Source organism: Lathyrus oleraceus, chromosome 3 (assembly GCF_024323335.1).
Source record: "Lathyrus oleraceus cultivar Zhongwan6 chromosome 3, CAAS_Psat_ZW6_1.0, whole genome shotgun sequence".
NCBI classification, from domain to species: Eukaryota; Viridiplantae; Streptophyta; class Magnoliopsida; order Fabales; family Fabaceae; genus Lathyrus; species Lathyrus oleraceus.
Window position 1 is genome coordinate 453,770,244 of NC_066581.1, and position 72,089 is coordinate 453,842,332.

General features: G+C 38.4%; 2 protein-coding genes and 1 non-coding gene across 10 annotated transcripts; 2 read left to right on the top strand and 1 right to left on the bottom strand.

Moving 5' to 3' along the window:
- Positions 1–1,627: 1,627 nt before the first annotated feature.
- LOC127133613 (small nucleolar RNA R71) lies at positions 1,628–1,734 on the top strand. The gene has a single exon (XR_007807567.1). It is a non-coding gene; the product is annotated as a small nucleolar RNA R71 (small nucleolar RNA).
- Positions 1,735–34,579: 32,845 nt separating this feature from the next.
- LOC127128134 (kelch repeat-containing protein At3g27220) lies at positions 34,580–41,913 on the top strand. 8 transcript variants are annotated; one of them, XR_007805699.1, is made up of 8 exons: positions 34,580–35,167; positions 35,265–35,494; positions 35,685–35,855; positions 36,410–36,515; positions 36,813–37,019; positions 37,464–37,646; positions 38,056–40,453; positions 41,359–41,913. XR_007805699.1 is itself a non-coding variant. In XM_051057381.1 (7 exons), exons 1-6 carry the CDS (start codon positions 34,799–34,801, stop codon positions 37,629–37,631), a joined length of 1,251 nt encoding a protein of 416 aa, XP_050913338.1. In that variant the 5' UTR covers positions 34,580–34,798; the 3' UTR covers positions 37,632–37,646; positions 41,359–41,913. The 8 variants fall into 8 exon arrangements, 4 of the variants coding, with proteins under 4 accessions (XP_050913338.1, XP_050913335.1, XP_050913337.1 ...); XR_007805700.1 differs by having other exon boundaries at positions 41,366–41,913; XR_007805702.1 differs by having other exon boundaries at positions 38,056–38,261.
- LOC127128135 (glutamate receptor 2.9) lies at positions 37,953–50,035 on the bottom strand. Its single transcript, XM_051057382.1, has 5 exons — positions 49,670–50,035; positions 39,638–40,896; positions 39,269–39,566; positions 38,772–39,169; positions 37,953–38,447 (listed from the first exon to the last, which is right to left on the bottom strand). Exons 1-5 carry the CDS (start codon positions 49,980–49,982, stop codon positions 37,953–37,955), a joined length of 2,763 nt encoding a protein of 920 aa, XP_050913339.1. The 5' UTR covers positions 49,983–50,035.
- Between the last annotated feature and the right edge of the window lie 22,054 nt (positions 50,036–72,089).

Below are 72,089 nucleotides of genomic sequence, written 5' to 3' on the forward strand. Positions count from 1 at the left end.
CCAGGGATCTCCCAAGCTAATGCCATCAAAGAAAGGTGAGTCAGTACAGGTAATCGGAATGAACCTCCAGGGGGTATCCCACAAATAAAGTGGGAAACCACGCAAGTTATCCCTGCAAAAGTCATGTGAGCCCTCACAAAAACTCAACAAACAGGTTAGAGACAAAAAAAATAGGGTAATCAAGGGTTGCCCCCAAATCAAAATGTAACCACATGAATCATGCTCTTTCAATTCACAAAAAAGCTCACAAAAAGCAACCAAGGGTAGGAGGCCTAAACCTCTTGTCAAACACATGCATCAAAAGGGTATCAAATTCACCCATAATACCTCATACATTTAGAGCATTCAAATTAAAGGCATAAAGATGATGGATATAGGGCAAACCTGATTGGAGAGCTTGATTGAAATTGAGTTGCACCCGTGAGGTTTACAAAACAACCTTAGGGTTTATGTGAGGCAAATGTGATTCTGTGCAGTTGAGTTCCCTTCAGGATTTGGAGGCTGCTCTGAACTTTGTTAGCTCTTCTCTCACTATCTTTTTCCTTAGGGTTTTGTTCTAAGGAAACCTCAGAGTATTTTTGCTTCTCTTCCTTTTTCTGTCTGATCTCCCTCTTTTATAACCTGATTTTCATGGCTTTGTGGGCTCAAATGAGAGAGGTCCAAGTCCAAGTTTTTCTATTATATTTTATTTATTATTTTTTTATTATTATTTTTATTTATTTATTTATTTTTGTAAAAAATTATTTATTTATTTTTTTTTCGTTTTTTTTTCGTTTTTTTTTTTTTAAGTTTCTTGGATCTAATTCTGATTGACATGATAAAATGCAATATGAAATGCTAAATGAATGCATGAATGAGGAGGGTAAATTTTGGGGTGTTACAAGTAGGTGTTGTTGTTGAGCCACTTTGCGAAATTTGTGTTTCCAACATTTTGTTATGGGTGACTAACGCGTCTACCTTGTTTGCTAACTGCTTGATTTGCTCACTAGTGTGTATGTTTTGATTTAGGAAATCCTTATTTGTTTGGGCTTGGGTTACTATGAAGTTTTCCATCATTATTTATAGGTTTGACTTCCTAGGACCATTTTGAGTATTTGTGGCAGCTTTATGATATCCTGGTGGTACATCAGGTGTTTGGTTAGGTGCATATAATGCATTATTGTTTTTGTACGAAAAATTAGGATGGTTCTTCCAACCTGGGTTATAGGTGTTTGAGTAAGGGTTTCATTGAACATAGTTCACCTGGTCTATGGAGGTTCCTGTCAATAGTTGACATTCTGGGGCAGCATGCCCCGAAACTCCGCATATCTCGCAGTTTGGTGCTACGGTAGCCACGGTGGCTGCGAGTTTTATGGTCAAGTTGTCTATCTTTTGAGTAAGAGCATCTACCTTGGCGTTAACATGGTCAAGACTGCTTAATTCGTACATGTCGCCTTTCGTTGGAGGTTTCTCTGTGGAGGTTCTTTCGATTCCCCACTGGTAATGATTCTGGGCCATACTTTAGATAAGTTGATAGGCCTCATTGTAGGGTTTATCCATCAGTGTGCCACCTGCAGCGGCGTCTATTGTCAATCTTGTGTTGTTCAAGAGACCGTTGTAAAAGGTATGGATGATCAACCATTCTTCTAGATCGTGATGTGGACAAAGCCTCGTCATGTCTTTGTATCTCTCCCAAGCTTCAAAAAGTGATTCATTATCTTTTTGTTTAAACCCGTTTATTTGGGCTCTTAGCATAGCCATCTTACTAGGTGGGAAATATCGGGCTAAGAAAACTTTCTTCAACTCGTTCCACATAGTGACAGAGTTGGATGGTAGAGACTAGAGCCAAGCTCTATCTCTATCTCTTAATGAGAATGGGAAAATACATAGTCTTATAGCTTCTGGGCTGACACCATTTGCTTTCAATGTGTCTGCATATTGCAAAAACACTGACAAATGTAGGTTCGGGTCCTCCGTGGGACTACCTGAAAATTGGTTTTGTTGTACGGCTGACAACAGTGAAGGTTTTAGCTTGAAATTATTGTCCACGATGGCTGAGGCAACAATGATGTTATGTGGTTCATCCTGCGAAGGGATTGCATAGTACTTAAGAGGACGGTTTTGCACTCCTTCCGCCATCTCTGGTTGAATAACTGGTTCAGAAATAGGGATATTAAGGTCGAGAAGATTTAGCTTGATACGATGTTCTCGTATCAAGTCTCGTATTTGGCGTTCTAATCTAAGATAACGCTCAGGTTCGTCGAACGGTAGCTTTAACTTCTCGCCTTGAGAGCGAGTACTTGGCATACACTCGACAAATGTAGAAAGGGAAAAAGAATTGCTTGCCTTAGTCTATACTGGGTAATACTGGAGTTACGATATCGACTAAATTAGTCCCCGACAACGACGCCAAAAACGTGATCGCGACTTAGTAAGTCTATGGGAATTGTGACTGCAAGTACACAGTCCTATCGCGTATTTTTAAAGATTATCGAACCCACAAGGATTAATAATCGAATGTATCATTATCTAATGTTACTATGTAAATCTAAGGCTGATGATCGTTCTAAGATTTGAGGGATGAAGAGAAATAACTCTAGCGTAAATAGAATATTAATAAGGATATGCGATAAAGGGATATCGGTATGTAACGCATCAAACTTCGGGGATTTGATAAATATTTGGTGTAATCTTATTGGTCAAAATATTCTTCAGTAAAAATTATTTATAGAAAGGACTTAGTCTCACACTCTCATTTTTATTGACTCTGACCATACTCCTAAACCATAATGCTTGGCTCTCGCGGTCTCATTTTGAATTTAAAAGTAATTTTTGAATATGAATAAAGTCTAATTAATCCTAAAGTGCTCTCGTTGTGTTTACGATTAATGCCTAGTTTCAACTATCTAGTTAAAATCTCAAACTCTCATTCTTATTGATTGTAACCTTAATTTGTTTTGTACTCTCGTACGTAAAACAGTTTGAATAAAATAAGAAACTAAAACCGGAAAAATAAGTTTTATAGAAATCAACACCGACCATCTACGAATCCCATCGTTTCGACGGTCTTTACATACTGATACCTAAGGGTTTATTCGGACATGGATCCGGTAACAAACATGGTATTCGGAAAATCAAATATGCAATAAGATATAAATAAATAAAATAGCAATTAAAATAAAACTTGGATTATGAATTGAGAACTGGAACTGAAACTTGATTCTTCAAATAAAATAATGTCGGCAGGCTTTGGCAACGAGTAACCATTACAATTGAGTTCAAATTGCATAAAATAAATTGCAATACTCCCCAATGTGGAGAAACTATCATTGTTACAAAGTAATAAAAACTGCCTAGGAAACTAAAAGAAAATAATATCTGACTAAAATTAAGCGTAGATTGAAAGCTAGAAGAGAAAGTGAAGAGCGAGACTCCTGGCGAAAAACAAAACTCCTATATATATTTTCCACTCCCCTAAATTATAGCCAAAGGTGAGTGGATTCATGGCTAAAATCATGGAGAAATAGTAGGGAAGACTAGGTTGTGGCGGTTTCCACAATCCTAGTCTTTGACTCTGTGGCGAGCACCACAATTTTAGGGTTGAGTGCCACAATCTTCATTCCTTGTGACGGGCGCCACCATCCTCTTTGGATCATGTTACGGGCGCCACACATCCAGATGATGGGCGTCACAAGCCCATTAGGCGTGGTGGGCCCATACTCTCTATTTTTATCCATTTTTTTCTCTTTTTCTTTCCTTTTTGCTATTTTCCACTTTGCTTGCGTTGTAATCCTTTTATTCGATAAATACCTGCAATAAACATAAAATATTGTGTAATAATAAGTGTTAATCAAGTAAAAAGCAATGCATATGAAGCTAAAAATACGATACGTTTTCGCGTTATCAGATCTCAACACTTGTATCAGATGAAGGTTCAATTCACAAGCACTTGGTTTCAGAAATGTTGGCATTGGCCAAGTCCTTTTGCATAGGGGATGTTGCCTAATTCTAAGTCCAAGTCTCAGATCAAATCCAACAGTCCATACAAACATATTTTAAGAGTTTTTGTTGTTTATTAAGTTTCTTAAGGTCAAAAGACCACAAACACAAACAGAATACACAAACAAGTATATACAAACACAATATAACCATAATATATGGCTCAAGTGAGCAAAGTAAAAATGACATTAAAGTAAACAAGTTAAATGGTATGAATAATGGCAAATGATAAAAGGCTTGAATTTAAAGTGCATAAAAATAAATGAATTGAAATTAAAAGTTAGTCAAATGTTAGTTGATGAGAAGTTAGTGGAGTTTTGCTTTTTATTGTTTAAGTCATTCTTTGGAGAACACTCAACTCTCTATTCACAAGGATGAATCCTTGAACCAAGACATCTTCCAAAGGAAGGAAAAAAGACCAAGTTTCCACACAATACCATGAAATGGGGGAGACTTACAATCTCACTTACTAGAATGTTATGCTTTTTTGGTCAAAATTTAGCGCTATATTAAGCAATCGTAATTGGACTTATGTAGAAGTCACAATTATCTGAGGTCGGGCAATAGAATTTTGGTGTTAATGCATGTTAGAGATATGGTATAATGAACCATACTCCTAAAACATACCACACACAAAAAGAAAATGGCAAAAGGGTGGACCTAATCTCATCCATACTTGTGTTGGTTTATGAACCAATTAGCCTTAGGATATAGAGATATCATTGGTCAATGGAATGGGTGGGATAGAATGGGATTGAAGATGAAGAGTGGGGGGAAATGAAACAAACATAAGTTGACCATGGGAGGAATTTTATCAAATTAAAATCATTCATTCATTTTGGGAGATGAAATGTACATTTCATCAATCCCCTACATCCAATGATTTTAATCCAACAAAAGTCAAATCAACCTTTACCAAGGCCCAAACAACATAGTCAAACTCAACAAGTCAATGGAAATAGCTCAACATAATTTATTCACAATTAAATAATTAAAAATCAATTAAAATGTATTAAATTAAATTATTGTTGATCAAAAACCTAAAACCTCTTCAAAGCACCAAATAAATGGCCAAGACATTTATCATAAGTCAAACAAGGTCAAAGGACCTTGGAGAAAAAAATTCATAATTTTTGGAAACTTAAAAGTATTTTTAAACAATTAAAAATATGCACAAAAATAATAAAATCATAAAAAATATTAATATTAATCCAAAAAATAATTTTAATTCTGAAAATGAAAGAGAAAAATATTTGAAATTATTTGATGAAAGTCCCATATTTTTTAGATCAGTATTAAAATTAATATGAATTAATGAAAATAAAGCAATTAAAATGAAATTCAAAAATTCAAAAATACGTGGACCATCTCATCTCCCTCATTAATTGAGGTCGCAGATCAAATGGTCCATAGTGTGTATTCCACCATACACCAAGTCAAGCGCGCTGTACACATCGTAATCACAACCAACGCTCAAGATTAAAACATTTTGAATGGATCATGTGATTCAGAAGCGTGCCAACACATCGTTGGAGCCAAAGCTTCGGTCTTCTTCTCGGGTGGACCTCACCGGACTAGTCCACCTTCAACCATCACCAAAATGAAAAAGAAGGACATGAGTTTAAATAAAAAAATGCTCAAGAGCTCGAATCTGGCCTCAATTTTGTCTAACTCCAAGTATATAGAAAGATACAAGGAGTTGAATTTTGAGGATCATGATCTGAGTTGCTTCGATTTAACCTCAAAGCAACTCAATCTTCTGGCCTACATTGGTAGGACTTCAGACAACCAAAAATCAACAAGAATAGTGGAGAGTTGAGTGAGAATCGAAGAGATGAAAAATTTTGAAAATCACCTTCACTGCAGCTTCAGATTGACATGATCTTGTTGTCAATTATGCTTGGCCTAGCTTCAGATGTTTGATGGAGTGGAAATGGATCAAGGAAAGGGATGGACTCTTGGAGTTTCAATCTCAAAAACAGTGGGAGATTCAAACTCAATTTAAAAAGAAAATATTCAAGCTTATCCTTTGAATGTGAGGGTTTAGGGTTGCTGATTCAAAGCTTGCGCGTCGCCAGGGTCCTCATTTCTGAGCAAGAGGGCTTCTATTTATAGCCAAGGAGATTGATAAATGCACACTTCCATTTTTGGCCAAAGTTGAAAATCTCACTTGCATGGGCGTGTGATAGGCCCATCAAGTGATGCACTTAGGTCCAAAAATGAGTCTAAGTGATGCTGAAATCATGTTAACAAGCCATGCCTTCGTGTATGGAAAGTGGAACTTCAAGTTATTCAAATGGTCCTTCAACTTTAAGCCATGCACAAGTAATTCATACTTTGTCCAAATAATATGAATTTGGACTTTTTAGAAGGTTAGATCAAGAGGAACAACTTTCATGTTGAACATGTTTTCATTTTAAGCTTGTATGATGATGAATTATAAGGTGGAAGTTTGGGAAATCAAACATATTAAAAAAAAATCTAAGTACCAAGCCATATGCTCACTTCTTCCATCTTGAATAACTTTTTCTATGGACTTCAAATGAGAAAAGTTCCTTCATCAAAGTTGTAGCTATTCCAAATACCTTTAATTTGGTCACAAATGTGACCTCATTTGGATTTAGCATGAAGGAGTTATGAATTTTAGATGTTGAGGAAAATCACTTGTTCAATGGTATTGGCCCAAAATGACCTATAATGTTTCCTGTTATCACATGCATTTGAAAGTTGAATTTTCACTTCCTCAAAACATAAAAGTTGAATTATACATCTTTAACTTGATCATGAAACTTGAATGGATTTCATATCATAAAAATTGAGCAAGTTATGGTCTTGAGAAGTTGACTTTGAAATTAGGGTTTAGACAAAATGACCTATAATCTTTCACCATAAAAAATGACTTTAAAAGCACAACTAGCTCTTGATTTAAAAATTAAATTTGTTTGAAATTCTATTTAGAGTAACGTTTCTCTTGGAATAATTTTCATATGATAAAAATTGTAGGAGATAGGGTCTAGGGAACCCCAGTTTTGATCAGTTGAATTCCTCTGGTCAACCACCATGAACCAATTTGCTAGCTTGACATTATCTTGACTTTTGGGACTCATGGAGGATCATATAGGCATAAGATGATGTAATGTGAAGTATCCCTTGAAATACTTGATCAATTGTTGAGGAAACTTGTTGAAGAAGTCACACAAGATACCCATATGAGTTAGGGTTTCCAAGGCAAACCAACTCCAAACTCTTGGTGAATTTTTTATCAAAATAACATGTGAAGATAACGGGGATCCATATATGATACTTAGAGTCAATGTAGACCAATTATTGATTGAGCTCCTTGCACTAAGGGTCTCAAACCCTAGATGTGAGCTTTATAGATCATAGGTGAGCACACACACTACCTACAAAAGAGTTAAATTATACAATGACATATTTTTGGTATTTTGGTTAGTAAATAAAGAAAAAGGAAGTATGATACAATCAAATGTGTTTGGTGATCTCTCCCAATGGAAACCCAATGAATGAAGGGTAAGGAGGATACCAAGTTGTGATCCCAATGCTAATGCATATGACGAGAATAGCATGAGGAATCTTAGGGTCAAAATTGGGGTCTTACAGCTACCCCTATTTAAGGATGTTCTAGCTGAGGAGATGAAGGTTAAAATCTTCGCATCGAATCAGTAGAATGGACTTAAATAACAATATATAGAAACAAATTTTGGTCCCTAAGAGACCTCATGATTCATATGATATGAATGTTAAAATAATCTCTGTGGGGAAAATGTTGCCACAAAGGAAAAGAATCTGGAGAGACCGAAAGTCCGCAGGAGTATAATCCATTCCGTAAGGAAAACTCACTGGGGAGACAGAGACTCTGGGGAATAAAAAAGGGTTGTGTGTATACCAGGCTACGACTTTAAAACTGCTGGGGGACTCGAGAGATTCCACGAAAATAAATATGTGGAAAGACTCAGCCGAGGATAAAAAGGATCATCTGCAGGGGAAACAGGTGGATCATAACAAAGTTGAAACACTTGAACCAAGCAGGAAACGGCGGTTTCATTGAGTAAATACGCACTCAAACTCACCTGGGGAAGAAATGATCTTCAACACATGAGTAACAAAAGTATATTATCCACTTCCGATTATTGAGTAAGGAGATAACATGGTCTGTCATAGAGGACATTTGTTACCGGTTAGGGTAAACATATCAAGGATGACTCGCTGAGGGCAACAGAAGGTGTATTTATTACCAGTTACTGGGTAAGAATTAACCTTCTGGGGAAAAGCCAAATATGATTTACAACTATCGGTTACTGGGCAGAAGACCGCAAAGAAAGAGAATATCCGCCACTAATCAAAATGAACATATCAAGGATAGACTCAAAGGGGAAGAATATTCGTCATTGGTTAAGATGAACATATCAAGGATAGACTCACTTGGGGACATTATGAAGAATATCCGTTACCGGTTAAGGTAAACATATCAAGGATAAACTGCCTGAAAAAGTAGGAATTATATCTATCGGTTACTGGATAGAATACCGGGAAGAGAGTATCCATCATCGGTTAAGATGAACATATCAAGGATAGACTCCGAGGGGAGAAATAGGAATTACATCTATCAGTTACTAGGTAGAATATCGAAAAGATAATATTTGTCATCGGTGAAGATGAACATATCAACATATCAAGGATAGACTCCAAAAGAGGAAGTAGGATTTACAACTACTGGTTGTTGGGCAGAAGACCGCAAAGAAGAGGAAATATGTCACCGATTAGGATAAACATATCAAGGATTAACCTTTTGGGGAACAAAATAGGGATTACAACTACCTTTTTACTGGGTAGAATACCAAAACGATAATATCCATCATCGGTCGAGATGAACATATCAAGGATAGACTCAAAGCGGGGGAAGAAAATATTCGTCATCGGTTAGGATGAACATATCAAAGATAAACTTCTTGGGGAAACGTGACAACGAATCCGCTGGGGAGAAAAAGGTTACTTTTGTCGGGTATTGGGCAAAAGTGAAATACTTGCAAATTGAGAAGAATATTACCAGTTACTTGGTAATAGACTCTCAAGGGACCAAAAGAATCTATCTAGGTAAGATCTAGAAAGAAACGGTCAATCAAAGACTCAACCCGACGAGGATATAACTCAGGGGGAGTGATTCCATCCAGATAATCAACTAGGGAGGAAGCTAAAATAATAATCATCCACGAGGAAACAACTCAGTGGGGAATAAGAAAGGTTAAATTCTTTCTGCTTAATGGGCTGACACTCTACAATTGAGAGAGGACAAACATACTAAATCTACGTGGGGGGAAGAAGTATACCACCGTAGCAGAGGATCGGAGAAATAATGAATCACAAAGTATATTACCAATGCAATAATAAAATATATGAATGTATATGTATATGTATATATGATGATTATGCTGACAAAACGATCACAAAGGATACAAATGTCACCGGTCTGCATCATCAATACAATACTCAGTCAATCCTCATAGGAGGGAAACATCTGCTGGAGAGAAAAGGGTGCAAAGGAATGCCCAAGAACCATCCATATCCCAGGCTCAACTCTGGCTGGGGAGAAGGAAAAGACTTGCCAAAAATCTGCACTATCAACTCTACGGGGATTTTAGGTCAACACCATATCAAATGGGAGACAACCTTGCAGAGGATCGAAAATACTGCTCAAGAATCACGGCTGACAGGGATAACTCCACTGGCGACTTGAGGGGAAACAAAATTTTCTGAATTTATGCAACTTGTTGCAATAAAGCGCCTACAACTCGAGGGAGGCGATTACAAACTCAGCTAGGGAAACCAACAAAACTCGACTAGAGATGCTAAAAAGATGATGGGGAAGAACAGAGGTCACGACAACTGCTTGAGGAAGAACCAATTAATGCTTCGCATTTTAGGGCTTACATGTTCTCGTACCGCTGTGGGCATCCCTTAAATGAAATCGATTATTCTTTAAAAAGTAATTTTTTTTTTTTAAGAAAACATGATTTTTATTTTAAAAATGTAACTTCAAAATGATCACAATAAAATTTAACTCTATTTAGCTGAATAAATAAGAGTAGAAACAATTGAATAAAAAGCTCAACTTTATTTAATAGGATGGTAGTCTGTAAATGACAAGACTCCATAGATCTTTACAAATGTTGAAAAATGGTAATTTACATGGAAAAGGGCTACATTTAATACAATGATCACTAATCCTTCTACCATATTTGACATCCATTGTACTCTTGGCTTTGGTTGAAGATGAATCAAGACCAAACATTATGCTAAAGAAAGTCTTCATCAACTTGCAGTTACTTCCCATGATCCCTAATTTTTGCATAAATTGCCCCAAGGTGGGATACTCAATTTATCAGGATGATTTTTATGTTTTATGTCTCTAAATTTTGCCTGGATCGCCCTTTCGGGTTTTTAATCCACCGAGACGCTCATTTTTGCCTAAGCTGCCCTTTCGGGTTTTCAACTTAGCGAGTTGTTCTTTTCTTTTTAGGCGAAGTATTTCTTGACTGCATCGGCGTTTACAGGACGAGTGAACTCTTCACCATCCATAGTTGTAAGAATCAAAGTACCTCCTAAAAAGGATCTCTTAACAACATATGGTCCTTCATAATTAGAAGTCCATTTGCCCATAGAATCTGGTTTGAAAGATAGAATCTTCTTGAGCACAAGATCACCTTCTCTGAATACACGAGGTTTGACCTTATTATCAAAAGCTTTCTTCATTCTCTGCTGATATAAGTGACTATGACACATGGCAGTTAACCTCTTCTCTTTGATTAAATTTAATTGATCAAATATGGTCTGACACCATTCAGCTTCAGTCAACTTGGCTTCCATCAGCATACGCAATGATGGGATCTCAATCTCTATCGGGAGCATAACTTCCATGCCAGAAACAAGTAAGAAATGGGTTGCCCCTGTTGAAGTGTGGATGGATGTATGATACCCGTGCAAAGCAAATGGGAGCATCTCATGCCAATCTTTGTATGTAACAACCATCTTCTGAATGATCTTCTTGATGTTCTTATTTGCAGCTTCAACAACCCCATTCATCTTAGGTTTGTAGGGAGAAGAATTATGATGTGAAATCTTGAAGTCTTTGCAAAGAGCTTACACCATATTATTATTCAAGTTTGAACCATTATCAGTAATGATCTTACTTAGCACACCATAGCAGCATATAATATGATTCTTGATAAACCTCACAATAACTTGCTTGGTTACATTCGCATACGATGCTGCTTCAACCCATTTTGTGAAGTAGTCAATAGCCACTAGAATGAAACGATGTTCGTTCGAAGCTTTGGGCTCAATCATGTCAATCATATCGATTCCCCACATGGAGAAGGGCCATGGAGAGGAAATAACATTCAACATTGTCGGAGGAACATGAATTTTATCTGCATAAATTTGAAACTTGTGGCATTTCTTCACAAACTTGCAATGGTCAGATTCCATTTTCATCCAATAGTAACCTGCTCTTAACATCTTCTTAGCCATAGCATGTCCATTGGAATGAGTACCAAAGGAACCTTCATAGACTTCAGTCATCAATAAGTTTGCTTCGTGTCTATCCACGCATCTGAGCAGAACCATGTCGAAATTTCTCTTGTAAAGCACATCACCATTTAGGTAGAATTTGTCGGCTAGTCTTCTCAAAGTCTTCTAATCTTTCAAAGATGCCCCAGACGGGTAGATCTGACTTTGGAGAAAACATTTGATATCATAATACCATGGCTTTTCATCTTTTACCTCTTCAACAGTGAACACATGAGTTGGCCTATCAAGACGCATTATGGTCAAATTGGGAAATCCATTCCAATACTTCACCACAATCATTGAAGCCAACGTTACAAGAGCATCTGCCATCCGGTTTTCATCTCGAGGGATGTGGTGAAATTCAACCTTTGTAAAGAAAGTTGAAATCCTCCTCACATAATCTCTATATGGTATCAAACCATATTGATTCGTTTCCTATTCACCTTTGATCTGATTCACAACCAAAGTTGAATCTCCATAGACATCTAAATAATTGATTCTGAGATCAATGGCCTCTTCAAGCCCCATAATGCAAGCTTCATACTCAGCCATATTGTTTTTACACTTGAAAGTAAATCTAGTTGTAAATGGAAAATGCGTGCCTTGAGGAGTAATAATCACTGCCCCAATGTCAATATCATACTGATTAACCGCTCCATCAAATACCATGCCTCAATGGGAACCAGGTTCTAGCCCTTCTTCAAGCAATGGTTCATCACAATCTTTCATCTTCAAGTACAAAATCTCTTCATCAGGGAAGTCATACTACACTGACTGATAATCTTCAATAGATTCGTGAGCCAAATGGTCAGCCAAGACACTATCTTTGATTGTTTTTTGAGATCGATATTCGATATCATACTCTGATAACAACATCTGCCAACGGGAAATCCTCCCAGTTAACGCAGGCTTCTCAAAAATATACTTGATTGGATCCATTTTGGATATCAACCAAGTAGTATGATTCAACATATACTGACGAAGACGCTTAGCAACTCAAGCCAATGTGCAACAAGTCTTTTCAAGCATAGAATACCGAGTCTCACAATCGGTGAATTTCTTACTGAGGTAGTAAATTGCATACTCTTTCCTTCCAATTTCATCTTGCTGACCAAGAACACAACCCATAATTTCATCAAACACAGTCAAATATATGATCAATGGTCTTCCTTCCATAGACGGAGACAGAATTGGAGGTTCGAGCAGATATTCCTTGATAATGTCAAAAGCTTTCTGGAAATCCTCGGTCCAATCACAAGATTTATCTTTCCAAAGAAGCTTGAATATAGGTGCACATGTGGCAGTCATGTGTGAAATGAATCTTGAGATATAATTCAAACGACCGAGAACCTCTGACTTGCTTCTCAGTTTTGGGCGCAGGCATCTCTTGTATTTCTTTGACCTTGGCAAGATCAACTTCAATACCCTTCTTGCTGACAATAAATCCCAACAACTTACCAGAATGAACACCAAAAGTACACGTATTGGGATTCAAGCGGAGTTTTTACTTCCTCAAACGGTGGAACAGCTTCAACAAATGCTTAAGATGTTCTTCTTCATCACCGGATTTAGAAATCATGTCATTAATATAGACTTCAATCTCTTTATGCATCATATCATGAAAAAGAGTGGTCATTGCTCTCTAGTAAGTTGCACCAGCATTCTTTAAACCGAAAGGCATCACTCTATAATAGAATGTTCCCCAGGGTGTAATGGATACGGTCTTCCCTATATCCTCGGGTGCCTTTTTAATCTGATTATATCCGAAAAGTCTGTCCATAAACGAAAAGACTTTGAATTTAGCTGTATTGTCTACCAACATATCAATGTGTGGCAGAGGGAAATCATCTTTCGGACTAGCTTTGTTCGAATCTATATAATCAACACACATACAGACTTTTCCATCCTTCTCCGGAACAGGCACAATATTGGCCACACATTGTGAATACTCAGCAGTAAAAAGGAAACTGGCATCGATCTGCTTTTGCACTTCTTCTTTGATCTTCACTGCCATATCAGGATGAGTCCTCCTCAACTTTTGCTTGACTGACGGGAATTCTGGCTTCAACGGCAATCTATGCTCCATAATCTTATTATCCAAACCCAGCATGTCTTGATAGGACCAAGCAAACACATCTGAATACTCTCGAAGAATATCAATCAACCCTTTCTTAACCTCTAGACACAGCCTTCCTTCACATCATCCTCGGAACCCAAGTTGACTAAATCAATCTGCTTTTCGAACTGCTAAATAGCTTTTTCCTCGTGCTCAAGTAGACGAGACAATTCATCATACATTTCTTCATCACTTTCTTCCTCAGCCTCAAACACAGGGAATTCAAAGTTTGGAGAAGAAGTAGGATCATTGTATTCAATGGGTTTAGAAACCAACATGATTTTGATTTTAGAGAAGTAAATTATGACCAAATATTATGCAGATGGACAATTATTACTTATTTATTTATGTTTTTTATTACCATTTTTCAGAAAAGCAAAAAGTAAAAATAAAAACATCATAGATGTGGATGAATAGAATTGCATTTTATTAATTATCAAATTCAAAGATGCCTGACAATGTTCACTTCTCCCTTAGGCATAGGAGAAGGATTTTCTAAAAAATGATAAAAACAATTACTTAGAGCGACGAACAATAACAGGACCATCGACAACGATCCAATTGTTGCAAGTTTTTCCATGCGTCACAAAATTGGTGCAGTCTTCATCTTCATCCCCCTCGATTACTGCAGCTGAGTGTTGTTCATTACCATGAATGAACCCCCCGCTATCAAAACTAGGTTGTACATCTTCAGCTTTAATCACACATGACCCTTGTTGGAATCCCAAACCGGCTCGACTCTTGTTCTCAGCAACCTCTACCATCCGGCCCCACTGATCAGAACTACCATCTTCAACAATCTTCTTAGCGTCTTTAAAAGGGGACATAGGTGCCCCGACTCTCTTTTCTTCAGCAATAGATAGAGCTTAGAATGGAGTTCCAATCTCATCCTCAGCTTCAACATATGAGAAAGACGAAAAATGGCTCACCAACAAAGCTTTCTCTCCTCCAACAATAACGAGCTTACCATTCTTCACAAATTTCAACTTCTGATGCAGAGTTGATGTAACAGCTTCCGCCTTATGTATCCACGACCTTCCTAACAAGCAGCTATAGGTCGGGTGGATATCCATTACTTGGAAAGTAATTTGGAAATCACTCGGACCTATCTTCACTGGAAGGTCCACCTCACCAATAACAGTCTTGCGAGAACCATCAAAAGCTTTTATGATCACGCCATTGTATCTCATCGGAGCTCCTTGGTACGATAATCTGGACAAAGTTGACTTCGAGAGTACATTTAATGAGGAACCGGTATAAACCAATACATTGGACAACACATCCTCCTTGCAGTTCATTGATATATGCAGTGCTAGGTTGTGATTTCTTCCTTCCTCGAGAAGTTCTTCATCATAGAAGCTCAAATTATTGCAGGAAGTAATATTAGCCACAATATGGTCAAACTGATCTATTGTCACATCATGCTCTACATAAGCTTGCTCCAATACTTTTTTCAATACTTCTCTGTGTGCTTCAGAATTCATGAGCAGAGACAACACTGAAATTTTGGAAGGAGTTTGGAACAGCTGCTCCACCATATTAAGTTCACTCTTCTTAATCAAACGAAGTACCTCGTCATTATCATTAGGCTTCAAATTGTTGGATTCACCAGACTGGCACTTTGGAGCACTAACCGGATCTACTACAGGTACCTTAATCCTCTTACCAACATCCTTTACATCCTTCGGAAAAATAGGACCAAACACACGACCGTTACGGGTCACTTTCGCAATATCAGCAATGTTCACAACAGGATTAGTCGTAGGTAATGGAACCTCTTGACCATTCTTCACCATAGTAGCATTATACTGATAGGGAACAGCTCTATCGGATGCATACGAGACTGGACCCGCTAACCGTATTACCAACGGCGATATCCATCTGTTAATGTTGTTACTACTGCTGCAATCAAACTGAATTACCACCCGCTCGGGGGTCTTAAAGACTGGCACTATCACGTTGACATCATCTATATCCCTTGACTGTTGAATCTGGATTACATTCTCATCCATCAACTTCTGGATATCTCTCTTGAGAGTCGAACGTCCACGGGGGTTCACATTATAGATCGTACAACTGTCATGGTTGTGCTCACAATCACTAATAGTGCACAAGGTCTTATGCATCTCAACCAAAGATCGATGAACACGTCGCACATCAAACACTCGGGAACTTCCCGGACAGCCATCTACCATATTAACAGAGGGATTACCATGAGCGGGCAATGGGTTTGCTTTCACATTTGGCGTACGATCCTCAAAGGACACCATTCCACTCTTCACGGGCTTCTGGACCTCATACTTCAACGGGTAGCAATTCTCAATATCATGGTCGGGAGCTCCTTGGTGAAAGGCACATCGGAGTTCTGGCTTATACCACCGTGGAAGTGGTTCTGGAATTTGCGATGAATTTCTTGGTTGAAGCAGGTTCTTGAGAACCAAAAATGGGTATAACTCGGCATATGACATAGGAATAGGGTCAAAAGAGACGTTCTTCCTCTCAAAGTTATGTTGTTGTTGATTATTGGTGTTGTTTTTGTAGTTGTTTGTTCTTTGTTGTGGCTGTTGTTAACGTTGTTGTTGAACTGGAATTGATTGATTATTGGAAAATACTGGAATAACAGAAGATACTTGATAATGGTGTTGACGTGGTTGCAGACTTCTTCTGACATGAGGCCTCCTCTGCCTCCCAACTGATACTGCATTGATTTCTCCTTCCTTCTTCCTAGCAAAACTATTACCATACTTCTTGCTCGATGATACCTCTTCTTTAGACAACCGCCCCTCACGGTCACCTTATTCTAATCTCATCCCCATGTTTACCATTTCGGCAAAACCACTGGGGGAACTGGCAATCATTCGCTCGTGGTAAAACGAGCCCAGGGTCTTGAGAAAAATCTTGGTCATCTCCTTTTCTTCCAATGGAGTGTTGATCTGAGCAGCTATCTCTCTCCATCTCTGGGCGTACTCTTTGAATGTCTCCTTGTCCTTCTGAGACATCGACCTCAACTGGTACCTATTTGGCGCCATATCCACATTATGTTTATACTACTTTACGAAAGCCTCACCCAAATCATTGAATGTGTGAACACTCGCACTATCCAAACCCATGTACCACCTTAGAGCGGCACCAGTCAGACTATCTTGAAAGTAATGAATCAATAACTGACCATTATCAGTTTGCATTGATATTTTCCTGGCATATATGACAAGATGGCTAAGTGGACAAGTGTTTCCCTTATACTTTTCAAAGTCAGGGACTTTGAACTTCATTGGGATCTTGACGTTGGGCACTAAGAAAAGTTCCGCATCACTCTTACCGAACAAATCTTTTCCCCTCAAGGTTTTCAACTTCTTTAGTAGCTCAAGGAATTGGTCTTTCATCTCATCCATCTCCTCATAAACATCCGAAACCTCAGACGGCTCGGAATGGTAGATGGTGTCTTCAACACGAGGTAACGTGTGAACAACTGGAGGCAGAACAGACATGACCAGGCTAGATGCCGACATGGAAGCAAAGGTAGGTGCAAACCCCACGGGAATCTGGCAGGCATAACAGAAGCAAACTGAGTGGCAAGCACGGTTGAAGTCATAACCTTTAAAATGACAGTCCTCTAAGGAGAAGGAGTTGCAGGCGTTGGAGAAGACTAACTCTGAGCAGCTAAAACAGACTCCATCATGGCAGTCAAGCGGGCTATCTCGTCCTTCAGCTCCTGGTTCTCTTGTTCCAAGTGTTCCATGATTCTTGGATGATTGGCACGAGTATTGTATCGATGAGTCAGCTTAGCTGAAGCACAGAAGAATAACCAATAAGACATTTGGCGGAAGAAAAACCTGTTATGCAAATGATGCATGAAATGCAATGTTTTTATTGTTTTTATTTTCAAGGAACATACTGTTTTATTTGCAAATATATAATAATAACAATTGTAATAATTTGATTGACCATAAAAATCTCTTTTATTTATATAATTTGGAAGGATTACACTGAGTACAATTTCAGAAACCAAAATACAAATGCAAGAGGAAAGGAAACTAATCATCCTAAGGATCCCCTAACAACTGTGTCAGATGATCTAGTTGTAGCCGCGTACTTCCTTCAGATGTGTCGAAGCTCAGACTCAAAAGAAGTCTTCATCTGAGCCTTCTCAAGGACAAGCTGATCAACAATCTTCTTCCAAGCACCGGAAGGTTGAGGAATGCTAGAGGAAGATGGACCCTTTGGCTCTCTGTCTCTGTCTCTTCACTGCTCGGTCTTTAAGAAGTTCGATAAGTGCGTCTTTGTCCTTAGACTCAAGCTACAACTCCTCATGCTTTCGGCTCAAAGCATGGAGCCTCTCTTCCCACATATCCTTCTCTTGCTTCATCTTGGCGAGTGCGTCTTCCAACTATTTTACATCTTGGTTAGGGAGAGTTAATGGCTCAACCACAACCATAGACATAGGTCTTTCACAAGCATAAGGCATCTTCAACTCCAAAGCTCTCTTCTTCACCCAAAAAGTGTAAGCTTCCAAAGCTACACAGTTGCATGGACCAAGCTCGGGTCTTCCTTTCTTATGCACATTATGCCAAGCATGTACCATTTTCGGCTTCAAATGTTGGGGATCTTTACCCTCTTGATAGAAAAGGCCATCTAACTGAGTGTTATTAGGTTTGTCTCTCAAGGAGAACCCAAGTTGACGACGAGCCAAAGCAGGGTTGTAGTTGATTCCTCCTTGTGTACCAATGAGAGGCACATTAGATAATTCACCATAACTATCAATAATCTCCAAACTACTCAATGAATAATCATACCAAACTATATCATCATTAGTGAGGGACATAAGTCTCTGAGACCACCGTAGACATTGTTTGTTCTCCACAAAAGCAAGTGTCTGAGGCAAGTGTGAAATAAACCACTTGTACAGAAGAGGAACACAACACACAATATATCCACCACCTTTAGAATTCCTTAGATGCAAAAAGAAGTACATATTACCCAACAAAGTAGGCACGAGATTCCCAATCAAGAAAATTCTAATGTCGTTAACATCGACAAAACTGACAATGTTGGGGAACAAAGCCAAACCATAGATGATTAACACAAAGATAACTTCAAAAGCATCCACACTACCGGCTTGAGCAAAGGCAGAAGCTTCCTTAATTAGGAACTCAAAAGTCAATCCAAACATTCCTCCTTTCTTCACCCAATGAGCCTCAATCTCAGACTTCTTCAGATGAAGAGCTTCAACTATGATATAAGATCTGGGAATCTCTTCCAATCCACTAAAAGGCACTTTGTAGAAACAAGTATTCCCAAGAGATGGGCATACTCCTCCAACGTAGGCATAAGCTGATAATCGAGAAAAGTGAAGCACCGGTAGAGAGGGTAATAGAACTGAACCAACACACTTAAGAGTCCTTCAACTACATCAGTAAATAACACAGATAGAAGCTTCCCATGACGTTGTTTGAAGTCCAAGGGATCTAATACAAAAGATGATAGCTTCCTTAACTCTTTCAAATCGAGACATCTGAAACTATACTTCTTAGTGTTCCTTCGTCCACAATCCATGGTCTGAAAATATTTGCAAATAAAACCTCAGTTCCTTGAAGTTCTTTCGTGTGATGAATGTTATGATGTGCATGAATGCATGAATGCAACAATCACAAATAAGGGATCACATACAAGAAAAACAAACAAAGGTCAAGGGATGAATCAAGTCATTGTCAAGATCAATCATCCATTTTGGTTGATTATGGTTTTCACCTTATCAACACCCAAATTCCATTGATATTGACAAGACTTGATTGGATCAACCAAGAATCAAGGGTTTGTTGTGAGCCACGAGCATGGAGTCAGGTTAAGAACCATCCCAAGGGAGTGTACTAAGGATAAAAACCTGTAGATCATGTTTTAAAAAGTTCCCAGAGTCTTAATTCCATCTATCGGATATTACAGGTTAGGATGACTGACTTATCAACCCATAATATTCTCAAGAGAAACTCGTTTGAGTGTATATCGCGTAACAAATGTTATCAAGTCTACACTTGAACAGCCTCCGCACTACATCATAAATAGGCCAAGTTGGGTTAAATGTTCTACGGTCCTCAGCTTCTCGGACCCCAAATCAGAGAAAGTAACGTCTAACCACAAATAACTTGTGTGACATCAATAGCTCCAAAAGGGTCTCCACTTAGTAGATGGGTCTCAAGCTAACTTGTTAAGGACTACTCCACACAAGTCGAATATGACTATACCATCCTCCTATCTTAATTGCACTCAAGTTCGGGTTAGAACTTATCTCACCACTCAGAGATCACCAAGCACCACAAGCAGATTATATCATATAAACATATATACAAACATCAAATATACAATTATATACACATAAAAAAGTAGGCTAAACCCACTGAGGACTACTCCCCAGCAGAGTCGCCACTTAATTTCTATAGCGGTAAATTCATGACCATTAAGCTATGGATAAACTTAACGTCAATAAAACCAGAGTCGCCGCCGCGCTTTTATTGTTTCCAAGGGAAAAGGGAAAAAGTACGAACAAAACCCAAAGATAAGAAGTTTTCAAATCAAAACTAATAAAATGCCAGAGATTAAAAGTAAGGGGGTTGGTTACACAGAGTGAAGGTGTTAGCACCCAAAGTATCTTATGTACTCCTAAGGAGCCCTTTTTTATATGTGTATGTGTTTTGATATAAAAATGATGTTTGCAATAAATAGAGTGTGGAGATGAGAAAAGAATTCATTAATTATATTTTTGTATTTAACAAGACCTTCGGACTTGTGCCTACGTACCAACATAAAATGAGGGATCAAAACCTCGTAGTTCGTGGTATCAATTTCAAAGTGAATGAATTGCTTTTAACAAAAATTTAAGTTTAAAAGAGGCACAAAAGGCCTAAAAGAGTTTGAATGGGTGTTAATTCTTTTTGTCTTTTGAAATTTTAAGTCAATATGATTAGATTCATTGACAAGTTTGATTAAGAAAAAGAGTTTGAAAATGCAATGGCATAAGGCCAAAGTTTCTAATTTTGCAAAAGAGTCTAAGTTTAGAAATCAAAAGCAAAGAAGAATTTGAAAAGAGGGGGAGATTTGAAATTAAAGAAGTGGCGGGCGCCACAATTTTAGGTTGAGCGCCACAATCTTCATTCCTTGTGGCGGGCGCGACCATCCTCTTTGGATCATGTGACGGGTGATACACATCCAGATGATGGGCGCCACAAGCCCATTAGGAGTGGTAGGCCCATACTCTCTATTTTTCTCCATTTTCTTCTCTTTTTCTTTCCTTTTTGCTATTTTCCACTTTGTTTGCTTGTAAACCTTTTATTCGATAAATACCTGCAATAAACATAAAATACAGTGTAATAATAATTGTAATCAAGTAAAAAGCAATGCATATGAAGCCAAAAATACGATACATTTTCGCGTTATCAGATCTCAACACTTGCATCAGATGAAGGTTCAATTCACAAGCACTTGGTTTCAGAAATGTTGGCATTGGCCAAGTCCTTTTGCATAGGGGATGTTGCCTAATTCTAAGTCCAAGCCTCAAATAAAATCCAACAGTCCACACAAACATTTTTTAAGAGTTTTTGTTGTTTATTAAGTATCTTAAGGTCAAAAGACCATAAACACAAACAAGTATATACAATCACAATATAACCACAATATGTGGCTCAAGTGAGCAAAGTAAAAATGGAATTAAAGTAAACAAGTTAAATGGTATGAATAATGGTAAATGATAAAATGCTTGAATTTAAAGTGCATAAAAGTAAATGGCTTGAAATTAAAAGTTAGTCAAATGTTAGTTGATGAGAAGTTAGTGGAGTTTTGCTTTTTATTGTTTAAGTCATTCTTTGGAGAACACTTAACCCTCTATTCACAAGCATGGATCCTTGAACCAAGATATCTTCCAAAGGAAGGAAAAAAATGCCAAGTGTCCACACAATACCATGAAAGGGGGGAGACTTACAATCTCACATACTAGAATTCTATGCTTTTTGAGTCAAATTTTAGCGCTATGTTAAGCAATCGTAATTGGACGTATGTAGAAGTCACAACTATCTGAGGTTGGGCAATAGAATTTGGGTGTTAATGCATATTAGAGACATGGTATAATGAACCATACTCCTAAAATATACCACACACAAAAAGAAAATGGCAAAAGGGTGGACTTAATCTCATCCATACTTGTATTGGTTTATGAACCAATTAGCCTTAGGATATAGAGATATCATTGGTCAATGGAATGGGTGGGATAGAATGGGATTGAAGATGAAGAGGGAGGGAAAATGGAACAAACACAATTTGGTCATGGGAGGAATTTTATCAAATTAAAATCATTCATTCATTTGGGAGATGAAATGTACATTTCATCAATCCCCTAAATCCAATGATTTTAATCCAACAAAAGTCAAATCAACATTGACCAAGGCCTAAATGACATAGCCAAACTCAACAAGTCAATGGAAATAGCTCAACATAATTTATTCACAATTAAACAATTAAAAATCAATTAAAAATACATTAAATTAAATTATGGTTGATCAAAAACCTAAAACCTATTCAAAATACCAAATAAATGGCCAAGAGGTTTATCATAGGTCAAACAAGGTCAAAGGACGTTGGAGAAAAATTTTCATAATTTTTGGAAACTTAAAAGTATTTTTAAATAATTAAAAATATGCACAAAAATAATAAAATCATAAAAAATATTAATATTGATCCAAAAAATAATTTTAACTCAGAAAATGAAAGAGAAAAATATTTGAATTTTTTTGGTGTAAGTCCCATATGTTTTGGATCAATATTAAAATTAATATGAATTAATGAAAATAAAGAATTTAAAATGAAAATCAAAAATTCAAAAACACGTGGCCATCTGATCTCCCTCATTAATTGAGGTGGCTGATCAAATGGTCCACAACGCGCATTCCACCATACACCAAGTCAAGCGCGCTGCACACGTGGTAATCACAATCAATGCTCAAGATTAAAATATTTTGAATGGATCATGTGGTTCAGAAGCGTGCTAACACATCGCCGGAGCCGGAGCCAGAGCTCTGGTCTTCTTCTCTAGTGGACCTCACCGGACTGGTCCACCTTCAACCATCACCCAAATGAAAAAGGATGACATGAATTTAAAGAAAAAATGCTCAGGAGCTCGAATCTGACCTCAATTTTGTCTAACTCCAAGTATATAGAAAGATACAGGGAGTTGAATTTTGAGGATCATGATCTGAGTTACTTCAATTTGACCTCAAAGAACTCAATCTTCTTGCCTATATTGGTAGGACTTCAGACAACCAAAAATCAGCAAGAATAGTGAAGAATTGAGTGAGAATTGAAGAGATGAAAAATTCTGAAAATCACCTTCACTGCAGCTTCAGATTGATACGATCTTGCTCTCAATTATGCTTGGCCTTGCTTCATATGTTTGATGGAGTGGAAATGGATCAAGGAAAGGGATGGAATCTTGGATTTTCAATCTCAAAAACAGTGGGAGATTCAAACTCGATTTAAAAAGAAAATCTTCAAGCTTATCCTTTGAATGTGAGGGTTTAAAGTTACTGATTTAAAGCTTGCACGCCAGGGTCCTCATTTCTGAGCAAGAGGGATTCTATTTATAGCCAAGGAGATTGATAAATGCACACTTCCATTTTTGGCCAAAGTTGAAAATCTCACTTGCATGATTGCGTGGGCGTGTGATAGGCCCATCAAGTGATGCACTTAGGTCCAAAAATGAGTGTAAGCAATGTTGAGATCATGTTAACAAGCCATGCATTCGTGTATGGAAAGTGGATCTTCAAATTATCCAAATGGCCCTTCAATTTTAAGCCATGCGCAAGTCATTCATACTTTGTACAAATGAGATGAATTTGGACTTTTTGAAAGGTAAGATCAAGAGGAACAACTTTTATGTTGAACACTTTATCATTTGAAGCTTGGATCATGATGAATTTTGAGGTGGAAGTTTGAGAAATCAAACATATTAAAAAACATTCTAAGTACCAAGCCATATGTTCACTTCTTCCATCTTGAATAACTTTTTCTATGGACTTCAAATGAGAAACGTTCCTTCACCAAAGTTGTAGATTTTCCAAATCCCTTTACTTTAGTCACAAATTTGACCTAATTTAGATTTAGCATGAAGGAGTTATGCATTTTAGAAGTTGAGTAAAATCACTTGTTCAATGGTATTAACCCAAAATGACCTATAATGTTTTCTCTTATCACATGCATTTAAAAGTTGAATTTACACTTCCTCCAAACATAAAAGCTGAAGTAGACATCTTGAATTTGATCATGCAACTTAAATGGATTTCATATCATAAAAATTGAGCAAGTTATGGTCTTGAGAATTTGACTTTCAAATTAGGGTTTAGACAAAATGACCTATAATCTTTCACCATAAAAAATTACTTTCCAAGCAAAACTAGCTCTTGACCTCAACATGAAAGTTGTTTTTAATGCCATTTAGAGTAATGTTTCTCTGGGAATCATTTTAATATGATAAAAATTGTAGGAGATAAGGTCTAGGGAACCCCAATTTTGATTAGTTGAATTCCTTTGGTCAACCACCATGAACCAACTTGCTAGCTTGGCATTCTCTTGACTTTTGGGACTCATGGAGGATCATATAGGCATAAGATGATGTAATGTGAAGTATCCCTTGAAATACTTTATCAATTTTTTAGGAAACTTGTTGAAGAAGTCACATAAGATACCTAGATGAATTAGGGTTTCCAAGGCAATCCAACTCCAAACTCTTGGTGAATTTTTTTATCAAAATAACATGTGAAGATCATGGGGATCGATATATGATACTTAGAGCCAATGTAGACCAATTCTTGATTGAGCTCCTTGCATTGAGGGTCTCAAACCCTAGATATGAGCTTGATAGAGCATAGGTGAGCACACACACTACCTACAAAAGAGTTAAACTATGCAATGATATATTTTTCGTATTTTGGTTAGTAAATAAAGAAAAAGGAAGTATGATACAATCAAATGTGCTTGGTTATCTCTCCCAATGCAAACCCAATGAATGAAGGGTAAGGAGGATGCCAAGTTGTGATCCCAATGCTAATGCATATGATGAGAATAGCATGAGGGATCTTACGGTCAAAATTGGGGTCTTACAGGTACTACTAACCTTGGTTTATTTTATAAAAACATAAGTTGTAAGGAGGATGCCAAGTTGTGATCCCAATGCTAATGCATATGATGAGAATAGCATGAGGGATCTTACGGTCAAAATTGGGGTCTTATAGGTACTACTAACCTTGGTTTATTTTATAAAAAATTAAGTGAGTATAAATTAGTAGGCTATTGTGACGCTGACTATGCTGGAGACAGAATTGAAATAAAAAGTACTTCTGGAAGTTACAATTTCTGAAAGATAACTTGATCTCATGGTCCAGTAAGAGACAATCAACAATTGCGCTTTCAACAGCCAAAGCTGAACACATTGCAGCTTCTAGATGCAGCACTCAGATACTCTAGATGAAGAGTCAGCTGGAAGACTATCAGATATCTAAGAGTAACATTCCTATTCTCAATGATAATACTTCTGCTATTTATCTCTCTAAGAATCCTATCTTGCATTTTAGGGTTAAGCATATTGAAATAAAAAAACACTTTTTACGTGACTATGTTCCGAAGGGAATTTTTCATTTAAAATTTGTTGATACAAACCATCTATGGGCTGATGTTGTAACACCCCAAAATTTGCCCTCCTCATTCATGCATTCATTTAGCATTTCATATTGCATTTCATCATGTCAATCAGAATTAGATCCAAAAAAAAAAAAAAAAACGAAAAAAAGAAAAAAAAATATTTTTTTACAAAAAAAAAAATAATAATAATAAAAAATTTTAATTAATTAATTAATTAATTAATTAAATAAATAAAATATAATAAAAAATTTTGGACTTGGACCTTTCTCAAAAGCCCACTAAGCTACCAATATTAGCCTATAAATACTAGAGTTTCATTGAAACAAAAGCCACACAAAAGAGGAGAAGAAAGAAGAGAAGCAAAATACTCTAAGGTTTCCTTGGAACAAAACCCTGAGGAAAAAGATAGTGAGAGAAGACCTAACGGAGTTCAGAGCAGCCTCCAAACCCTGAAGGGAACTCAGCTACACAGAATCGCCTCTGCCTCACATAAACCCTGAAGATTGTTTTGTAAACCTCACGGGTGCAACTCAATTTCAATCAAGCTCTCCAATCAGGTTTGTCATTATTCCCATTACCTTTGCCCATGGGTTTAATATGTATATGAATGTATAAACAATGCCTTGAATGTTTAACCGTTTAATTTTTGAGTGTATGCCACAGGGTTTGAGTTTTTCTGAAACCATACTGTTGATCATGAAAAAATGCTTATGGTGTTTCACTAACCCTTTTGTTGAATTTTTGTGAGGGCTCACATGACTTTTGCAGGGATAACTTGCATGGTTTCCCACTTTATTTGTGGGATAACCCCTGGAGGTTCATTCCGATTACCTGTACTGACCCACTTTCTTTGATGATGTTAGCTTGGAAGGATCTCAGGGTTTCCCATTCCTCTAATTGATGTTACTTCGGATCTTTATCCGCGTGGTACTTTTACATTTTTCCCGCATTTTACTGCTTTCCTAGCTGGAAGACCTCGATAGGAGGCAATGTTTTGTGTTTACCTCAAGATACATGTTTTGTGTTTTGTGTTCGTATCCCTGCAGGTAGCGCGGTTCCTTCGTCAAGGACTGCCTTTTTGCCCTCGAGCATCCCAAACCCTAAAACCCAAAGCAACACGTTAACTCCTTCTACTACAGGCGAGTAAGTCTCCAAAGGTCGAGCATCCGGTAGATTGCGTAGTAACGTCGTTCGTCCAAAACCCAATCCATAACCCCGTAGTTAGCCGAACTACGGCTTGCTCTGATTCTCAGGCCAGATGAGATACGTAGGCATAAGACGCGATGTCTTAGCGAGCACACATCCCAACCCATAGGTCAGCCGAGCTACGAAGACTCTGATTCTCATATTCAGATGAGATACGTATGCAGTGGATGCGACATCCGCGCGAGTCATTTTCATTTAACCCTTTTTTTTTTGTAAACAACACAAGATAAACTCACACCCTTTAGACAAGAACTACAAAAGTGGATCCCGTAGAGTACTACGGATGCGTAGGGGTGCTAATACCTTCCCTTCGCATAACCGACTCCCGAACCCAAGATTTGGTTGCGAGACCCCGTCTTGTCCTTTCCTTTTTCAGGTTTACTTCGAGCATTTCCTTTCCCTCCTTTGGGATGAATAACGCACGGTGGCGACTCTCCTGTCTTTTTCTTTTGCCGATTGTGTTTTTTTTCGCATTCCATTTTTCAGGTTGCGACAGCTGGCGACTCTGCTGGGGACTGAAAGAAGTTGACCTCTTGCTGGTCCATCTGCCCTAAGCGAGTCCCTCCTAGCTTTTGTAGTTTGTTTATTGGGTGCTCATGCTTTTGTACAATTATTTATTTACCTGCTTTACCTTATTGCATTGTGTACATATCATTGTTGTATCTGTTGGCTGGCTATGGCTGCTTGGTGATCTTTGTGAGATGAGTTCTATACCCGAACTCGAGTGCACTTAAGATAGGAGAATGGCATAGTCCTATCAACTTGTGTGGAGTATTCCTTAGCGAGTTGACTTGCAAGCCCATTCACTTGGTGGAGGTCATGTTGAGATCAATAATGTCACATAAGTAAGTTGTGGTTAGACATTACTTGTTCCAATATAGACCTAAGAAGCCAAGGACCTTAGTTTACCTAACCCATCTTGGCCTATTCGTAGGACGTAGTGCGAAAGTCGTTCAAATGTAAGATTTGATACGATTGTTACGCGATACTACACTCATAAGAGTCTCTCTTGAGAATATTGTTGGAATACGAGTAGTCGTTCCTCTGATAATATCCGAAAGATGGGATTATGACTATGGGAACCTTTTGTAGAACATGTTTGGCAGGTTTAAACCTTAGTACACTCCTTTTGGGTGGTTCTTAACCTAAACTCCATGCTCGTGACTTGCAACAAACCCTTGATTCATGGTTAATCCGATCAGGTATCCTTAATATCAATGGAACTCGGGTGTTGATAAGGTGCAAACCATAATCCACCAAAATGGGTGGTTGATATTAAGGATAACATGATCCATCCCATGACCTTTGTTTGGTGTGCTCTTAATTTCTCTCCAGACAGTGCAACCTGACAGATGTTCAAGCGGATCCATCAATTCTGATTGACATGCCTTTGCATTGCATAACATCATCTGCATATTTGCATCCAACATCTCATGCTTATTCATTTGCAAGGTATTCCCTTTCAAAACGGAGGTGCCTTAAAACTGAACAAGCAGTGCATCGCATACCATGCATATTAACCCTTGTCTGTTTTACAGGTGTCACCGCAGTGTCTAATGTTTGTTCCCTGTATCAGGCAGTTATTGGTCCCAAGCGAGTTCACAGATACCCGACAAAGGAAAATCGTCCACGACTAGCGATGGACCAAGTACAAAAAGAGCTGGCTGATATGCGTGAAAGGATGGATCAGTTCAAGACATTGATGACTGGTATGGCAGAAGGCTAGGCGAAGCTGAGGGAATTGGTTGAGCAACCAAGACACGATCCGGAGGTGGAGATACCAAATGTTGAGGGAAACCCTGGTAACCCTAGGAACGCTGATAACCCTGTGAACACTGGTAACGCGGGTAACGCAAATGTTGATGGAAACCCGGGTAATGTTGGCAACACGGGGAATGTTGGGAATGGTATTGGTGGAAGATACAATGTGAATCAAGGAATTCGGATTAACGGGCACCCCGTTACTGAAGATTGTCAGTATGATCAATTTTCTTTGCACGACGAGGCCCTCGAGACCACTCGCCGTATGAATGAGCTTGCTGAGAAGCTCAAATCTTTGGAGTCTCAAAATTCCTTAGGCTTTGATGTCACAAATCTTGGTCTGGTTCAGGGAGTAAGGATTCCTCACAAGTTCAAACCCCCTACTTTTGAGAAATACAACGGGGCTTCTTGCCCACGCACTCATCTCCAATCTTATTTGGGAAGGTTGGGAGCTCACACGGAAGATGAAAAGCTGTGGATGTACTATTTTGAAGACAGTCTAACTGGAGCTTCTCGTGAATGGTATTCTCATTTGTCTCGTACTACCATCAAGAGCTGGAAAGACTTGGCAGAGGCTTTTGTCAAGCAATATCAATACAACTTGGACATGGCTCCAAATCGGACCTTGTTGCAAGGTATGTCTCAGACTTCCAAGGAAACCTTTAGAGAGTATGCTCAGCGTTGGAGACAGATTGCTGCGTCCGTCCAACCCCCTATGTCTGAAAGGGAGATGGAGGACATGTTCATGAACACTCTTCAAGGTAATTATATTGAGAGATTGGTTGCTTGCCCGTTAATCAGCTTTGCAGAGATAGTAATTGCTGGAGAAAGAATCGAGAGTCTGTTGAAGATGGGCCGAATTCAAGACAATAGTGCTTCCAACTCATCAGGTCCCAAGAGACCGTTTGCTGGTAACGGTCAGCGAAGAAAAGAAGGCGAGACAAGCGTTGTGTATGCCAGCAAAGGCAGGGGTAGAGGACGCCCTAATTATTATCAAGATCAAGTGGCCGCAGTCACTATTCCAACACCTGTTCCTCAACCGCAATATCATCCGCAACAACAACCCAGGTACAACAATCAACAACAAGGAGGTAATCCGGGTCAGCAGAGACACTATCAACAACGTCCAAGGCAGACGGACCGGGTCATCGAGCCAATCCCAATGCCTTATTCAGTATTACTTCCCAAGCTGATTGACATGAATCTGGTTACATTGAGAACTCTGGCCCCACCAATCGATCCCAATAATTTGCCTAGAGGTTATGATATCAACGCCAGATGTGCTTTTCACTCCAACGCACCTGGCCATACTACAGATAATTGCAAGGCTCTCCAGTTAAAGGTACAAGATTTGAGAGATGCCCAGGCTATCAATTTTGCTCCGGTGCCTAATGTTATCCAGAACCCGACCACTCGGATCTCACTGCTAACGACACTGCTATGGCCAAGTATGACTTCGACAATCCTATCTATCAAGCCGAAGAAGGGGCTGAGGAAGTTTGTGAATTGCCTGAAGGGTTAGCCAGATTGTTGAAACAGGAGGACCGAGCTATTACACCTTATCAGGAGGTGATTGAGACCGTCAACATTGGTGTCGAGGACGACAAGAAAGAGATCAAGATCGGGGCCAGTCTACAGGCCGAGAGGAAAGACCGTTGATCATGTACTTGACTGTGTTAGAAAGGTCAATGGGTTGTGTGCTTGGTCAGCATGACGAGTCAGGTCGAAAAGAGCATGCAATATACTACCTTAGCAAAAGTTTACCGACTGTGAACAAAGATACTCATTGCTCGAGAAAACTTGTTGCGCTTTGGCATGGGCTGCTCGCCGACTAAGACAGTATATGTTGACTCACACGACTCTATTGATATCAAAAATGGATCCAGTCAAGTATATTTTTGAAAAGCCATCACTTACCGGAAAGGTTACTAGGTGACAAATGATACTGACAGAGTATGACATCCAATACACTTCACAAAAAGCCATCAAGGGAAGTGTCTTGTCAGACTATCTTGCAGAGCAACCGATTGATGATTACCAACCTATGAGGTTTGACTTTCCTGATGAGGACATCATGTTTCTCAAATCGAAAGATTGAGAGGAACCACTCTCGGGGGAGGGGCCTGACCCTGAATCCAAATGGGTTATGATGTTTGATGGGGCGGTCCACGTCAATGGTCGCGGAGTTGGTGTAGTATTGATCACACCGGAAGGGGGTTCATATGCCATTTGGTGCCAGAATAACTTTTCCCTGCACCAACAATGAAGCCGAATTCGAAGCTTGTATCCTAAGACTTGAGGAAGCCGTCAAAATACAGATTAAATCCCTGGATGTATACGGGGACTCAGCTTTGGTCATCAATCAAACCAACAGGGAAATGGTGCTATGCTGGAACTACGTACCCAAAATTGACGTATCTCGGTCAGAGACGAATGAAGAAAGAATTTGGTCAGAAAGTGCACCCTCGGGAGTATCGAGTCGGTGAATTGGTACTCAAAAGATTTCTTCCTCCCAACACAGATCACAGGGGCAAATGGACACCGAACTAGGAGGGTCCGCACGTGGTTAAAAGGATTTTCTATGACGGAGCTTTGATGCTAACAACCATGGATGGCGAAGGATTCCCGTCCCCTGTCAACTCAGACGCAGTTAAAAAATACTTCGCATAAAATAGACCCGCTGGACAGTAAAAAGAATAGTCCAGGCAAAAAAGGGGCATCCCGACGAACAAAAAAAAAGAATAAAGAGGTTCGGGCAAAAATTAGGGATATAAAAAAAGAGTACACCCGGTGAGTCGAAAACCCAAAAGGGCGGCTCAGGCAAAAAATGGGTATCCCGGTGGATTGAAAACCCGAAAAGGGGGCGATCCAGGCAAAAGTTAGGGAATAAGCGAATGACTATGATCTGAGTTCATCAGTGTTATATCACCGTTTCATTCAATCCGGCAATCCTCGAAGGTTAAAGATCGACTAATCATCCACTTCAGAAAGCAAGATGAGCAGAGCGTCTTGAGGACATACGAGCCATAGCAGAGTCGAAACTCGGTGGGACCCCGTTTCCACATTGCCATTAGGATAGTTCTCTTTTTATAGCGATCACCTCTTTTCAGGGATCAGCTTCCTGATACCCTCGCCTATTCCTGGCACAAATTTTCTCCCCAGTAAGAGTCGAATAATTCAGTTAAAGAGCCTCTTTATTTTTCATTTATCAGTTTGTTTGCAAAAATGTCCGAATTTTTGATAAAACATATTGCATATGAACATAATGGTGGCTTTTGCAGATGATTTACACAGGAAAACATTTAAAATTGCTTTGAATGTGCTTAATCCCGAACGGTGAATTCAAACCGAGTAATTCCCCCGAGGCATACGTGTATTTTTGGTTGCAGGTCACAGGAACCGGATGCCAAGTCATGAATCCTCATCCCCAAGCGGTTGACAAAGTCTCTCCTCAGCAGAGCATGTTCCCCAGCAGAGCATGCATCCCGACCAATAGGCCTGGGTATAAACCAAGCTCGGAGACCTACAAACCGAGCAAACACGACAGGGCATTGAGCAGGTTCGATAAGGGGCAATATTGGATGAAATGAGCCTCATGATGCGACAGTTGATGTTGCATTTTCCACCCTCACCTACTCAATAGTGTGCTGTGAGTTTGCCTTCTTCTCCCTTGTTCGAAAACATTGGGGCCAATGTTTAGTTCAAGTGTGGGGGGATGTTTTATTTTGCTAGTATTTTTCTATTTGTTTTAATTATTTTACCATTGTTATTGTTTTGCATTTGGTTTGTTTCGTTTTTAAGGTACTATGTGCTGCATGTATTTCAGGTTCTTGGTACTATTGTTTAATTAGGTGATAACCACTAGCGGGAGTGGATGAAATGATCACTCCATTTACCATTGCTTGTTGTGAAGGATCTTCCCAGGAAGTTGATACTATTGAAGAAAAGATCGGACGCAACATTTGGAGCTCAACTAACATCAGTTCCTTGTACATTCCAAAGTAAGTAAGAAACCACACCATGCTCGAAGTACTGTGAATGTTGTCACGCTTTACCTAACAGGATGAGTCATAAAAAGTCAAACACATTGATCATCATGAGTGAATTTCAGGTATGTCTTTATCACTCTTAATTTGCGTAGGTTCTCTGGGATTGTCACTATATATATACACACACACTGAGGCACTTTATTTGAATATAGCCCTTGAGCCTTTCTATCCATCCCATTAATTTTATCCTTTGTTAATCCCATTTGAGCCTGTACCCATTGTTTGTTTAACCACATATAATGTAACCCGTGACCCAAACACTTCCTTACCCTGTTCGGAGTCAATGTGATATTATTAAGCTGTGTTAAAATTCTAAGTTTGGGGTAAACCCCATAAGTATCGAAAACCAAGGTGAGTGCGAAAAATTGAATAAGAAAAAAAGATCATCGAAAAAAGGGAAAACGAAAAGTACTCGATAGTTCGAAAAGAAACACTCACCGAAGGAAGATCACTCAGTTGAAAAAAAGAGAGAATATCAAAGGTCGAGCGATTGAAAAAAATAAGAGAAAAAAAAGAAGTAAAATGAAAAAACATAGTGGAAAAAATATTGACATTGACTCTGAATCCAAAACTACTTGCTTTCCTTTTTTTTTTTTGTATTCACCACACCATAACCCAAGCCCCGTTACAACCCGGAAGACCTCAAAAAGTGTGTGTTGTGTGTAGTTGATATGAAAAGAGAAACTACTCAAACTTATGAGTTGGTATGACATATTCTGAATTGTGAGTGAAAACACGTTAATCCCGAGAGACTTGGTGAGAGTGTGATATAAGCTGACAGGTGAAGCGGTACCTCCATGTGGAAGTGCGGCGGAAAACTCATGAGAAAAAGCAAGAACTTTAAAAGGGAAAGTGAATGCATTGGCGAAAGATCTCAGCAGTATCAGGGTAAGAATGTGAAATTTGGGAAGTGACACACTAAGTCGTCTAGGACATTACTTGAGGACAAGCAATGAGCTAAGTTTGGGGTTGTGATCGGTCACCATTTTAATTATGTTTTCGTTGCCTAGTCGACAAGAAACTGAGGATTTTGAGACATTGTGCATGCATTATGGTACCTTTAAAGTCAATTTTCACTGTAGTAAGTTATTTTAGCATTTTTATTAATTGTCATTTTTATTTTATGTTTTCGCGATTTTATGTGTGGGTTGTCTGTGTTTTTGTCCTCCAGGTACAGGTAGAAGAGCCGAGGGATTCGATACAAGACAGTGAGAAGTTCCGGAAAACAAGGAAAGGAAAAACTCAATACAGTAGGCCTGACACGATCACCCGTATCACCTGACACGACCACCCGTGTCACCTGACATGGACCATGTCAGGCAAAACAAGGCAGATGGAACCAAAGACAGAAGCCTGACACGGCCCGTGTCAGGTCAGCAGGAGGTCGTAGTGAGGCATCTTAGGCGTGTCAGGATGGACAGTGAGCTGACACGGCCACCCGTGTCAGTCCAATCGCAGATTTTTCCCGTTTTTGGGCCTTTCACCGGGATTTAGCTGCAGGGATGTTTTGGAGATTTCCACATTTTGCTTAGGGATTTTTCACTATATTAAGAGAGTTTCTACATGAGAAAAGATTATCTTAGAAGGAGGTGAACACAACATTGTTAAACGAGTAAGGATTATAGAGATCAAGGAATTCGGAGAGCGGTGTCACCACTTCACCTCCAGGTGAAGCTGACAAGTATGAATATGCAGACATTTTAAAGAAAATTGAAGGAGATTGAAGAAAAATGAAAAGAGAGGGTAAGGGATAAGAAGTTGTGTGAAAAATTATGAAAAGATGATGTTGTATTTATAGATGGAGTGGTGGAGCAGTAGCCGCATGTATTGGTGCACACATAGAATGCACTATACATGCATACGCATGCGTCATTGCATGTGTCGCCTTCACATACATACACTATTGCATGTGGCGTCAATGAATAACATTTTCATTGGATGTGCCAATGCAACTGACGCATAAGTTATATTTTTTTGAAAAATAATTATTTTGATAAATATTTTAAAAAAATGATTATTTTAAAATTTTAATTAAAAAAATAATCATTTTAAAAAAAAATTCTAATAAATTTGAATTTCATCTGAATAAAAAATAAATAGTTTTGATAGGATTATATTAATTATTTTAATTTATATAATTATATGTAGGGAAAAAGTGACCTCATCAAGAGACGCAAATCAGAAATAAATTTAAATCCTAGGAAGAATAAGTGCAAGGCTGTGCGCGTGGATTAAGAAAAACAATGAATAACGAAAACCATTGGCGCGCGCAACCATTGTTTTGTGTCATTTCCTCTAGAAAAGTCAATACTTCCTTCCTTTCTCCTTCTCAATTTTCATCCTCCATCTCCCACAGTTTCCCCAAACAACAATAATAAATAAAAATGGCTAACACATTTCACACCACTCATACAATCTCTAACCAATGGCCAGGTTTCACCCAAAACACACATTCTCCACCAAAATCATCACCATCATCTTCCTCTCTCTATCGACATTCATTGCCATTGCTTTCATAGGTAACCACATCTTCCACTCTTCCGCTCACCTATCTGTCACTTCCAATTGGCTCGATATCCCTTACAACACCACCATAACACCGCCACCTCATAAACAACACGTTGTCAAGAACAAAACTCCCCAGAGATTTCTTTCTGCTACATTTGCGGATTTACCCGCTCCTCAATGGAATTGGGAGCAAATGGATTCGGCTCCTGTCCCTCGTTTAGATGGTTACGCTATTCAGATCCAAAATCTATTTTATGTCTTTTCAGGATACGCCAATCTTGATCATGTTAGTATTATTTTCTTATCACTTTTATATCTCATTAGTAACAATGATGATTCACCGTGTGTGTGATGATTTGTTTATTGGTTTCTTACATTTGCAGGTGCACTCTCATGTTGATGTGTTTGATTTCAGGAGCAATGAGTGGGTAGATAAGTTTGATACACCAAAAGAAATGGCTCATTCACACTTGGGAGTTGCAACTGATAGGAGGTACATATATATAGTCTCTGGACAGTATGGTCCACAGTGTAGAGGACCTATTTCCACTGTCTTTGTCTTAGATACCAAAACAAAGAAATGGGATCATTTGCCTCCATTGCCTTTCCCCAGGTATCAATTGTAATTATTGTATTACCTTATTGTATACAACTCATACCAATATAAATATACCATAATGTGATCTCATACAAGAATATAAATATACTATAGTGTGATCTCATTAGACACACAACATTATACAGAAAAACACTCTTTCAATAATTTATATAATTTATACTGTTTTTACCATTGGGATTTTCAGGTATGCTCCTGCAACTCAATTGTGGAGGGGAAGACTCCATGTCATGGGTGGTGGCAAGGAGAATCGTCATACACCTGCCTTAGATCATTGGAGTCTGGCTGTAAAGGATGGGAAGGCTTTGGAGAAACAATGGCGGACTGAAATTCCTATTCCGCGTGGTGGACCACATAGGTCAGTACACTACCTATATTCTTCTAGTTAGATCTTTATGCCTGCGCAATGGTTAACCTTAATGTTTGTTCTCATTACATTCAAACAATACAAGACACTATAAGTTTGACTTCAAATCCAAATAGTGAATAGAATCTAATTAACATGACTCAGGATTTATCATCATCTATCGGAACTCTAGATGAAATTAATGTTTGAAATAGATATACACTAGTGACTTGTATCGATTAGATATAGTTTTGTATGAAATCAAGATACGACTCACACCGATAACTATGATTGATTCTATATAATGGGAATATTGGTTGAGATTTTGATTTGATATTTTGGTGATACCCATATACCACGGCATCTTCTGCTGATGATTTTAATAAAATAACACTTTTAAATATTTAAATAGAAATCCATGTTTTAAGAAAACCAAACCTGGGTCACTACAAAGTACAAACCTAAGAAGCTTTTAAAGGATTACTTGAAAAGTAATGCAATATTCATTGTCTATGAAAGGAAATTGTTGGACTTTCGTCTAACCTTCACCTTATTTGGTGTTGTAGGGCTTGCATTGTGGTTAATGATCACCTTTATGTTATCGGTGGACAAGAGGGTGATTTCATGCCTAAACCAGGCTCACCAATATTCAAGTGTTCACGCAGACATGAGGTATTACCTTCTTTGGTTATTAGTTGCATAAATGAGTTCCCTGTTGCATATTGTAATTTAGATAGTTGAATTCAAAGATATGGAAAATGAAATTGAACTTGATTGTCTGTTGTAACTTGTATATAATCTTCTTCATAATTACACCTCTTTTGTCACACCTAATAGATATGATACCATTGGGGCACAGGGTGTGTGAGTGCTGTAATATACATGAGAGACTGGCATACATTGAATTCTTAATATTAAATTTTCTCGCGATGCTTTTGTTTTGAGGCCTTAAGCTTTATAAAATTTCAGGTGGTCTATGGAGATGTTTATATGCTGGATGATGAAATGAAATGGAAAGTTTTGCCACCTATGCCAAAGCCAAACTCCCATATAGAGTGTGCATGGGTAATTGTCAACAATTCAATTATTATTACTGGAGGTACAACAGAAAAGCACCCAGTTACAAAAAGAATGATGCTGGTTGGAGAGGTCTTCCAATTTAACTTAGACTCTATGGTACTGTTTTGCTCTTTACATATTTTGGTTATGTATTTCTTTTTATCCTTTAATATCTCTTACTCTGTGTATTACTAACTATTATAATTTTCCATACATGAAATGTTAACACGGGTTTCTGTTTTTTTCGGTTAGAACAATTGGCAAATACCAAATTTAGAAATGTGAAACAAGTGAGACTAAAAAGCTTATAGAGACTAAAACAAATGGTTTTTGTAGGGACTTAAAAGACTTATAGCAGAAGCCACAATTAACTTCTTAAAATTGTTTTTTTGATAATCATGCCATTCTATAACAGATGTGTTTGGTCTTGTAGTTTATTATGACATTCTTTTGTTCATACTGAGCTGATAAATAGTACATGTGGGTCATTTTGTTCGCTGTTAAAAATGATCATAGTTGGGCATTTCAAGTAAGCTGAAATGGTTTTACTATTGATTGCAGAAATGGTCAGTGATCGGAAAACTTCCATACCGAGTTAAAACAACATTAGCTGGATTTTGGGATGGATGGCTATACTTTACATCAGGACAGAGGGACAGAGGACCGGATAATCCACAACCCAGAAAGGTTGTTGGAGAAACGTGGAGAACGAAATTATGTTTGTCATAGTTTGTAATCATCAAGGTGCTCATATCAATTTGCTTCCAATTTTTGGCATGATATAAATTATTTGTTTTCCTTTTCTACTGCTTCATTACATTTTTTTTATTGTTGAAGAAAATTGCTTCATTACCCTAGTTGGGCAACTTTGTGTACATAGTGTAGGTATGATTAATAGATATTGGATTTTTGAAAGAATGTTACTATGACCAGTCATTACATAACATCAATCGCACCTGTTATAGTATCTAAGCAAAGTGAGTATCCAAAATCTTCAAATTTTGGCAGTAATAGACTAATTTTTATAGCAGTATGAACATAATGTATAGTTCATGAAGCATGAGCAGCCAGTACAGTATCAACAAGCTCAACCACCACTGGGATTTGCTGGCTATTAGTGACATTTTCTTCTGCATTTCTTGTTTCTGTGCAGCTGCTTACTCTTCTCATGATCCTGGATTGCAGTTTTGAACAGCACCGACCAAAAATATTGGTTGTCCATCTCCATATTCTCCATACTTGTGTTAATGTTAAAACTGTGTGGCTTGTCAAAGTTTCTACATTCTTCACTAACCAACAAATCATGTAACATGACAACCCAAGAATAGCAATAGTAGAACAGATCGAAAACAGACCAAGGTAAGGCAGAAGGCCTATCGATGTATTATTTTTTCCCTTGCTCTTTAAATCAGAACAGTTAGCTTTGCGTCCATTTTCTATCCCATCCAACATTTCTTTTTCTAGCTGTTCCGTTTCTCCACTCTCTATCATACTAAGCAATGCCTCTGATATGTCGGAAGCTAGACTTGAACCTTTTGGAAATACCTATGGTTTGAAACCATGCAATGTAGCACAAAAGTTGGATCAGTTTTTGAAAAATTAAGAAAAGCATGCGTAGCTAAGGTTTTAAATTGCAGGTAAAGTACCAGTTCTTTATATTGTAGAAAAATGTGGTCAGCGAATGTGATCGCAGTTATGGTCATCAACCATTTTTTAAAAGTGTAATGTCATGTAACTTAGTGAGTGTTTAAATGTTAGATTTAGTTTACGGAAACATCTGTTGGGTCTAAAATTTTAATCTAATTACCCCAATTTCACTTCTACCAAACATGTCAAAAATTCAGTGACAGTGAGAGGAGAGAAACCCACAAAACCAAAGCCACCAAGCCTGTAAGTGTTCCCTGCTTTGATAAAGCCCTTACACGAGTACTTTGCTAGGAAGACTTTAGCATGAGGCGCGACGAAGAAGGCAGCTTCTATTTCCTTGTTATCAAAGGCAGCAGGGTAGTCACTCATGGAATTTATTTTCCTTATGTTCTCAGGCTTGAATTTTAGTACTACAGTCAAATACTTGACAATAAAGGAATTTCCATCACAACCAATTGGGGAATTTCTTTCTTTAAGGGTCTGTATATCTAACACAGATGGCTTTACTTGTGAAATAGTTATAGATGTCAAACTTGCTGTGAAACTATTTGTCACAATGAAAATAGCAAATAACCAGGGTGTCAGTACAACTTGAGCTAAGGGTCTTCTTATTGGTTCTCCTGCATATTGAAAATGTACAATGAATTAGGATTATGCTTTTCAAAGCTATGAGTTAAGCCTAACTCAACCATACAAGATTGTCTTGTTACAGGACTTACTGTGTGCATAAAATAGTACAGTGACTAAAAACCATAGCATGGACCCAAATCCCCTTAGATCTTCATTTACTTCCCTTTCAATCAACCAAATAACAAATCCAACAAAAACATGCATAGCTGTCATCATCAACCACATCTCTTTTGTAAAGGCAGCCAAAAACATCCATGTTTCTTTTGATTTTGCTGGTTGTTCAGTAACCACCATGTGTAGGCCAGATTCAATATAAGGTTGTGAGAATTCCACTAAATGATATCTATATGCCACTATTGATGTATCACCAACCGCAGCATCCAATGTCTGCATCAGAAACAAAATGTTAGATTTGTGTTAAGCAGAAGCAACGATAAACTAGTTAGCAGTTACCATACCTTATTGTAGACATGATCAACCATTTCATCATATGACCCATTGAAGGGAAAAAACGTGTAATTTAAAATATAAGGTAAACGTTTGACAGCTGCTTCAAAGATACTGATTGAGAAACCAGTGACTGTAGGTTCGTTGTTTCCCTGATCATATTCAACATTCACAAACTGAGTAAAAGCACCGTTTGAAGGTATTGCTATTTTCAATGTCCTTTCCTCATTATTGTGACCCTTGGGAACTGATTGCGATTCTCCCGGCCAATAAACTGTTTTGAAAACTCCATTTGAATCATCATTATTTGTGCTTATCTCCATTACCTTATTATGGCTAACAATGTTCTTGGAAAACCCAAGTGCTGGAGACCAAAATGCCATTTCTCTATAACTTTTCCCAATCACATTAATTATGTTGAAAGTTGGTGATTGCAACAATTGTCCATTCTTTGAGAAAGTCTTTCCACTCAGTCTTTCAAATTTTCCCTGTGATGATTTATTTGCAGCCTTAGCAATAGCCTTAGTTGCATCATATGTTTGGAGTGCAAAGATACTTGGGTTTATGTTATCTTCTTCAGGGTATTCCAAAGCAAACTTTCTTTGGAATTTGAACTTAAACTGTCTAAAAGCCCCACTCTTTTCAATGAAGTGTGTTTTAAATCCAACAACACCTTGCATGTTGAAGATAACAGAAGAATTAACTGAATCAAGAAGGCCAGCAACTTCATTTGGGATAATCCACACAGAACCTTTTTCCATCAAACCTATTTGTTTTGCTTTCTCACAAAGCATGCTAGCTAGCTCTAAAGAAGAATGAACAATCAGGTAGACCCTATTACTCATCCTTTTCAGCTTATTAAGCTCATTTTCAATTGTAGTTTTTGGGTCTGGAAGAGTGGATAAGGAAGGAAAAACTAAATGGTTATCAATATCAGAACCAACTAGTTTAAGAGAATAAGAGAGGCTAAGTAGTATCCCCGGATCAGACGAAAAGTCGTTATTAAGTTCATAAATTACTGTCACCTTTTTCCATCCGAATTCTCCTACAATGGCTGATATGCATTGAATGTGAAGGCTAATATCATCCCCTAGTTGGATGAAATGTGGCAATCTAGGAGATAATAGTTCTGGTCTGGCTGAAAATGAAGTTAGAGACATGATAGGAATGGTGTTTATGGTGTCACTGAATTCACTTGCAAGTGTTGCTTCGTTGTGTCTAATAGTTCCTATGATAGCTTGCACTTGGTTGCACTGTGAGAGATCCATAACTAAATAAAAGCATATTGGTGTTAGAATTAGTATCCCATGGACCTTAAAAATAGATAATATTTGTATTTTATGATATGTTTGGTTGATATGAGGGGAGGTAGGGAGCATAATAATTATTTTTGTTAGATCAAAAAATGAAGGGGAGATTTTAATACCAAAAAACATTCCATTTATTTTTTACACCATTGTGATTTAGTGAAAACTGGAAATTATATTTCAAGATGTAAGTATTAATCTTTTATGTAGGTTATTTTAACTTAAACGAGTCCGCAAATTAATGGGTTGAATATAAATTACTACTACTAATAAAAATATATAATTTACCATACTTAAAGAGAATAAATATCTATCATTTATAGTTTAAAAATTGTTGGAACAAAATTGATTAACACCGCATCTTTTGGGTTTTGATAATAACAAAGTATTTAAAAAATAATTGGACATTCTAACATCTATTCAAGTTTGCAGGAATATAATCATTAAGAACAAATGAAGAGATGTTTGAGGAATATGCATCTGAAGATCAGACTCTGGCTCTGAAGTCCACTTCTGAAGACCCTGCCTTTGATGAAGATCCAGACCATGAAGAAGTCAACTCTAAAGAAAGTCAGCCTTTGGTGACCCAGACTTTGAAGTTTCAGAAGCTAAGAAGTGGATTATGATGTGCACTAATGGAATCAAGAGACATATGCATGCTTAGTCTTCAGACTCCCTTTCCAAGGATTGACTATTATGTCTCATTGGCCAAGAAGAAGGTTGGAATATCTCGTGAGTTGCAAGCTTCTTCCAACCACTCAAGTCATTTATTGTCATCACATTTTCTCTTATTTGCATGATTTTTTAAATTGATGGCAAGGGGAAAGCAAAAGCCTGACTATTGATTATTCTTACTTAGATCTGATTGTTTTTCATATATTATTTTTCTCCAATATCTTATCTTTTCTTATTTTTTTGTTAATGACAAAAGAGGGAGAGAAGAGTATTTAAGCATATGAATTTGACGATTATTTTTACTATGCTTAATGTATGAAGATTAATATTATTATGCTATTAAAGGAATTTAATTAACCTGAATATGACTTAGGGGGAGATTACAAACCATACCCTTTGGACTATTAGACTCAGGGGGAGTTTATATAAGAGTAAGACCCTAAAGTCAAAATGCTAATTTAACTGACAACCATTATTCTTAAATATCTATGTTTGTCATCATAAAAAAGGGGGAGATTGATTAATATCATATCCCTTGGCTTTTGATGATAACAAAGTTTTAAAGAAGAATTGAGCTTTATAAAATTTGTTCAAGTTTGTAAGAATATAATAATTAAGAACAAATGAAGACATGCTTGAGGAATATGCATCTAAAGATCAAACTATGACTCTGAAGATCACTTTTAAAGACTCTTCCTCTGACGGAGATCCAGACTCTGAAGAAGTCAACTCTGTAGAAAGTCAGCCTATGGTGACCCAGACTCTGAAGTTTCAAAAGCCAAGAAGTGGAATTTGATGTGATCAACCTCTAAAGAGTCAAGTCTGAAGAAATTCAACTTCCAAAGAAAAAACTCTTCAATCGAGGCAACTCTGACAGACTTATAACTTTTGATCACGTGAAAAATTAAGGAAAAATCTCTCTCTTGGGTGTCTGAGCTTCAACAGATAATTTCTCTTGCAGAAATGTGCTTTGTTTATGTGTCTAATCAAGTACAAATCTATCCAACATTTTTTGTGAGAGTATTCAACGTATCTTTTTATCCTATCTATAAAAGGAGTTGCAGACCTGAAGAAGAAGACTATTAAGCTTTATTGAATACGCTACAACAAGACTCTAAACATTGACAATCAAAGAGAAGCTACTCTATCAAATTTGTTAGACTTAGAACATCTTAACACTTATATATTTGAGAAGTTCTTAAGTCTTAGAGTATTTATGAGTTGTATTATGTCTACACCTCTTATTGCATATCAAGTGTAATTGTTACTCAAATCTCTTAACAATTTATTATAGAGTCAGAAGTCTCTTGCTTTAGAGCTTGAGCATTTGAAGTCTCTTACCTGTGTGTTTTAGCAAATGAAGTATTTGACTTGTGTGCTAGAGGAAGAAATTCTTGAGATTGTGTGCTTGAGCAAGGAAGTCTCAGACTTGTGTGTTTGAGCAAGGAAGTCTTATAGTTGTGTATATAAGCAAAAGAAGTATCTTGTTTGTGTGCTTGAGCATTTGTAATCAGTTTGGTATAGTAGAAATCCCTTGGAAGTACAAGGGGATTGAACTACTCTCAAGTTGTGAGAGGAACCAGGATAACTGATTGTGTCTCTTGTGCTTTTACTTTACTTGCTTTTGAGCAATATTCCGCTGATATCTATTGTTTACCTCTGAGTCAGATTCTACTGTAGAATATGATAAAGATGTCCAAGAGTTCATACTCCGAAAGGCTCTGATTCAGACTCTGAATTGAAGATTTAGACTCTGATTAAATTCAGTCAGAAGCAGAAGAAGAAAAGCTTGAGAAAAGCCAACACAATTCAACCCACTTTCTTGTGTTTTTCGCACCTTCAAAAACAACCCTTTTAAAGTTATTGTTGTTCAACCTTTTAATTAGAAGATATGCAAGGTTGTTTTGAAAGAAGACATATAAGCTACAAATTAGGCCATTATATATCTAGTTTTTTTATGAAGTGTATATCAACTTCAATAAACTTCATTCTATCATGTTGCATTGGATTGTGGGGATGATAATTGAAGTTTTGTTATCACAATAAATTCTCTTTGATTCATCCTATTTTATCCTTAAGTCTTCCAAGATGATCTTCAACCATAGTAATCCATCAATCCCTTGTACCATTTCCTTAAACTCAACTTTAAATTAGATCTTTATATCACACTTTATTTTTTACTCTTTCATGTCACAAGACTTTCACCTAGAAAAGTGAAATATCATGTAGTTAATCTCTTTTTTATAGTATGACCTACATTGTCAGCATCAATATATACTTCAAAATCCATACTTCCATTCCGTTTAAACAAAAATGCTATAGTTGGAGATTCTTTCAAATATTGCGATTTAGAATCTAAATAAATCTTCTTTGGTTGATGCGTATATAAATTTGTTGAATAAAGTTCAATACATTCCCTTATCAACCACAATATAATTTGTATTTTCCATCTTTCCATTTACAAATATATTCCTTTAGGGTATGCTAACCTAAATCTATAAATAGAGGGAGTAACCCTTATTCTTGTAATGTTGCATTCATAACATTGTATTCACAAAATTTTCCAGTTGCAAAGTGAATAATAAGTTTTCTACAGGTTGTAGGCAGAGAGAAACTCTGCAGAATATTCTTCTTCTCCTTCATCGTTCTTTCTTTTCTTTCTCCATTGTTCTTCTATTTTTCATTGTTATTGTGTGGGTGATAACAATCTTCTTCATCAAGATTGATATAAATTCTCCATAGGTTGTGGTGGATTTCCAATATTTTCTATCAAGAGCTCCGGTTTAAACGATTCGTGGGAAGAAAATCACGATGGAGATGAATAATCCAAACGGGCATTTTCCAGCAAATCTTCTGATTCTCAAGTACAACAATTATGAGAATTGGTGCAAGCAGATAAAAATTGTGTTATGTTATCAAGATCTTTGGGATCTTGTGAAGGAAGGAGTAACAACGCTTGTAGAAAATGCGACAGATCAAAAAAATGTCGCACATAAAGAATTGAAGAAGAAATATTATAAAGCTCTCTTTATAATCCATCAATGTGTTGATGCATATAACTTTGAAAAGGTTAGTGATGTAGAGTCAGGGAAATAAGCATGTGAAATTCTGGAGAAGTCGTTTGGAGGGGCGGAAAAGGTGAAAGAGGTGAGGTTACAAACTCACAAAAGGACGTATGAATTACTTCAAATGGAAGACAATGAAAGCATAATTGATTTCTTCACCAAGGTTACGAAACCGGTGAATCAAATCAAGGTATGTGGAGAAGTGTTGACATCAAGATCTGTTATTGGAAAGATCTTGAGGCCGTTGGCTCCAAAGTTTGACCATGTGGTAATAGCCATAGAAGAGTCAAAATATTTGTCAAAACTGACAAAGGAAGAGCTTCAAGGGACACTTGAATCTCATGAACAAAGAATGGCTGAAAGAGCTGTAGGAAAGCGGAGAGTGATATGGCTTTGCAGGCGCAATCAACAAAAGAAAGAAAAGGCAAAAGAAGCTGGAATGGCAACAAAGGTAGAGAAGGCTGCAAGAATTCGATTGGTCAAAATCAATAAGAAGGAAACTGGTCGAATCAGAGAAAACCCTGGTACCAAGGCAACCAAAGAGGTGGTGCTGCAGGTAGAGGAAGAGGTGGTGGTCAAAATCCAGACAAGAGTCACATTCACTGTTACAATTGTCAGAAGTATGGTCATTATTCTAGTGATTGTCCAGAAAAGCAGAAGAATCAAGAAACTTATGCAAAACTGGCGAAACATGAAGAAGAAGAGACGTTGTTAATGGTTACAATAAGAGATAAAGAGAGACTCAAGAACCAATGGTACTTGGACTCAGGATGCTCATCACACATGTCTAGAAGGAAAGATTGGTTTGTCAACATAAATCCATCAATGAAGAACATGGTGAAATTTGCAAATGACAACACTCTAGCAGCTGAAGGTGTTGGTGATTTTCTAATTATGAGGAAAGATGGCAAGAGGTCACTAATTTCAAATGTGTTCTACGTACCATGCATGAAGAGCAATTTGCTCAGCATAGGGAAATTAGTCGAAAAGAACTACAAGGTTTCGATCGAAGACAGGATGATGAGAGTTCTCGACTCAAATGGAAAGTTGATCTTGAAGGCTCCAATGTCTCAGAATAGAACCTCCAAGATTGAGCTTAATGTGTTGGAGCTTAAGTGCCTTGCAACAGCAGCCAACAAAGATGAATGGATATGGCATTATAGACTTAACCATCTCAATTTCAAAGACATCAGAGATTTGAAGAGAAGAATTATGGTTTCAGGATTACCAGAAATCGACATTCCAAACGAAGTGTGTGAAGAATGTGTGCAGGAGAAGTATCATAAGAACAACTTCAATAAGGATGTAGGAAGCAGGTCAAAGGCAATTCTTGAAGTCATATACATTGATGTATGTGGTCCTATCCAGGTGGATTCGGTTGGAGGTAACAAATACTTTATTACATTCATATATGATTTCAGTCGAAAACCGTGGACTTACCTGATCAAGAAGAAAAGTGAAGTGATCGAGGTATTTCCCAAGTTTAAATCTATGGTCGAAAGACAAAACGATCGAAAGATCAAGATTCCGAGGACTGATGGTGGTGGAGAATATGTGTCGAAAGACTTCAACGCATTATGTGTGAAAGAAGGGATTGTTACTGAGGTGGTGTCACCCTACACTCCACAGTAGAATGAAGTTGCAGAAAGGAAGAATATAACCATCATGAATATGGTGAGAAGTATGTTGAAAGGCAAGCATCTACCCAAAGAATTATGGGGAGAAGCTGTGTCGACTACAACATATATCCTGAACAGATGTCCAACAAAGAAGCTAGAAGGAATCACGCCAGAAGAATGTTGGTCTGGTGTCAAGCCTAGCTTGAGTCATCTGAAGGTGCTTGGATCTATGGCACATAAACATGTGCCAGATTAATTGAGAAGAAAACTTGATGACAAGTCGAGTCAGATGATCCTGATGGGATATCATTCGACTGGAGGATACAATTTGTTCGACCCAATGAATAAGCATGTGGTGATCAACAGGGACGTGATCATAGATGAGCTTAAGGAATGTGATTGGACTGAGAATGTTAAGAAGGATTCAGTGAGAATCTTTTGCAATGCTAGTGAAGTCGAAGTACAAAGAAAATAAAGTTATAAGGGAAAGAGAGTAAGCATTAGATATTTAGACAAGTTTGGCCTAACCACTTTGTCTATTCTTGTCCCTAAGAGTTTTCTCTTGAGTGTTTCACCAAATAGAGATGTGATTTTTTCATAGGTTATGCCCATGAACCTTCTTACAACCAAACTAGAGATTTATACTAGCTAATACTCAAATCAAACAAGATATTTTAACGGGATAATCTCATGAAACAAACAAAGTTTTTACTAGGTTGAGCTCACAAACCAAAAGGTCTCATAATTTATTAAAAAACATAATAATTATTTAAGGATGCATATAAAAACATTTTTGGCGTTTTATCCAATAAGAGAGATTTTAAAACATTTTAGAGAGTGTATGTATGTGAGTTTCCTTAGTATCGTAAGATTTACTCTTATTCTTTTATATTAAATTGGTCACTCAGACACACACTAAGCGCATGACCAAGCAGACTTTCACACTTCCTCTTTTTTAGAGCTTCAAGTCTCTTTGCTAAACTCATCTTTGGCTTAGCACTTCAATTGGAACTAGAATATTCAAATTGACGAGGCTTTGGATGATCTCACAAACCAAACAAATTTTTTACCAGGTGTAGCTCACGAATAAAAAATGCCTCATGATTGATTAAAAAACTCAATAATTATTTAATGGTGCATATAAAAACATTTTCTGGTGTTTTATCAAATAAGAGAGTTTGTGAAACATTTTAGAGAGTGTATGTGTGTGAGTTGCCTTAGTATCCTAAGAGTTACTCTTATTCTTTTATATTAAACTGACCACTCAGACACACGCTAAGCGTATGGCAAAACATAATTTCACACTTCCTCTTTTTTAGAGCTTCAAGTCTCTTTTCTAAATTCATCTTTGAATTAACACTTCAACTGGAACTTGAATATTCAAATTTATGAGACTTGAGATAACTTATAGATCAGTTCCATCATCAGAGGTTATTGGATAAAGAACATGGAAGACTTCACTAAATTTCATTTGACCTTAGATGTTGTTATTGTTGAGGTGACTTGACATTTGATCTCACGGAGAATATCTTGATAAATAAAGACTTCACGGAATGTTGTTTGACATGTGGTGTAGTCATAATCAAAATCAACAAGATCATATAATAATTGTAGACAGTTGTATGTGCAAACACATAAATCCACAACCATGTCATAGATGAGTGATGTGAAATGATTCTAACATTCGTGGGAGAACTAAAATCCCCTAACACTGCATTCATTCACATCCATTCTTGGCATTGTTTTCCCCAACCTCTATATAATAGTTATTCTGCACGATAACCTCTTTAATGGAAACAATGAACTTCTTGGCGAGAGACTCGTTGAAGTGCTAATCTTTTTAAGTCAATTCTAAAAGGCTCCCACAAATATTTTTTAATTGGGGTGTACCATTTTGATGGCTAGCTCCTTGAACCTGGATAGGTATTCTCTCAGGGATTTATAATGTCCTTGACGAACATTGAACAAATCGGTCGTTGAGACCCTATGATGTTTTCTTGTAGAGAATTAGTGAACCATCTTATTGGAGAGGTATTGGTATCTGCTCACAGAGAACCTGGGTAGGTTCATATACCATCTCAACTTTTTCTCCTTAAGTGTGTCGGAAAAGAGTTTACACTTTAGGGAGTCAGTGACATTTATAATCACCGTCTGAGCATTGATGGCGCTAATATGCTCTAGTAGGTCGTTTTTTCTGTCAAAGGTTACAAGCGATGGCGGCTTGAAATTATGTGGTACTGACGCATCCCAAATTTCATCGGAGAGGGGTTGGAAATCTAGGATCTCTATACCCTTCGACTGGTAAACCTCATGCTGACGTTGTTGTTGAAGATGCAAAATGTTGTCTTGCAAAGTTTTGTTATAGCGACATAATCATTCCATAGGGTCTTGCATCTCCGCTCTAGCTTCTTGGTTGTTTTTCCTGGTGCCGGCGCCGGCGCCATGTCTCACCATTGTGGAACAAAGATCATAGCGACAAATGTTTCAGATAAGAGTGTGGTTAGAGTTAGTTTTTTTATCCCAGGATAGACCCCAATTGTACTTGCAGTGAATACAATAGATACTACCCTGCATGCAATAAGATACACAAGAATACTTATTTTGTTCTTATATGTTAAAATGAATGGTTTACTCGAGTGCCTAGCTGGCTTAGCTGAGTATTTATAGATGAGAACTTTGATGGAGGAGTCAGCGAAGAGATCAATTCTCACACATACAAAACTGGCTACACGTCTCTCGGGTATGTCTGATTATAAGAATGACAGGAGAGTCGTCCTATTATATTAGAAGTGGGGTCAATCCAATGAAAAATAAGTTATTCCTTGACGGAGTCTTATTCCACTCGTTTAGGATAAGTCCTACCACGTCCTCCACGAGTGGGAATGAGTCGAATTGGATCACATGCTTGCCGTGTGACCTCGCCTTCCACTACCCAAGTACTCGTCCCGTTCCTTGAAGGTTGGAGACTTGGTCGACCGAGCCTTTTAGGCCTCTATTGAAGACATTCTAGTCCAAAGTCTTTCAAATACAAAGCGTGTAAGGGTGAAGTGATTAAGGTAGGACATTTCAGTCAACAATTAATATTAACCAAATATAATTATACAAAGACTAGCAAACCATAACATATTAAGAGTGAGGAGATAGTCTGATTCCCTCCCTTTTCATTTGTCCCAACTAAAAACTATATCAAGGATGATAAACATGTAAGTTATGAAATATCATGTGCATATATCAAAAATAAATTTGTGCAACTTAATTTGGTAACAACTATATATGGATGAAGAAGTTGAGGAAAAAAAACACATTCGACATGAGAGACAGACAAGTAATGTGATTCTATATGCTGCAACATGACAAAAAGTTGGAAGGAATGTTACCACTTGCAATTACTTGAGCTGAATTGCCATGGGAGTCTTTTATCTGCAGATCCATTTTGGAAGAACTGACTTGGTTAATGTTGAACTCTTCCACTGCGATTTCCATTGCTATCTTCTGTTGTTTTCCCATTAATGAAGCCAAATCAAGCACAGCACCTATGCTCATATTAGTACAACTTTTTGGCACTAAGCAGTGGCTTGTTTGCACTCTTGACCATGCCAACAAGTACGAAACAATACTGAAGCAGATAATGAGTTGCAATGAAGAATTCCTCCCCATTCCAGAAATATCCATAGACAAAGAGAGTGACATAAGTTTGAGTCATTGACTTTGTGCATGAGTATTAGTAAACCTCATCTTTTTAACTTTCCTATGATTCCTTTCATTTCCTTCTCCAATAATACTTGAATATTAAATTTGTAGCCTATTCGTTAGGAGAAATAATAATACTATTTTTTCCTTCCAAAAGTTTCCTTAATATTTTTGTAACAAATATTATTGACTTATTATTGATTGGGAATAGAGACTAAGAATAATTACAAACACCCACTCTCTTTAATTTATCAAGGTGTCTTTAAATTAATGGCAAAATCATGAGAACTTACATATACAGGTAATATACCTCGAGTATCTTATTATGTACTAGTACATCAGTAAGTTGAACCAGTTACTCTAAGTAAATTATTTTTATGATAAATATGCTAGAATGTTTGAATAGAGAAAAGTCAACGGAAGACTATGCATGAGTAATGCTGTTCTATATTCAGATCAAAGTAATCACTGCAGCTTAAAAAACGATTTTGGTTTGAGTCAGTCTTATAATGGAACTTTCCATGCTACTCCCTTCTTTGATTTTTTCTTTCTTTCTTACAATACAATTTCTTAAGTTTTAACTCATTCTTAACATAATGACCTGTATAATAAAAAATGTCATCTCATTTAGAAATTTCTTTTAATACACGCATCTCATATGGAAAAATATTGAAACTCAGCTTAAGTTTAGAATTCCACGTAAATATTGTTAACGTCAAACCATTAGACTTTAATAACAAGGAAATTTAACTAGGTATATAGATTATTCTCTACGGAAGCGAGAACAAGTGGCATGTACCGTGAAGATGCTTTTGGTATGGTTGTGACGGTTCCCCTCCGGTGTTAAGAGAAAGTATTTGTAAAAAGGGTTAACATTCTTTAACATTAAAGTCAATAAGAGATTAGATTGGATTTTTGCGAGTGTGTAACAAATCGTACTTAAGTGTGACTCAATGTAACATTCATATAGGAGGGTGGTTATAAATTATAATGGTCTTCTGGTTGTCCAAAGTGAAGTGCGGGTAGCCGAAGATCAACGACTCTAATAAAAGGAGATGTGTGCTTCCGTGCAGTGATGTAGGCGTACTTGTATGACTCTGGTGAACTCCCGAAGAGAATTGAGTCTATGTGGATTGGGATGATCTTTGCAATTGCCACCCAATTTCTTGTTGACACTCATGAAATTTCATGAAATGAGGTCGACCCATAAGTATGAATTGAGGTAATATTTTCCATTGAAAGATATTGCTTGTTAAGGATGCTTTGTAGTGGCAATGCTTAGTGGGAGTAGTTGGCATGTGGAACATGGACATTAAATGCACTTAGTGCAAACGGAAAAATTTGAACGACGCAAGCCCCCATGTGGAACATGGACATTAAATGCACTTAGTGCAAACGGAAAAATTTGAACGACGCAAGCCCCCACATGTCCCCCACGCGCAGGGAAGGAAAACAACACGTCTAAGTCCACTTGAGTGCACTCAAGGGAAGTTTTAGAATCGATAAGCCATCTAAATCGTTGGATTTACTCTTTAGTCTTCTAGTGAATTGTGGCCGTTGAAGTTGGATCTTAGTTTACAAAGAAAAGTGGGACTTTGCATTTCATTTTCATTTTCCGACTTATTCTTTGCGTAAAAAGTGTAATCAAAGAGTTCACTTGCTCCGTCTTCATTACTTGAGGTTCTCAAATTCAGATTGTTTCGCTCAAATAACCTGCATCTTCATCCACATTTTCATACAACCTACATTAAAACCCAAACCATTTCCCTTTACTAAAACTTGACAATATTCTACTGGTCAAGGGCTTGACTTCAAATCTAATAAGCATCAGTCAGCTAGGGGATCAAAGTCTAAATATCATCTTCACTAAAACTGAGAAAAAGGAAGAGTATGGCTGAGATAAGGACAGCCAGGAGAGAGAAAAAGGTTGCTGGTATAGGTCCCTCCAAGTCTTGGAGCAAAGTAGAGGTCAGAAAGAGGAAAGAAAGTAGTGAGAGCTCAGAATCTGATAAGAATGTCGAAGACGATATCCCAGACATCTCCTTTATTAAAAGGAAGGTTGTACAGAAGTCTCCAAACAAAGTGGTTGTTGTTCATCTAGACAAATGGAGGTTTGTCACTCAAAGAAGGGTAGCGGTTGAAAGAGAATTGGGAAAAGAGGTTGTTGAAGTAAGGGAAGTAATGAAGTTAATTAAGGCAGTTGGTCTTATGAAGACTGTGACTGCTCTGCCTCAGTGCTATGAGGGGCTTGTCAAAGAATTCATTGTAAACATACCTGAGGAGATTTATGGAAAAAGCAGCAGGGAGTTCTGCAAAGTTGTTGTTAGGGGTAAGTGTGTGAAACTTTCACCAACCATCATCAACAAGTTCCTAGGGAGAGGAACTGATGGGGGGTAGATCTAGAGACCACAGACAATGAGGTATGTAGGATGATTACAGCTGGTCAAGTTAAGGAATGGCCTAGTAGGAAACACCTATCAGCTAGTAAACTAACTGTCAAGTATGCCATCTTACACAAGATTGGTTCAGCTAATTGGGTACCTACTAATCATGTATCTACCATCTCCATTGTTCTTGGAAGAATCATTCATGCAATTGGAACTAAGATAAACTATGATTTTGGAAAGTTTGTGTTTGATCAAACCATCAGACAGGCCTCCACTAATGTTGTGAAGTTGCCCATTGCATTCCCATCCATCATCTGTGGCATTATCCTGAGTCAACAACCAGGCATCCTAAGTGCAAGTGACATTCCAAGCAGGAGAAAGATCCCTTTATCAATTCACTATAAGCTGTTTGAGGGAAGTCATGTCAATGATGTAGTCATGAGATCTGCCATAAGGGAACCTGCATCTCAAGGAAGCTTAATTGACCAACTAAGAGATACCTGCAAGGAATTGGAGAATGGTATAAAGGTGGCCAAGGCAAGAAAAGAAGCTTTAGAAGCACTTATTTGTAGCCTGGAAAAAGAGGAGATAGAGAAAGCTGGTAAGGATTCAGATGCAAAAGCACAATCCAGTAACAGCTCTGAAAGCTCTGATGGCTCTGAAGGTGAAGATGAAGGTGAAGGTGATACTTCTTCCTCTGATTGATGGTTCCCCCTCTTGTTTGTTAAATACTAAAGACTGTATGAGGTGTGCTGTGAAGACTGTGAAACTGTTGTGTCTGATGTTTTGGGTGATGTTCTGCTGCTGCTATATGGAGTTCTTGATTTTTTAAAATTGTGTGATGTGTGGCAGTCCTTATTGATGCCTATTTTATAATATTTAGGGCTCTTGTTGAGTTCCTTGGATTTGTTCATTATCTCAGCTTGCACAGCTGTGTATAATGATGGTTTTTACTGCATGAATATTATGTTTTAACATGTTTAATGTTATAACATATGTCCTGACATTCTCTGACAGACTAATTGACATTAATTTTGTCTAATTGGTCACCTTTGGTCAATTTTGACTAAAAAGGGGGAGAAGTGTTGATATGGAGTGTGGAAGCAGCTGTGGAGTTGTGAGATGTATGCTGATCTGGAGGACAGCTATTATTGAAGGAAGTGCACAGGTGTTAAAACAGAATGTTGTTCTATTTACAGATGTCAAAGGGGATGTCTAATATGGTGTGCAGGTGCTGATGTTGTAGCAGATGTCAGAATGACATTCTGGCTAGTACAGGTACTGGAATTACAGTAGCTGTTATTTGATGAATGCACAGATACAGGTGCTGATGTTGTAGCAGATGTCAGAATGACATTCTAGCTGGTACAGGTACTGGAATTACAGTAGTTGTTATTTGATGTGTCATACGGTGAACTGGACTTTTTTGTGGTTTTAATCGCAATGTCGCGGTTAGCAAGAGTCGCCACCGACTTTTCTTTTATCCAATAAGGAAAGGTGGAAAAGAACAGGAAAAACCTTAATTTAGATTTTGGGTTCGGGAGGTACATTATACAAAGGGAAGGTGTTAGCACCCTTTGTATCCATGGTTATCCATGGGCTCTTAATTGCTCGATCACTTATATTATTTTTGTCTAAAAAAAAAAGTGTTTGTGAATTGTTTAGAAAAATTGTTTTGAAAAGAGAATTTAACTTTGTAATGATTCTTGTATGAATGTATACAAAGTGATTATCTCGTTTAGTTTTGAAAATTGTTTAGAAAAATATAACTCGGTAATGATTCTAGTATGAATGTATACCAAGTGGTGATTTTCTGAAGGTATTTTGAAAGGTGTGAGGTGTGAAAAAATGTTTTAGGTTGTGAGCCAGCAATTAAGAGTTATACCGACCCAAGGTCTTTATGAGCATTTCCTATCCTTATGAGGGTAAAACTGTCCTTATTATTGAGAAATAAGTAGTTTTATCCTTTGGATGTTTAAGGGTCATCGTAGGGTCATCGATAGGTCATTGAAGGCAACAGTTACGAGGATATCTTAGCATTCGAAGGGACTATCATCTTTTAACCGTAGGCAACATCGGAGGGTCATCGAGGGACAAAGTGGTATATTCGAAGGCAACATCCGAGGGACTATAATTTATTTTATGATGATTTAACCGAAGGGTCTTTGCTAAGGGTATCCCCACGTTCGCGGGACATGACCGTAATATCGTAATCGTAAGGCAACAAAGAGAGGTCCAAGATCACTTATTCAAAGGCAAAGTTTTACAATTAATTATATAATTAGGATGAAACTCCACATTAAAATTATTAAAAATAATATATTAAAAAATTAATACATTAGAAATTAATACATTAAAAATTAATTTAGGGTGAAACTCTACAAGGGTATCCCACAAATAAAGTGGAATACCTAGCCAATAACCTTTTCCTGGGATATGTGAACCTTTACGAAACTCAAAAAAAAGAAACATGTCAGAACACCAAATCAGGGTGCAATCGAAGATTACACCGGAGAAATATCACAACAATAAATAGGATAGGATGAATAATGCATGGCTATGACAAAACATAAAAAAAAAGAATAGAAAAGTCAGCTACTGTCTCGTTCGCCTCTGCCTCGCCTAGCGAAGGCCAGGCGAATACTCGCCCCAGGCTCGCCTAGCGAGGTGCTAGCGAGCGGCCACGGATTTTGAATTTGAAAACAGCCCCATGTTAGGAACTTTGAATTTTATGGCATTTTATCACAGGAATAACATGGTCAAACATTCAGGGTATTCAGGCATATTTAAATTCCCATACGAAAGCAAATTATATATCAACATTTAATCATGATGCATTATATATGTAGATATGGCCAATTGAAAGTATAAACAATAGAGATACGCAAACCTGTTTGCCAATTCAAGGTTGAAGGGATTGACCACTTGTAGTATCGGAATAAGTTAGGCAACGGGAATTGGACGACGATGGCTTCGGTGCAGATGGGCTGCCTTCAGGGTTTCTTTACTCTGAATTCTCCGGGTAGGCAGGGTTCCTATGCCAAAACTTCTATTCGTTCTTCTCTGTTCTCCTCCTCTTTTTTTTTCAGTGAATCTCCCAGTGTAACTCCAAGTGTAACTCCAAGTGTTTTCCTCTACTGAAACTTCAGTATTTATAGACTGATTTCGTGGGTAATGGGCTTGGAATGAGGGAGACCCAAGTCCAAAATAATTTGTTATATTTTATTTATTTATTTATTTTAATTATTTAATTAATTAATTAATTAATTAATTAATTAATTAATTAATTAATTAAAAAAAAAATTCTTTTTTTTTTTTTCGTTTTTTTTTTTTTTTTTTTTATTACTGAAGTGCTGGTATTTATAGTGATAATGGTGACCTAATGGGCTCAGAATGAAGCCCGAAATTTTTGTTGTCTGTCAGCTTCGCTAGGCGAGCGCGTAGCGAACAGGCCAGTTTGGGCCATTTTCTGGATTGGGCCATCCGTGAGCTAGGCCTTTGTTTCTTCAAGATCAGTGTTATATATGAGTCGGAATGCCTTGCAAAATGTCTTGAAATATTAATGGGCAAATTTTGGGGTATGACAGCTGCCCCTGTTCAATATTCTTGGACCGAGAGAGTTAGAATGGTGTGTACGCCATTCGTGGTCTGGAGGTGGAAGATTATTGAACACTAGAATGCCCCAAAAATTTGCACTTGAGAATCGACAGTTGGTCTTGATGGAGATGGGCTTAAAGGTGCCATCCGGGAGGTTTGATGACGAAAGCTTCAGATCGCGCCGTATATTAGGCCAATTTGAAGACATGGGTGCCACACTGGGTCGTACGTTAGACCGTATAATGAGTCATCCATTAGGCTGCCGACTTCGCTGGGGAGTCGGAGTGTGTCATATGCTGTTGGGGATAAAGGGTCAGAATAGACCATACGCTAGATCGTATCTGAGTTGCAGAATGAGCCGTACGTTAGGCTGAATCTGATGACGAAAGGGGTAGTCGTACGTTAGACTACACTTCAGAAATGTACCGTATGTTAGGTAGCATCTGAGGGGATGGACATCCGAACGGGTCGTACGTTAGACCGTCGCAGAATGAGTCGTCTGTTAGGCCGCATCTGATGATGAAAGCGGTAGTCGTACGCCAGACTACACTTCAGAAATGTACCGTACGTTAGGTAGCATCTGAGGGTTGTAAGATCCAAACGGGTCGTACGTTAGACCGCGTTGGAGTTGCTGGAGTTCAGAATGGATCGTACGCTAGATCGTATCTGAGTTGCAGAATGAGCCGTACGTTAGGCTGTATCCGAAGAAGAAAGTAGTCGTACGCTAGACTACACCCCTGAACGTACCGTACGCTAGGCAGTATCCGAGGATTTGAAGGTCCAAATGGGTCGTACGTTAGACCGCATTGGAGTTGCTGAAGAAGTCATATGTTGGGCTGAATCAGAATGAACCGTACGTTAGGCTGTATCTGATAACCTGTATATGTTGTACTTGCAATAAATGTCTGGGATGGGCTTAAAGATGCCATCGTTAGGAGGATATCAAAGTGTTGTCAGAATGAATGTTCCCATGAACTGTATTTGAAATATGTATCTGAATCTTGAATGTGATTGATAAAGGTGTCTGTCTGAATGAACCTTTTATTTTGACTATATCAGGAGGATAAATAACCTGCAAAGAAAAGTTAGCTTCATGCTATGTCATGATGCATGAGATGTTTCGTGTTATGCTAAAATAAATGTGAATGTTGTATGCATGTGTATGCTGTGAAAGGATGTAATGAATGAGTTATGCGTATGAGAAGTTCTGCTTGGGGACTCTACTGGGGAAAATAAATCCCCATCTACTGATTTGAGACATTTGTGTCGATGACCCTTTCTCGGCTGGGGATGCTTGATTTCTGTCTGATGGTGGAAATATTCAGCAGAGTCGGGCTGGAGATGGATGAGATGATCAGCCTGTCTGGCGATGCCGACCTCTGTTGGGGAATAGCTGGATGTGCCGGGGAATACTGCCAATTTCTTCTGGGAAAAATAGGCTTGCTGGGGAAGAGAATTGGTAGCGGATTCATTGGAAGCATGGTTAGACCTTATCCTCGATCCTGAAGTCTTGTAGTAATTGCTATTGCTATTCTATGCATGTATTTTGGTAAACATTGGTCATATTCAAATGCATATATTAATTCAAATTAAATCAATGGACGTTTACGCAAACAAAACAGAAAAGAAAAAACAAAAGCATCTTTTGAAAGAAGGTTGTATTGATTTTGAAAGAAGGCCTATAAACAGGCAATTTGTGTACAAGGAGACAGAAATCCTAGTAAGAGGAAATTGTCGAAAACAAAGAGAAAGCTATGTGGAAGAAGTCCTATTGATTTTAAGTCTACTACTGTCATTATGTCTTCAAGCATCTCATCCCCTGCTGTCGGATGGAAGTGATTGGCTTGTTCAGTCCCTTGAACTTGGATGAAGTTGACTAAGAACGGGACATAGTCATACGCTTTAATCCCTAATTTTTGCCTGGACCGCCTTTTCAGGTTTTCAGTCCACCAGGATACCCTTTTTTGCCCAAGCCGCCTTTTCAGGTTTTCGACTTGCCGGGTGTACATTTTTTTTATATATCCCTAATTTTTGCCCGAACCCTTTTGGTTCGCCGGGATGCCCTTACTTTTGCCTAGATACGTCGATCTAGCGGGTCTCTTTTATGCGTAGTATTTTTTAACTATGTCCGCGTTCACGGGATGTGGGAAGTCTTCACCATCCATTGTAGCGAGTATCATGGCTCCACCTGAGAATACCTTCTTAACCACAAATGGCCCTTCGTATGTGGGAGTCCATTTGCCTCTGGGATCAGTTTGTGGTAGAATGATACGTTTGATTACCAAGTCGCCAATTTGGTACACCTGTCTCTTGACCCTTTTGTTGAATGCCCTGGTCATGCGCTTCTGATATATCTGCCCGTGACATACAGCCGCAAGTCTCTTCTCATCCATCAAATTTATCTGATCGAGTCGAGTCTGAATCCATTCGTCCTCGTCTAAGCCCGCCTCTTTCATGATCCTTAGAGAGGGAATCTGAACTTCCACTGGTAAAACGGCTTCCATTCCGTAGACTAAAGAGAAAGGAGTTGCCCCTGTCGAAGTTCGCACGGAAGTACGATAACCATGAAGAGCAAATGGTAACATCTCATGCCAGTCTTTGTATGTTACCGTCATCTTTTGTATAATCTTCTTAATATTCTTATTAGCCGCTTCTACAGCGCCGTTCATCTTTGGCCGGTACGGAGAAGAGTTATGGTGTTTTATTTTGAACTGCGTGCAGAGTTCAGTGATCATCTTGTTGTTCAAATTAGTGTCAATGTCAGTGATAATTCTCTCAGGGACGCCGTATCGGCAGATGAGGCTGTTCTTGATGAATCGTGCCACCACATTCTTAGTAACAGAAGCAAATGAGGCTGCCTCCACCCACTTTGTGAAGTAATCAATAGCAACAAGGATGAAACGATGTCCATTAGAGGCGGTAGGTTTAATCTCGCCAATCATATCAATGCCCCACATTGCAAAGGGCCACGGCGCGGTCAACACGTTTAATGGAGTAGGAGGCACATGTACTTTATCCGCATAGATCTGGCACTTATGACAAGTTCTGACCAATAATACCCTGACCTCAGAATCTTCTTGGCCATCGTATGTCCACTAGAATGAGTCCCAAAGATACCGTCGTGCATGTCTTCCATAATCTTCTCTGATTCCTTTCTATCCACACAGCGAAGCAAAGTCGAATCGTGGTTACGTTTGTACAATATTCCATTACTCAAAAAGAATTTAGCGGAGAACTTCCTCAGAAATTTCCTGTCATTGATGGATGTCCCTTCAGGGTATTCTTGAGCTTCTAAATATCTTTTTATCTCGTGGTACCAAGGCTTCTCTTCTACTTCATCAGCGTTAAGTTCATAACAATATGCTGGTTCGTCTAGTCGTTCAATGGTAATCCGGGGAGCTTCATTGTCCCATCTGACTCTGAACATAGATGACATGGTAGCTAATGCGTCTGCCAACTGGTTCTCCTCTCGTGGAATATGTTCGAATGTGATCTCTTCAAAGTATGGGATTAATGTCAACACCCGTTCTCGATAAGGGATGAGATTCGGATGTTTAGTGTCTCATTCTCCTTTGACCTGACTGATTACCAAGGCTGAGTCTCCGTACACCTTCAAAAACTTGATTCTCAGGTCTATAGCAGCTCTGAGTCCCAAAACACATGCTTCATACTCAGCCATATTGTTGGTACACTCAAAACATAGTCTAGCGGTGAAAGGCGTATGGCCACCCTTGGGGGAAATGATCACGACGCCAATACCGTTGCCCAATGCGTTAGACGATCCATCAAAAACCATAGTCCATCGGGATCCCACTTCGGGTCCTTCATTCGGTCCAGGTTCTTCATAATCAGTAACAAGCATGACATCCTCATCTGGGAACTCAAAATTCATAGACTGATAATCATTCACGGCCTGATGAGCCAAATGATCAGCTAGCACGCTTCCTTTGATTGCTTTTTGGGTGGTATACTGGATATCATACTCTGTTAAAATCATCTGCCATCTTGCTATTCTTCCGGAGAGGGCGGGTTTCTCAAATATGTATTTGATAGGATCCATCTTAGAAATCAACAAAGTGGTGTGATTCAACATATACTGTCTTAGTCGGCGAGCAGCCCAGGCCAAAGCACAGCAAGTTTTCTCGAGCAGTGAGTATCTTGTTTCACAGTCGGTAAACTTTTTGCTAAGGTAGTATATGGCATACTCTTTTCGACCGGACTCGTCATGTTGTCCCAACACGCACCCCATTGAGTTTTCTAAAACGGTTAAATACATGATTAGAGGTCTTCCCTCAACTGGTGGCACCAGAATTGGAGGTTCTTGGAGGTACTTCTTGATTTTGTCAAAAGCTTCTTGACATTCATCATTCCATATCATCTCTTGATTTTTTCTCAGTAACTTGAAGATGGGTTTGCAAGTAGCGGTCAAATGGGAAATAAATCGGGCAATGTAATTCAAACGTCCCAAGAAACCTCTGACTTCTTTATCCGTACGGGGAACTGGCATTTCTTGAATAGCTCTCACCTTGGCCGGGTCAACCTCAATACCTTTACCACTGACAATAAAGCCCAAGAGTTTACCGGATCTTACTCCAAAGGTGCATTTGTTCGGGTTCAATCTCAACTTGTATTTCTTCAGCCTCTCAAACAGTTTGTATAAATGATCGAGATGTTCTTCTTCAGTATGAGACCTGGCTATCATATCGTCCACATATACTTCTATTTCATGATGGATCATGTCATGGAACAAAACCACCATAGCACGCTGGTACGTTGCTCCTGCGTTCTTTAAACCAAACGGCATTACTTTATAACAGAAGGTGCCCCATTGCGTCACAAACGTAGTCTTCTCCATGTCCTCAGGTGCCATTTTGATCTGGTTATAACCCGAGAATCCATCCATGAAGGAGAATACCTTGTGTTGAGCGGTGTTGTCTACCAGAACATCAATGTGTGGCAGTGGGAAATCATCCTTGGGACTCGCTCTATTCAAATCTCTGTAATCCACACACATTCGCACCTTACCATCCTTCTTTGGCACTGGTACCACATTAGCAACCCATTGAGGATAAGAAGTAACCGCCAGAAAACCAGCATCGAATTGTTTCATGACTTCGGCCTTGATTTTCTCGGACATTTCAGGACGCATGCGACGAACCTTTTGCTTAACAGGACGACAATCTTCCTTCGTCGGCAAACGATGCACTACTATATCGGTATCCAGCCCTGGCATGTCTTCGTAAGACCAAGCAAAAATCTCCACATAGTCATGTAGCATTTGAATCAATCTTCTTTTGACACTGATTTCCAAGCCTGCTCCTATTTTGACTTCTCTCTTGTCCACCTCGGTACCCAGATTTACAGTCTCAACTGACTCCTCATGCGGCTGTATAGTCCTTTCTTCTTGTAGTAACATTCTGGCAAGTTCTTCAGGTACTTCACAATCTTCCTCACTTCCATCTTCGGCTCGGTAGATCGGATTTTCAAAGTCATAATGAACAGTAGTAGAACTATTATCATCAGGATCCAGAGTGGATAGGGATCTGCAATTCGTTACGTGCGTGTGTGTAAGAAAACATAGCTCGTTTGGAAGATAATAGGAAAGACAAAGAGCGCAATATTTGAATGCAAAACGTCCATTGATTTATTGAATATAAATATGCTTATGAAAATGACAAAACCCTTAACAAATTAGCTATTGTGCCTCGGACATAGACACAATGCTTTAAGAAGTTTGATTGTAAAAGAAAATTAAAATTTGCAATTCTAGAATAAACAATAACAATTACTCCTGACTAAAGGAAATCGGGATAATGTCTTCAGTCTTCCAATTGTTGAGTCCATCACCAATTGTTGGGAAAATCCAGCTATCCAAGTCGCAATCACTATCAGCATCTTCCATAGCATTAATCTGATTTTTGACTATCTTTCCAGAGTTAAACCCCAGGCCAGCTTTATCAGACTTGTACGGTACATTGATCAGTTGACCCCAACCAGCACGATCACCATTTTCAATCGCGGCTTGAGCATCTTTCAGAGAGATCATGACAGGGGGAGCACGAACAACCTTGGGCACAAGGGGAGTTGGCTTAAGGACAGGACTGGGTGGAGGAACCACTTCAAATGACTGAGAAGGAGTCTCAAAGAATTCACCATCCATCTCGACGTATTTGAAGGCTTGCACACTACTGACAATATACTCTTCTTCTCCACATACAGTGACAACCATGCCTGCTATTGGATACTTCAGCTTTTGATGAAGCGACGAAACTACCGCACCTGCCCCATGGATCCAAGGGCGCCCCAACAAGCAGGAGTAGGCGGGACGAATGTCCATCACGTGAAAGGTAGTGTTGAAGACTTGAGGTCCTATCTTGATAGGGAGAACCACTTCACCATAGACAACACTCTTCGCACCATCGTAAGCACGCACCGCAACATCACTAGGTTTCAGTTCAATGCCTTTGTAGTCAAATTTATCGAGTACAGCTTTCGGGAGCACATTCAAGGAAGAGCCGTTGTCGATCAACACGTGAGCCAGGGTGATCCCCTCACACTCGATGGAGATATGCAGAGCTTTATTGTGATTCTTTCCTGCTGGCGTCAGGTCAGCATCGGAAAAGCCTAGGCCATTGTCAACAGTCAAATTAGCAACATGATGTTCGAATTGATCGACGGATGTTTCTTGAGGCACATGAGCGGTCTTCAAGAATTTCATCAATGCATTGGCATGGGATTCAGAGGATAATAACAAGGACAACATTGAGATTTTAGACGGAGTATGCCCCAATTGTTCCACTACATCAAAATCGCTCTTACGGATGATTTTCAGCATCTCTTCCATTTCCTGTTTGGCAACATCTTCAGAAGTAACTTCGACCGATGTCTCTGACTGAGGAGGATTGACTGGTCTTTTTCCTCGAATTTCGGGAGCGGGAGGTGAGATTTCTGGGGAGTAGATCCTTCCACTTCGAGTAACTTTACTAGTCCCCACAATATCATTAGGATTAGCAGAACTACCAACCTGCTTTATGCCATGGATGTAAACGTCGCCTCCATAGTTCCACGGAATAGCTTTGCTGGAGGAATATGGCACGGGGCCAGGTGCGGTAATAATCAGGGGAGCCACTTTAGGCTCAGCGGTAATCTTCACAGGCACTCTAGTAGCGGTAATCTTCACTGGAGCTTTGGACCTAGCAATCACAGATACCTCTTCAATAGAGTTGTCCACCTTAGGAACCCTTTCAAATAGAATTGTACGATCATCCATCAGCCGTTGAATGCCGTTCTTCAACTTCAAACAATCATTGGGTCGGAGTACACAGAGATCGCAATCTTCAGCACAACCTGGAAATAAACCAGCTTGCAATAAATTCTTCTTAACGATCAGGAGAGGAGATGCTAAATCAGCAACGTCAGTAACGTGAGAATTGTCGTCCACAACATTAACATTCTGGTCATGATTAGGCATAGGTGCTGTGATGACATTGGGGGTCGCCGGAGGATCAAATTCAATTTCTCCAGCGTCGATCATATCCTGAATCTTGTTCTTCAACAACCAGCAATCATTCGTATCATGCCCGGGGCTATCGGAGTGATAGGCACACCTGGCGTTGGGATTATAACGAGGAGAAGTAGTGTTGGGATTTGCAGGAGGGCCTCTGAGGGTAATCAAATTGGCCTTTAACATACTCTGCAGTGCTTGGGTTAAAGTCATATTGATCTTGGTAAACTGTCTTCTCGACCTGTCTTGTCTGTGTTGGAAGTTCTGAGATGGCGGTGCGGCAATTGTAACTGCCCCAACAGTATGGTCACGATTCTTCTTGTTATGCTTCCTCTCACTGTACACAGCATTTGATTCATTCTTTCCCTGATAGGACTTTTTGGTGCTTGCAGAAGTAGCTGCCTGTATCTTTCCACTTCGAATGCCGCTTTCAACCCGTTCACCTGTCAAGATAAGTTCAGTGAAACCTGACGAGGAACTTCCCAGTAGATGGCTGTAGAATGGGCCAGTCAGTGTACCCATGAACATGTCCACTAACTCTCGATCAGTCATAGGGGGTTTGACTCTGCCAGCCAAATCTCTCCACTTTTGAGCATATTCTTTGAAACTTTCTTTAGAGCCCATAGTCATATTTTGTAGCTGTAGCCGAGTAGGCGCTAACTCAGAATTATACTGGTAGTGCTTGTAGAAAGCTGTTGCTAAATCAGTCCATGTGCGGATGTTAGAGCTCTCAAGCTGATAATACCACTCTAACTGTGTGCCAGACAGACTCTCTTGGAAGAAATGGATCCACAGTTTCTTATCAGTAGTGTGCGGCTGAATCTTTCTCACATAAGCCCTTAGATGCATCTGAGGACAAGAGGCACCATCATACTTAGTGAAAATGGGAACCTTGAATTTGCGGGGAATGACCACATCAGAGACCAGACCCAAGTTTTCGAAATCCAGACCGGGCACTTTCTGCCCCTCCATAGCTAGCATACGTTCTTCCAGCAACTTGTACTTATCATCCTTCGGAGAGTACTGTTCATGTTCATAATCTTCATCGTCGTCCTCGGAATTGACGAGATTAGGATTCTCATCTTCCGAATCATTCTCGGTCTCTTCTTCTGAATCCTTCGGAATTCTAATCTTGACTCCTGTAACCTGTCCCTTAAGCCTTCTCCCCGGGTTGATGTAACCCACAGGCTTCTGGTCCTTCTTCTTCTCCATCAAAAGAGCTTTCAGTTCTTCCTGCCCCTTAGATAAGCTCAGCATCATTTCCTGGAATTGAGCATTCTGGGCCTGGAGATCTTTGACAGTTTGTTCGAGAGCCATTGTTCAATCTGTTTGAATCTGCTGGAATCTGTTTGATAGGAAAATCGTGAGAACACTGATCCTTTAGAATACCTGTTATGCGATGCAATGCAATGTATGAAATGTTTTCAAGGACTTTCGGGATTTAACTTTGCATAAACTAACAAAAAGAGCTTTTTTTTTCTTTTCTCTTTTGTTTTTGCTTTTGTTTTTGTTTTTTCTGTTTTTTTTTAGCAGAGTTAAATCCCTAAATCCTTGAAATGGTTAGTACAATGCCATGATGTTATGATGTTATGTTGTTATGATGTCATGTTGTTAGATAAATAACAAGCACAAGCAAGTCACACAACAATCATTCCTAGGTTTTAAGGCTTGCGTGAGTTCCATAGGTAAATACCCTCCCCACTGAAGTTTGGTTGGTTCAACCTGTCTTAGAATAGTAACCGGGTTCTAGAAGGATCTCAAATCATTGACCTTTCCTTAAGTCCACTTCAGTGCAACACCAAGTGGTTGACCGAAGCTTCCCTAAAGTCCAATCTCAAAGAGTGTAGTATCGAGTCTCAACCAACTCCAGTCGGAACCGAAGCCAGTTATCTCACTACTTTCTAATGGCCAGGATGAGTCAATTAGGGTTCTAAAGGTCTGGTTAATGCTTTTATGACACCACGCGAATGCCAAATATTTCCTCAACTAACATGAGGAACATCAGGACATCCAAAGTGCCACATTAACCGTAGCCATCATTTTGACCATTCCAGTATACGCCGGACAGTCGCGATGATCTCTTGCTACTTACCTAAGGTACACTAGATCCGGGTGTAGGATCTTTCACTCAAGCATAACATACCCAAGCAATCCCTTAAAAATAAATCAGACAAATTGAATAAGTGATCTTGTTTTTAAGGTAACCTCTCTTTTTAAATATTTAGGGTCCCCAGCAGAGTCGCCAGTTCTGTCATACGGTGAACTGGACTTTTTTGTGGTTTTAATCGCAATGTCGCGGTTAGCAAGAGTCGCCACCGACTTTTCTTTTATCCAATAAGGAAAGGTGGAAAAGAACAGGAAAAACCTTAATTTAGATTTTGGGTTCGGGAGGTACATTATACAAAGGGAAGGTGTTAGCACCCTTTGTATCCATGGTTATCCATGGGCTCTTAATTGCTCGATCACTTATATTATTTTTGTCTAAAAAAAAAGTGTTTGTGAATTGTTTAGAAAAATTGTTTTGAAAAGAGAATTTAACTTTGTAATGATTCTTGTATGAATGTATACAAAGTGATTATCTCGTTTAGTTTTGAAAATTGTTTAGAAAAATATAACTCGGTAATGATTCTAGTATGAATGTATACCAAGTGGTGATTTTCTGAAGGTATTTTGAAAGGTGTGAGGTGTGAAAAAATGTTTTAGGTTGTGAGCCAGCAATTAAGAGTTATACCGACCCAAGGTCTTTATGAGCATTTCCTATCCTTATGAGGGTAAAACTGTCCTTATTATTGAGAAATAAGTAGTTTTATCCTTTGGATGTTTAAGGGTCGTCGTAGGGTCATCGATAGGTCATTGAAGGCAACAGTTACGAGGATATCTTAGCATTCGAAGGGACTATCATCTTTTAACCGTAGGCAACATCGGAGGGTCATCGAGGGACAAAGTGGTATATTCGAAGGCAACATCCGAGGGACTATAATTTATTTTATGATGATTTAACCGAAGGGTCTTTGCTAAGGGTATCCCCACGTTCACGGGACATGACCGTAATATCGTAATCGTAAGGCAACAAAGAGAGGTCCAAGATCACTTATTCAAAGGCAAAGTTTTACAATTAATTATATAATTAGGATGAAACTCCACATTAAATTATTAAAAATAATATATTAAAAAATTAATACATTAGAAATTAATACATTAAAAATTAATTTAGGGTGAAACTCCACAAGGGTATCCCACAAATAAAGTGGAATACCTAGCCAATAACCTTTTCCTGGGATATGTGAACCTTTACGAAACTCAAAAAAAAGAAACATGTCAGAACACCAAATCAGGGTGCAATCGAAGATTACACCGGAGAAATATCACAACAATAAATAGGATAGGATGAATAATGCATGGCTATGACAAAACATAAAAAAAAAGAATAGAAAAGTCAGCTACTGTCTCGTTCGCCTCTGCCTCGCCTAGCGAAGGCCAGGCGAATACTCGCCCCAGGCTCGCCTAGCGAGGTGCTAGCGAGCGGCCACGGATTTTGAATTTGAAAACAGCCCCATGTTAGGAACTTTGAATTTTATGGCATTTTATCACAGGAATAACATGGTCAAACATTCAGGGTATTCAGGCATATTTAAATTCCCATACGAAAGCAAATTATATATCAACATTTAATCATGATGCATTATATATGTAGATATGGCCAATTGAAAGTATAAACAATAGAGATACGCAAACCTGTTTGCCAATTCAAGGTTGAAGGGATTGACCACTTGTAGTATCGGAATAAGTTAGGCAGCGGGAATTGGACGGCGATGGCTTCGGTGCAGATGGGCTGCCTTCAGGGTTTCTTTACTCTGAATTCTCCGGGTAGGCAGGGTTCCTATGCCAAAACTTCTATTCGTTCTTCTCTGTTCTCCTCCTCTTTTTTTTTTCAGTGAATCTCCCAGTGTAACTCCAAGTGTAACTCCAAGTGTTTTCCTCTACTGAAACTTCAGTATTTATAGACTGATTTCGTGGGTAATGGGCTTGGAATGAGGGAGACCCAAGTCCAAAATAATTTGTTATATTTTATTTATTTATTTATTTTAATTATTTAATTAATTAATTAATTAATTAATTAATTAATTTAAAAAAAAATTCTTTTTTTTTTGTTTTTTTTTTTTTCGTTTTTTTTTTTTTTTTTTTTTTTTTTTTTTATTACTGAAGTGCTGGTATTTATAGTGATAATGGTGACCTAATGGGCTCAGAATGAAGCCCGAAATTTTTGTTGTCTGTCAGCTTCGCTAGGCGAGCGCGTAGCGAACAGGCCAGTTTGGGTCATTTTCTGGATTGGGCCATCCGTGAGCTGGGCCTTTGTTTCTTCAAGATCAGTGTTATATATGAGTCGGAATGCCTTGCAAAATGTCTTGAAATATTAATGGGCAAATTTTGGGGTATGACATGATGAATGCACAGATTTAGGCGGAGAAGGAGTACCCTTGTGCATTGTGCATTTATGTGTCTTACTAGTTGCATCCATAACTAGTAATTATGTTTATGTTGCACATATTTAGGGGGGAGAAGTACCCTTGTGCATATGTGTATTACTAGTAGTCATAGCTAGTAATTGTTTTGCTTCTGCTGCTGATTAAACTACTGTTAAGTTGTTTAACTACTGATAGTTTACCTTGTGAACAAAAAGGACAGATATATGTTTTAGCCAAAATTTGCCAAAGGGGGAGTTTGTTGATTCTAAGTGTTGACAGCAATTTTGGTAAAACAAAGAGTGTTCACAAGATGTCATGTGCGATGTCTTAACATAAGATATCCTATGTACCTGCTGGAGTTCAAGAACATGTGCAAGCAGGATTATTTCAGAATGCCACATACAATGACAAGGCTTCTGATATTAGTTGTACCTGCCGGAGCTTAAATGAAAGACATGTTCATGCAGGATTGTTTCAGATGACACGCACAAGGTCATGAGATCTGATATGGTTGTACCAGCTGAAAGTTATAAAAGGAAATATTGGATTATGCAGAATTTTTCCAGGATGTCAGACCCGATGTCATGACATCCTGTACACAGAACATTCAGTATGAATGTCTGGTGTTTTGTGATTGCACAATTAATGGTAATCTTTGGATGATTGAAGATATGATTAGCTGGCGCATTCAATCATGGATTACAACCAGATTTACTTATTTTCCAAGGAGATCTAACCAGCTGTTATAAAAAGATTTGATTGGAAAATAGATTTAGGGTTTTCAAGATGTCCAAGCCCAGCTGAAAGCTTCTATAAAAAGGGACTTACAAAACCTGTTTGAACACACAACCAATACTGAGCGAAATATAGAGAGAGAGCTAGGGTTTGTGTCTGTTTAGTCGTAAGACTTGTAGGTCATTCAAGTCATCCGTTGATGATTGAATTGGACTGATTTGTGGTTGTAATTTGTCACTCTAAAGCTGTTAAGCAAGAGTGTGTGTCTTCTTGATCAAAGTTGTGAAGCAAGATCAAGAGTGTGTCTTCTTGATTAAAACTGTGAAGTAAAATCAAGAGTGTGTAATTGAAAAGTATTTTCTTTTCTCAAGGGATTGTTATTTAAAATCACTGGTGTGTGATTGTAAGGAAAGTGAGTGGATTCTCATATCTAAGAGTGCTTAGGTAGAAATTGCACGGGTAGAGATTTGGTGAGAAAGACTGTAACTTGTTGAAGTGTACGGAGAGTCTTTGAACTAATTCTATTTTAGTGAATTTCCTTCCTGGCTTGGTAGCCCCCAGACGTAGGTGAGTTGCACCGAACTGGGTTAACAATTGCTTGTGTTATTTGCTTTACCATTCTGTATTTTTTATCCATTGTGTGTTAACAGATATTAGTGTCGTAACATTACCTTCGACATCTTATATCTGATACCAGAATTTCAAGAAGTAATTGAATAACGACTGAATTTCATTGATTGTGAAAAATTTGTACATATGAGGTGTGTACAAGGATGCAAAATCCTTAAAGAGGAGATTTTATAAATTGAAAAACAAGGTAAATGACAATGGGAAATTTGTTTGATTTTCCATTGATTACAATATACACTGTTATTCACTGTAGCATTGGGCTCCAACATTTTGCTTCGGTTGACGATGATTGGATTGATCCGATATTGTCTGAGGTCAAGTTGATGGTGAGATAGGCTCAAAAGATACAGTCAAATGCCTTTATCCCTACCTTTTGCATGGAATTTTAATTTTTTTGTCCATCGGGATACCCATTTTTTCCTAAGTCTCCCTTTCGGGTTTTCTACTTAGCGGGCTTCTATATATATTTTTGTTTTATTCCTAACTTTTGCATGGACATTTCTTTTTTTAGGTCCATCGGGATATCCATTTTTGCCTAAATTGGTTCTGATGAATGCCAATTTAGTGGGCTTTGTATTCATTTTTTATGAGGCATAATATTTTTTGACTATGTCTGAGTTCACCGACATCGGCAGCTCATCCTCATCCATTGTGTTGAGAATAAGAGCCCCTCATGAGAAGGCCTTTTTGACAACAAAGGGTCCTATATAGTTGGGAGTCCACTTGCCCCGAGGATCCGAGTGTATATGAGAAATTCTTTTGAGCATAAGCTCATCGGCTTGGAATGAGCGAGGAAGAACCTTTTTATCAACAGATCTCTTGAGGAGCCGTTGGTACTACTAACCATGGAGGACGGTCTTCAAGCGCTTATCTTCAATGAGATCCAGCTGATCATATCTAGACTGCACCCATTCAGCTTCATCAAGGTATGCTTCCATGATGACCCTCAGAGAGGGGATTTCAACTTCAATAGGAAGAACAACCTCCTATCCATATACTAGCGAATAAGGAGTTTCCCTAGTAGAAGTACGCATTAAAGTTCTGTAGCCATACAAAGAAAAGGGAAGCATCTCATGCCAATCCTTATATATCTTGACCATCTTTTGGACGATTTTCTTGATGTTTTTGTTAGCTACTTCGACGGTGCCATTCATCTTGGGCCAGTATAGGGAAGATTTATGACACTCTATCTTAAACTCTTGGCACAACTCACTCATCATCTTGTTGTTGAGGTTACTAGAATTATCAGTAATAATCTTACTAGGAACACCATAGCGAAAAATTATTTCTTTCTTGACGAATCGTGTAACCACTTGTCTTATGACGTTCACATAAGAAACAATTTCAACCCATTTTGTGAATTAGTAAATGGAAAAATCATACCAATCATTTCAATTCCCTACGTAGAGAAAGGCCAAGGAGAAGTCAAGATGTTCAATGGAGTTGGTGGAACATGGATCTCGTCACCAAAAATTTGGAACTTGTGACACCTCTTGACGAAGTTGTAATAATCGACTTCCATTGTTGTCCAATACTATCCAACCCAAAGAATCTTCTTAGCCATAGCGGGCCCTTTAACATGTACACCTTCACAACCCTCATGTATGGATCTTATGATCGTGCTTGCTTCGTGTCTATCCACGCATATGAGCAACACATAATCATAATTCCTCTTGTACAAAACATCCCCATTCAAGAATTTTTTTGCAGAAAATCTTCTCAAAGCCTTATTATCAGTGATGAATGCTTTCTCAGGATACTCTCGTCTTTCTAGATATATCTTAATGTCGTAGAACCAAGGCTTATCGTCAGATTCGGTCTCGATTGCTAGACAGTGTGATGGTTCATCCAAGTTATCAATGTAGATGGCAGGTGCTTCGTTCTTCCACTTGACTTTAAACATGGATGAAAGAGTAGCTAGAGCATTGGCTAACTGATTCTCTTACCTTGGAATATAATGAAAAGTGATTTCATCAAAATAAGGAATAAATTTTATGATGTGTTCATTGTACAGAATCAACTTCTTATCCCGAGTTTCCCAATCTCCTCGGACTTGATTGATTACTAAAGCAGAGTCTCCAAACACTTCAAGAATCTTGATTCTCAAATCGATGGTTGCTCCAATAATATAGATGCATGCTTCATATTCTACCATATTGTTGGTGCAGTCAAAGCATAATCTGGCGGTGAATGGAATGTGAAAACCAGTCAGAGATGTGATAATTGCTCCTATTCCATGGCCTTTTGCATTAGAGGCACCATCGAACATGAGTGTCCATCGTGCTCCTGGTTCAGGTCCTTCGTTAGGGCCTGGAATATTGCAATCTCGGATGAACATGATGTCCTCATAGGGAAAGTCAGTTTTGATTAGTTGATAACCCTCCACAGGTTGATGGGCAAGGTAGTCAGACAAGACGCTCCCCTTGATAGATTTTTGAGTCACATACTGGATGTCATACTCGGTTAACAACATTTGCCACCGGTCAATTCTTCCATTGACATTGGGCTTCTCAAAAATGTACTTTATTGGATCCATTTTGGATACCAACAAAGTTGTATGGGAAATCATATACTGTCTTAAGAGTCGAGCTCCCCAAGTTAAAGCACAACAAGTCTTCTCCAATAGTGAGTATATGGTCTCATATTCAGTGAACTTCTTGCTTAAGTAATAGATTGCATGCTCTTTTTGGGCCGTGTCGTCATGTTGACCCAATATGCAGCCCATTGATTCATCTAGCATAGTGAGATACATGATTAATGGCCTAATAGGAATAGGTGGTTTCAAGAT

Excerpts from the sequence above, each read along its gene's own strand:
- LOC127128134 (XM_051057381.1), top strand. The coding sequence starts at position 34,799 with ATGGCCAGGTTTCACCCAAAACACACATTCTCCACCAAAATCATCACC. Across the intron at positions 35,495-35,684 it reads CCTCCATTGCCTTTCCCCAG|GTATGCTCCTGCAACTCAAT; the intron begins GTATCAATTGTA and ends TGGGATTTTCAG. Across the intron at positions 36,516-36,812 it reads AGTGTTCACGCAGACATGAG|GTGGTCTATGGAGATGTTTA; the intron begins GTATTACCTTCT and ends ATAAAATTTCAG.
- LOC127128135 (XM_051057382.1), bottom strand. The coding sequence starts at position 49,982 with ATGTCACTCTCTTTGTCTATGGATATTTCTGGAATGGGGAGGAATTCT. Across the intron at positions 39,567-39,637 it reads TTGATCATGTCTACAATAAG|ACATTGGATGCTGCGGTTGG; the intron begins GTATGGTAACTG and ends TTTCTGATGCAG. Across the intron at positions 39,170-39,268 it reads TGTACTATTTTATGCACACA|GAGAACCAATAAGAAGACCC; the intron begins GTAAGTCCTGTA and ends TTCAATATGCAG.